The sequence below is a fragment of the Xiphophorus maculatus genome, chromosome 3 (genome assembly GCF_002775205.1).
Source record: "Xiphophorus maculatus strain JP 163 A chromosome 3, X_maculatus-5.0-male, whole genome shotgun sequence".
Taxonomy (NCBI): domain Eukaryota; kingdom Metazoa; phylum Chordata; class Actinopteri; order Cyprinodontiformes; family Poeciliidae; genus Xiphophorus; species Xiphophorus maculatus.
In genome coordinates, this window is record NC_036445.1 from 5125047 (window position 1) to 5194419 (window position 69373).

The 69373-nt window shown below is 37.0% G+C and overlaps 2 protein-coding genes across 4 annotated transcripts; one reads left to right on the forward strand and one right to left on the reverse strand.

The window, feature by feature from the left end:
- Nucleotides 1-13638: 13638 nt before the first annotated feature.
- utp11 (UTP11, small subunit processome component) lies at nucleotides 13639-16000 on the reverse strand. Its single transcript, XM_005806470.3, has 8 exons — nucleotides 15810-16000; nucleotides 15614-15675; nucleotides 15431-15533; nucleotides 15218-15331; nucleotides 14519-14612; nucleotides 14251-14381; nucleotides 13983-14093; nucleotides 13639-13899 (listed from the first exon to the last, which is right to left on the reverse strand). The coding sequence occupies exons 1-8, from the start codon at nucleotides 15867-15869 to the stop codon at nucleotides 13816-13818; spliced, it is 759 nt and encodes a 252-aa protein (XP_005806527.1). The 5' UTR covers nucleotides 15870-16000; the 3' UTR covers nucleotides 13639-13815.
- Nucleotides 16001-23909: 7909 nt separating this feature from the next.
- fhl3 (four and a half LIM domains 3) lies at nucleotides 23910-57188 on the forward strand. 3 transcript variants are annotated; one of them, XM_014471551.2, is made up of 6 exons: nucleotides 23910-24104; nucleotides 50114-50286; nucleotides 51355-51535; nucleotides 53588-53757; nucleotides 53876-54062; nucleotides 54712-57188. In XM_014471551.2, exons 2-6 carry the CDS (start codon nucleotides 50131-50133, stop codon nucleotides 54861-54863), a joined length of 846 nt encoding a protein of 281 aa, XP_014327037.1. In that variant the 5' UTR covers nucleotides 23910-24104; nucleotides 50114-50130; the 3' UTR covers nucleotides 54864-57188. The 3 variants fall into 3 exon arrangements, with proteins under 3 accessions (XP_014327037.1, XP_023187143.1, XP_023187144.1); XM_023331375.1 differs by lacking the exon at nucleotides 23910-24104 and adding an exon at nucleotides 27321-27378; XM_023331376.1 differs by lacking the exon at nucleotides 23910-24104 and adding an exon at nucleotides 27354-27378 and having other exon boundaries at nucleotides 51355-51529.
- Nucleotides 57189-69373: the final 12185 nt, after the last annotated feature.

A 69373-nucleotide genomic window follows, 5' to 3' on the forward strand; every position in this document is an offset into this window, starting at 1 on the left:
TGAGAGAACTTTCTGCACACCTGTGACATAAGGTTGTGCCAAGGCTCAGATGTTTGAAAGGACACTAAAAAAACATTTGCACCCTTTAAAATATCAAAGGAACAGTGACCTTTGTCATTTTGAAATTAATTATAGCTCAGTGTTATAAACAAGCCAGACATCCTTTAATAGGATAGGAGAAGCTCACTGAAGAACGTGAGTTCAGCACTGTACTAACCTGGCCTTTGTAGACAGTGTTTGTTTGTTTGTTTGTTTGTTTGTTTGTTTGTTTGTTTGTTTGTTTGTTTGTTTGTTTGTTTGTTTTTTTCAAATTTAAGCAAACATTTACACAAAACAGAAAAATAGTTAAATATTTTTTGACTATAAATCTGACAGAATCGATATCACGGTCACAAATAAATCTTTTCAAACGTCATGGATTACATAAATATGGACATTTTTGAAACTGTAAAAAAGAATCCAAATGTAGGCAGGTAAACAAATAATGAAAATGTTATTAAATACAAGAGATCCAAAAGACTTAAAGTAAACAGGAAAGAGTGACTGACAGGTTGGCAGACGTGTCTATTAGCTGATGTGTAACTGATGTGAGGTGCCGAAAACCAAGAGATCACTGGGGATATAATGACAGCGAAACAAAGAAGTTACAAAGAAACCATCCCACAAAACACTTTAAGATAGCAATACATCTAAACAATATCTAAATGATCCCCAAACATCTGGCTTAAAACTGATATACATTGAGTTTAAAAGTGAAAGGTTTCTTGATGTTTTATAACACATTGCGTCTAAGTGTATATTTATTTTCAGCCAAGATTGACAAGCGTAAAACAAGAGAGGAGCGAGCTGGGCTGAAACTCAAGACTGCACGATTACTTAACATGGTGTCTTTATCATTTGAGCTATAAGTCAAAATGCTTCAGTGTTCAAATAGTACATAAATCCAGGATTTTCTTATGTGCATTAGTCAAGGTTTTATTGTAGTTTCCATCATATTGATGTTTCCAAAAAAATAAAAACTTAACTCGGCTACCTCAGAGTTATTTTGTCAGCAATGCATCAGTAAATCTATCATTTCTGTGTTACAAGCAACTCAGTCACAGGTGCTGCAGTGGTGGCTTTCAAACAAGATTGTATGCTCTTATTTCACTGTTTTAAACAACAGTTTAGAGGCTTTCTTGTTTGCTTATAGTAAAGTCTAATTTGTTTGTAATTGTGAAGTACATTTAAGAGTAATTTGATATGTGTAAGACTGTAAAGCATTATGAACTGAACTTCCTTGCAGTTCATGGGTGAAAACAGATCCATAACTGCACTGCTTGTTTATTAATTTCTACAGGCCAGATATATTAAAACATTTATTTTAGACTTTTTAAGGGGCTAAAAATACACAAAAAGGAATTTATGTTGGAAGGACAGGTTTTCTCACTTGTGGGAACACTCACGACTCAGACATCATAGAAAATGCAGGGGAATGAGTTGGAGATGAACGTTTTTTTTTATTTTTAACTTCTTCAGACCAGTCTCAAGCTGGTATCATCACATTATTAATCTTGCCATATATATTTGTGCATCTAAAATGGTACATTACCTGGATTTAAACACCACTGCACTGGCATAAGTAAAAGTTAATACATTTTGGTCAAATCAGTGGCTCTGGTTGATTGTTTGAAATCTTCTTGGGGCTTCTGTGGATGTAATTTATGATGCCCTTATATATTTGACATTACTAAGGCCTTCAGTCATTGTGAGGATGCTTTTTTGAGCTTGACTTACTCAATGAGTGTCCAGCTTCAGTCTTCAATGGCCAGTGTCCTGCCAGATTTATGTATGTCTCATCTTCAATACAGCTGATTCAAATGGTCCAACTACTTCTCATAATGTCAGAATGTTCAGCAGAGGCCTGCTAATGAACCTTTGTTTGATTCAGACATGTTGAACCAGGAAAATAACTAAAACATTCAGCATTGTAACCCTTGAGGGCCGACTTTGGACACCACTGATTTGTTCTTTGCATTGTGTTCATAGTAGACTCTATTAATCTGTTTTTTTTTTGCAATTTAAACTTACCTTTTCTAGTTCTTCTCAGTGGTTGTTGCCCTGGCCTATGCTCACCTGGTTGATCATGAGCAGATTCTTAATTAGCCCAGAAAGCTGTCTGTCTGTGAGGCTGTGACAACATGAACACCTCACCTATGTGTCTTTTCATGACTGCCCTTGGTGAAAAGCTTGTTTAGTGCTTCAACAACACCTTGTTTTGTCATCCAATTATTCATATTCTGTTATTGAAGGCAGAGACAAATAATAGTTTATTTCCCATTTTCCCTCAGATTCAAATGCTTGTTTGGCTTCTTCATTGCTTAGTGCCAGCAATTTTATGGGTGCTGCTGCTTGAACATTTGTTTGGTTATTGGTGGGTTTTTTTTGTTTGTTTTTTTTGCTTGAGAAAAATCCTGTAATCATTTTGACAGTTTTTGTCAAAACTTATAACTAAATCCTGGTTAAACCTTTTAAGTTTGGTCAGTATTATCATCAGTTTTTCCCCAGCCAAGCTAAGTTTTAACAAAGAAGAATTAATGTTAATTTGCTGCATAATTTAGAACCTGGTTTAGGAAAATTTGCTGTATTTGGTTTAGGGCATAACTATTTTTTTTTTACATTCATAAAGATGATATAGATTTTCATTGATATAGGTAAAACTGGTCAGTGGGACTGCAGCTCAGGGTATATTGTTGAACTTGTTTTCCCCCCATATCCAAGATTCAAATAAATGTTAACCACTCTTGAAATGTGTGAAAGTGTTTAAGGTTTTGGGCATGTTTAGGAATCCAAAATAGGCCTTTCAGTGCCCAGACCTAAATGTTAATCCAATTCAAAAACAAAAATTTTCTGGGAGAATATTATTTTAAAAGTCAGGTCTTTTTAATATGGATCAGTCATATATTAGAAAAATTAAAAAAAATAAAATTTAACTGTCAGCTTGTAACAATATCTTATGCTGTTTCCTTATGCAATCAGCAGTTCTGTTTTATAATATGATGTATCAACATCTTCCAGTCAACATACACAAAGCTTTCTTACATGACTGTGATGTGGAGAGCTAGACTACAGTGAAGTTCTTTATCATGACTGAGGAGCAAATAAATCACATACACAGAAGAAGAAGAGAGATAGGCAGTAAAATCTGACAAGAGGGACTGAGAAAAGGATTTTTGTTTGAAGCAGGAAGGGGGTATTGTTCACCAGCTGCCAGGGCGTGGGCACCCAGGAACAGATTAGCACCAAGGAAACATTATCTCTCCAGCTAGTTTATGAGACCAAGTCTGCTCAGGCCTGACATAGTTTGACCATCTAGGTATTTTGTTCTGAGTGACTCTTGTCGCCCATACGAACAAAGTGAGGACTTGTTAGAAAATCCGGAGGGGCAACTCCATGCTCCACTCCCACCTATTCTCCTCCCCTCTGCCCCCCTGACCAACTGTGAGGCTGCTGGAGTTCAAGACTGGCCACGTGTTGGTCATTACACTCCCACAATGACCTCGTTGAGCTCAACATTTAGAGTCCCATAAAAAACATTATTGTCCGACTCCTGAGATCATTTGTCCACCACCACAAAGACTGAGAGAAAACCAAAATGTTAACCCCTCCCGGGGTTTTGTGGAGGCACATTTTTCAGATTCTGCCCCTTCTCATCTCTGTCCAGCCGCCCTTTTGAGACCACATTGCACCCACGCTGACGTAGTTCCCCAGTGGTGCCCACAGGGTGCTCCTACAGCAGCACTCTCAGATGTGAAGATGGCTGCATGCTAAAAATTCTTTTGTACCCTTATGCGCACCCAGAGAAGCAAATAAACAATAATATCCTTTCTGTGCAGCATACGTCACCCTTTCTGCTTTTTTTCCACTTTAATATCATCAACTTTATGTCATAAATGTTCCTGTTTGTCATCTAGCAGACTGTCCTTCAATCTAGCTCCCCTTTTCACATGCATTACTTTAGACCCATAACAGCTAGAAGTCTCTAATGGTCATTTAGTCTCTAAATATGTCCATCCCACATCAGCAGGGTTCATGTACCTTCTCAGTGAATGGGCAAGGTCGTGCCAGCCTATTAACCATATTAAAAACCAACCCATTATGATAATTGGGTAGGTCTAATGCATGTACAGGTTGCTTAGCGCTCACATATTAACTCTGATAGATGACTCAGTGATTAGCATTGAAAGGTACATTGTACTACAGCGCTGCAGCCTGCCCCTATGCTCCATGTCCTCTGATCCCTTTTTTCAGTGTAACGACCTCTACTGTGGACTTTTTTAGTCAGTTGTAAAGAACCAAATGTTCGATTCAGGAACTCAGTGAAACAACCTTGGATTGAACATGCATTACCTGGAAAGATAATGACTGAGACGTAGCTTTAAAAATGGGTAATAAGTTTGGTTCAAATGGAGTCAGTCTATACACTAGGTGACAATAGTCAAATGTGATGAGAATTAAAAAGATTTACAATTTTACTCTCATATTGTCTTCCATGTGTTTTGTCTTGCTTCGCAAACAGCATGATGGGTCTGGTTGTCTATGTTATGATGAAGATCCATATTAAAATAGGCGGCTTAATGAAATGAAACCTTTGATGTATATGTTACTAAATACAATTAAAGGAATGACAACAAAAATCTTTTGAAGAGAACAAAAGGGACAGATTTCGACAATTATAAACAGACAAATGTGAAAGGGAGAGCGCGAATAGAGGAAAAGCTTGGTATGGAGACAAAAGAATGAAACTAAAAAATTAAAGACAAAGTGAAAAATCTTCCTCAATGCTTTTCTCTTATTATGGTTACAATTCATCATATAGCCCTTTGTCATTTTTTAGATGTAAAAGGTGCTACAAAGTTCTACTTACTAATTCAGTCCTCTGGGGCCAGTGTTTGTTTTATGGAAGCATGAATGCTTCCATAGTTAACATGTTTTTCATTTGGAGACTCCATATCCCATTTTATTAACCGTCTATCCAGCACCCACCTAACTCCAGAGCTCTTGCTCCGGCTCCGTGAGCGGCTCTGAATTGATCTTTCAGGGAAGGGAGCACATTCTCCTTACATTCTCTCTTAGAGGACAAACATCAGTCCCATCTCACGACCCATCCATATTCATGACTCTTTCTAAATACCTGATAGTGGCTTTGCTACAACAGTTTGGCTGGCAAAGCAGTGCAAAGAAACTACATGTACACAAACACACAAGCACTTTTTTTTGTAGGGGTGTGCATTCATGTGTAATATGCAGATGCTTAAACATATACTGCATTTCCACAACTGTGTGTATGTGCTCTGTTTACACATAGACACGTTCTGTAACACATCTCCCAGAGGTTTTACCTGAACTCCTGATAGCATCAGCTTGTTGCAGGGCTATCGCTCTCACCTGTCCTCTTCTTCTCTGGGATTTAATTAAAACGTATGACCACAGAATGAAAGGGGAATCCTTAAGTGCTGTATTTACCTTCCACCTGACATGACTCTTGCTTATCTGCACTGTTTCTAAACCCAGAGACAAAAAATTTTGAAAGAAAAATCCCTCAACATCTTAAGACAGGTGATTTTCTGTTTGAAACCAGTTTGAAAAAAATTCTAAATGATTTATTAAAACATAGGCATAGTAAATGCTATATTCACTGGCATATGACATCAATAGTAAAATATCTCTTGCAGTGATTTTTACCCCCTTACTGTTTCTCTTACTTTTTCCTTGAACACCTGCCTTTGATATGTTCCATACATGTAAAATAGTTAGAGTTAAAGCTGTAGACTTTCAAGAGAGGAATACAAGACAGCCAAGTAGAATTTGTTGAAACAAAATCCAAAAGACAACTTTACTGTCCTTCTAAACAACGCATGAAAACAGGTAAGTTGTTAAAGGTGAGTAATCGACAACACAAAGATGTCTACACATATATCATTTAAATGCTATTCAAGCTGAAAAAATGAGCTAACAAAGTCTGACTTTTAACATCTTTTTTTGTTTGAATTTGGACAAAACTGCTAAAAAGGACACTTTTTTCCCCTAGTACTTTGAAGACAGTACTATCTGAAATAAGGATAAAATTCTAGGGTTTCAGATTAGAGTAGTGATATGAAGACATCCTACTGCTAGTGAGCTCCTAATCATTTCCCTGCATCTGATGCTGTGGCTGAGACTGAATAAGACAGTAAGGGGGAAGACAGAGGAGATATTTGAGAACACAGAATGGAGAAAGTAAGCAACTATTCAAAAGGCAAAATTCAAATGGTGCATAAAAAAATACTCATATTCAAATTTGACAATGCAGGTGAGCACTACCTGCATTTATTGTATTTCTGGCACAACAAAATAAATGAAACAGCACCTTCTAAGGAGTTTCTTTTTATTTACTGATACCTAAGTGTTTACGCTCACCCTTCTTCTTCTTCAGCTCATTACAAAAATTAGAATTGCTGATGCCAGCATGAAAATACATTTTCCTTCAGTCTGAGGACTACGTTTGTTTTGTTTCCAGTACAAATAAACTGAGATTAAAATGCGATTCCTCTGTTGTGTGCCTGTGGGGTAAGGAAGAGAGTCTGTGCAACTGAAGCTGAGCTGCTGTTCAGAGTGTATATGAAAGGATGAGATATTGCATGAGCTTGTATGTATGAGTGTGACTCTATGTGTATTCGCACAAGGCAGTTCTGTTCCTTGTAGGGAGTCCAGTTAAGAGACAGTGTAGAGCTGAACTCCATAGATTCAGAAATGAATTTTTTTCTGCCATGAAGGTCATATAAAACTCTTAGCAAACACAACAGAAGCACACTAAAGAACAGAATACTTCTACAGATACAGTAGCTTGCAAAAGTCTTTATAAACCTTGAATTTTTCATATATTGTTGTTTATTATACCCTTAATGTACTTAAAATTTTATGAAATTCAATGTGATAGACCAAGACATAGCAGCTCAAAGTTGTGAAGGGGTGGAAGAAACATATATGGCTTTTAATTTTTTATAAGACAAAAAGTTGTGTGCATTCAGCCACCACATGTCAATGTTTTATAGAAATGTCTTTCCTTGCCATTGCATCTGCAATTCTTTTGCAGTAGATAACTAGCATCTTTGCACATCTAATGACTGAAAATTCTCCATTGCAAAATAGCTCAAACTAAGACCGATTGGATCTAAACCGTTCTGATGTAGATCTGGCTGCAGAATTTGGAATACTGCCCTATAAAGGTAAATCTCTATTCCAGTCTTAAGTCATAAGCCTCTTAACAGTTTATCTTCCAAGATTTTCCTGCATTTAACTCTATTACTCTTCCAGTCAACCCTCCTATTTTGGTCTCTGCTAAACTGAACATCCCCATAACAGGACTGCACTCACTATGTTTCACCATAGTGTGTTTCTTACATGATGTATGCTAATCTACCAGAAGAACTTCTAATGGATTTCTTTCAACAAGCTGAGGATCTCTGCAGCTCCACTGGAGCTATAGGTGGACGGCCATATTATGATCGGTTTGAAGTTGTGGCATACTCCTGACTATTTAACATCAACGTAACATAACAGTTGTATTTATCAATACTTTATTCCACACTACTTGCTTATTATTTAACTTTTATAGTACATTATATAGGGGTACTATATTGTAAGGGACTAAATCCATGCATGTCATACTTGTCTGTGTTGGTCCATCACAAAAACTATCAATAATATGCAATGGAGTTTTTGGAAATAATTCTAGAATACATCTGATTGGCACAGTAATGCTTAATATAAAGAAAAGTAGAACAATGAAATAAAAGTAAATAAAATGTGTGTATAAAAAAATCAAGAAAATAAAAAGAGGCAGTGAATCTGGCTATAGCTTTCCTCATTAGTCATGCAGAGCATCTTGGCTCCTCTCCCACACCTCCCGGCTCATCATCGCCTGGGCCATGGCTGCCAGCGCACCCCCACCTCCATGAGCCATCCCTCCTGCCACATTTTCCCAATCCCTCCCTCCCTTCGCTCCCATCCCCTATAATCACACCCGCAATCACAGTCTCTAATTAGGTTAATTAATTTGTATCAGCCCTTGTAGGGACTTGGCTGATGAGGCAGCCATAATAGCGTCAGCAACTCCTTCCCACAAAAAAAAGAAAAAGAAAGGGGGATGAGGTTGGGAGAGTAGACAAAGATCTGATGCAAGACTATAAACCAGGGGGTCACAATTTTATCCCCCGCCCCCCAACCCCTTTCACCCTGTCACATTTCTCCCCCTGGCTTTGTTATTCAAACGGGGTGACACTGACACCTAAACAGTGATATATAACCCATGATATTACAATGTGCCGCTCTGTCCACTGGAATGAAAACGTTCCGTGTAATAATAATTGAGTTTGGATCTTTCCAGTAAAACAGTACTTCTCTGCATTTATCACCGTATTGTTCTGCTTGTTTGTTTACACTTCTTCCATGGTGTTTTCAGGAGCGGATAACCGAAAGGGGGGAAAAAGAAAACAAAACTGTATGATAATGATTCTCTTGCCGGTTTGTCTGCGTAAGTAGTCAGAGATGCCGATCGAAGCATCGCATTACAATCAGCGGCCCTCGTCGCCCCTCATCAGGCCACTGACGAACAAACTCTGATTAACACAACCATCTGATTACTGCAATCACCCAGGCTAACCACGCACGAGCGCTGTCCCCCTGCCAGCGCACGCACACATCCATCCTAACACCACGGTGCTATCTGAGCAGATACGACACAGACGCGAAACAGCTCTCATCATGCATTGTCACACAATTTCCATTAGAGAAGTGAAGGTTAGAGAAACACACTAAAAACTTTGAGTTGGGGTGGATTAAGATGCTGAGAATATTACAAAGGAGTGAAAAGGGGCATGACAAACCCACAGCTTACTGTATAAACCTGTCCTCTTGTGCGTTTTATTTAAATCCCTGATTTCTTTGAAACTCCATAAATACCAGTCCTCATGTGAAGGAAATGTTGTGATGCATGTTGACGCATGCATAAATATACATACATGCAATCTGAGGCAGACAATGACACAAGGAGGCTGCAAGACAAGGACAGATCCGGTAGTTAAAGCGTAATGAACACGTCCCCAAGGCACGAACCTGGCATTCCCCTGAATGATGGACTGACAGTAATGCCGAGGCAGATGGGTGCGCTCCACGCCCCGTTCAACACCACAGACACGTACGCACACACGCACGCACACCCGTGTGTACACACATCCTCCCCCTGGTGCATCCTGGGCCTCTCTCCTGCAGAGAGATACCCCCTGTAGGTCTGATGGGGAGGAGGGGGCATAGCAGGGGTCCTGTGTGTATAAATGCGAGTATGTGCACATCTAGAGGTGGGGTGCACAAGTATGAGGCCCCTGTCATGATTTAGGCTCCCATGCAAATTTAATCAATTCGAGTACCTCTCGCCAGCCAGGGCTCATTAGCGGCAATTTAAAAAGGAGGCTCTGTGATCCCCACCTCTTCGCAAGAGCCAGACTTTTAACTCGGGCATCCACATGCAAACCCACACAAACATGCTACGATACATATTGATATCCACACACACACACACGCGCACATAAAAAAGGCATGCACATCAGGGGCACTGTCAAGGCCGCAAAGATTTTCCCTTCAGACATCTTCCCTCTCTGCCATGGAGAAAGACACTGCCTCTTCCTTCCCCCCACTCTTCTGTCCCTACTGTCTTTCCACAACTTCAAAAGCCCCATGACACCCAGCTTTAAGTTAAAGGAGAGAAGGGATTCACAGATAAATACTAGCTCTCATCGTCCCTTTGCAACCCTCCTAACACTAAAATCCCATGCTGCCTCTCTCGTCTCCCCACCTCTCGTTCTTCAGCTCTCAGTAATTGGGGGATCGATTAGCACTGTCCTTAACCATCCTTAACCTCGGATCAGTATGCAGGGCAACCTGGTGGAGGAGCTGGATGGAGGTGCTGCACTTGTGATTTTCAGAGGAGCAAGTACAAGGTTAAAATAGTGTTGGAGATCTACATTTGTATATCATAATTTATGAGTGAGAAATAGAAGCACAATGCATTATCCGTACATAGCCTACAGATGCAGACCAGTTTTTTGAGGTCAGGATGTGTAAAAAAAAACCTTTAAAAAAGTTCAGCTTTTATTACAGGAGCTTCAGTTTACCTTACAGGTTTCCCATATGATTTAGATCTGGTAGGTGAGAAGCAGGCTGATTTGTGTTTTGGATTATTAACCTATTGAAAGACCAAATACAGACTTGCTTTTAGTTTTTTTCTAATCAGAGTAAACCAAATTTTAGCTTTATATGGCATCATATTTTTTTAAGTTTATGATAACATTCTTACAAGGTTCCCAGATGCACAGCTTCACACATCCTCTTCTGTACCCAACAATGGGTATGAGGTGGTGGTCCACCTGAATAAAGCACAGTTGTGTAGAGGTTAGCTAACTTTACATGTTATGTTTACTTAAGACCACCGAAAGTACTTGTTCCTGGCATGTCTCTCAGAAAACTGACAGACAGGTATATAGTCTCTGATAGTTACCGTGACTTGGTGACCCCAATGTGTCACACAGTAAGCCATGAAATTCATGGCTTACTTTTTTTTTTTTTTGCCTCCCTAACCATTCTGCTCCATGTGCATGGTGGCCAGTGGCTAAAAGAAATGGTCTCTCTGTTTCGTGTCATATTTGCCCCCCAGGGAAACAGAAACTTGTAGATTCTTAAGCAGAAGTGCCTCGAATGTAAATGAAGTTCACATTGAGTTCAACTTATTTTGAAAGGGGGTTTTGCTTGTAACAGGTAATTACTTGAGTCAAATTTTTGTCGCCAGTGACAAAAATAGCTCAAAAAGGTTGGATTTTCCTTTTTTGTTTTTACACTTTTTGCTTTGGATGGTTTTTCTTATTACACATCTTTACCAAGGAGATTGATACATTTATTAGCATCTGCAAGACATTTGGTTTAATTCACATAGTCACCAGCTTTAGTTCAGATACACTGTTCAGTGCACTCTAGAAAATCTGATAGTTGTCATTATATTCAAACATTTCCAAACTGCAAGCAATTTATAATTAATTTTTTTAACTGTAGTGGTACCACAAGATTGGGCAAACAAAACTAATTTTGGGCTCTGAAGGATACGAACGATGGATCTCAATTTAAGAACCCGCGACAATTCAACTGAATAATACAATACTAGAAGTAAACATGTCTTTAAAGTGTGAATTTGGACTATTATATTCTCTAATATCTACATTTGGTGAACAAAACTCTTTTGTTCATTACTTCCTCTTAACCAGGCTATACTTTCCCTTTTCAACAGTACCAGGGTCAATGTCATACCCTGCAGCAGTGCCGCTAACACCCTGAACACCCACTGAAAAACGTGACTATTCGTTAACAAACCTCATGGGTCATTAACTTTAGAGATGGCATATGGGACGGAAAAATGGCCTGTGCGAGCAGCCAAATGAGTTATGAGATCTATGACAATAGAAGGAATGCCTGTTTATATCTTTAAAATCAGGAGGTCACCCTCTGCCCACCCCTGAGCTCTGCCACTGCGCCCCAGCGTAAGAGCCCCTTCGGTGGAGGAGGGAATAAAAGGATAGCTTGAGAAGAGACAGAGGCCTGTCTGTGCTCAGGTCTCATAGTCAGGGAGGGGTCCCGGAACTGCGCATACAGTGTTTTGACCCCTGGGCTCCTCTTAACGACCTACACCCCCTCAGCTTACGGACAGTGGGCCCCGGGGTCCTGGTTCACGCACGCTCTCTCAGCATCGTGACGCAGTATCACAGGGCAGGCTGAGAATGTGATTCACTAACGCATTCAGGATACATCAAGTCTGAAATGAATGATCGGGTTCTGGGACATGGAAGTAAAGCTCTCCAGTGTCTATATAATTAAATTTAAACATTTAAACAACCACTTGTTCGCAGGTTAAATGATTTGTTTTCAATCTTTCAATAATTTCAAAGCTGATCGGTTTAATTTAAAATTTAAACAGCTACACCAGGTGGACTGTGGTTCATCCTGAGCTGTCTGTTTGTCCGATGCCTTCTCTCCTTCCTTTCCCTTCAGTGTCTCCTTGTTGAAGGTGATGGATGGGCTCTGCTTATGAAGCTGCTGAAACCACAATGAACAGTCAAACCAGCTTCACTGTAATCTGCTGGTGGGAGCCAGATCTTCAGCATAGTCTCCAACTTTGGCTGAAGAAGGCCTTGGAGCTTATCCCATATGTGTAATCACAAAAAAAGACAGAAATTAAATGTAGTCAGAGAGTGTGTAGTTGTTTTGCTGTATCTATGATACCCTGAAAAGGTTTTATATATATATAAAAATAAATTTTTGGCAGCAGTTGCATGTTTTTGAGGTATCTTTCTATCAGTTTTGCACATTGAGACACTCAAAGGTTTGCCAGTTTGTCTTTGCAAATTAGCTTATGCTCAGTCTGATTAAATAGAGAGAACCTGTATTGTGCATTTTTTATTTATTGTCAAAATTTACAATGTGGATTTAGATCTAAACTTTTCGTGGATGATTAGATGATGTATTGAACAATGCCTCATCAGATGTTTAAAGCTTGGCATATTGTTTTAAATTTTAACTCTGCTTTACACTTCTCCCTGACACATCTGTTGTGTTTCTTGGTTGGTGTGATGCTGTTTCCTCTCAAAAGTCACATTTCCACATGTACCAACGCAGCTTAACTCGATTTTAGGGTTTTCGATTAGATACTGGTACCAGCTCCTTTTATCTACTTGGCCAGGCTTCTAAGCAACCTGAATTGAAGTGAAAATACAACTTCAAAAAAGTAAAAATCATTGATTGGCACCACTAGTAGAGTCATGAAAGTGACTTAATTTCCAGAATCAAACCCATCATTTATAAAACTTTCAACAGCAACTGAGCATATCGAGACCTTAAGGAAATGGCAGAATGGGCCATTGAAAAGGTGCAATTTTTGTGCCAAGTGGCAGATGAAATACTCAAAGATGGTTGTTTATCAAACACAAATCACATTAACTTACTTATTGAACTATCTTGCCATGGCCCAAAACACAACGTGGTGGTAATCCACTGCAATTGAACAAGACCGCACCAGTGTAGCATCAGAAAATGAGAAAAACAGAAAAAAACTACACCTGGTTAAGGATTTTTTGCACTGATTTGTTTCCCAACATGTGAGGTGGTCAGGACACATTAAAATACCTTGTTTGGATTTGAACAATTAAGTCAGAGGGGTTCTCATATTTAGATCAAAATATGTAAAGACTACTAAATGAATCTATAGGGTTTAAATAAATATTTAAGGTGTTTAAAATGTAAATCACAAAAGTAACATCCTGGGCTCCTCTATAATTATTAGATATATTAGAAAATGTATTTTTATAGTCAAAGAACACTAATGCCCCCTGGTGGTAACTTAAAATATAATTCCACCATTTAAGCAGCTCCTATGATCAGATTGCATCTTTTCAAACTCAGCCTAGGGCCACTTCAGGAATCATCCACTTGTTCTCCAAAACTATGGAAACTCATAAGTTTGTAAGCAAAGCCAACAGCGACTCATCTCACTGAATTAACTGAATGAGAAATTAATTTGCATTTAGATTTTTATTTGAAAAAAACTAAAGTATTTGCACAAATATGCACTAAATGGCAATACTCCAACAGTTTGGTGAAAAAGATTATTTCTCTTCTGGATTTCCTGGGATCAAATGTGAGTTCAGTACTTTGTAGGCATCTTATCCAAAAACTAACTTGGTCCACAGTTGTCCTTTCCTAGCGTTTCCTCTTGGACTCAAACTTGTAAATGGCTGCTCTGTCAGGTGTCTCCTTTTTCACCTTCACTTTCTTGTTTTTATCCTGGAGCCAAAGTAAACAAAATATAGAAGAATAAACATGTTGACAATAAGGATTCTGGTGTTCAAGTGTTTAGCACTACTCACCTGTAGGTCTTTACGGGTCTGGATTTTCTGGCTGATGACAAACATTTTCTTCTCTCTGTCAATCCTTTGAGAGAGGATTTTATACTGATGCTTCCTCTGCTTGGCCAGTTTCTACAGGTGAAGCAAACAGGAGGGATTTTTACCTCACTGGGCTCAACAGAAAAATAATTAACAACCAAAACACTGAAGATAGTACTCAGTAAATAGCACATGTGACTGAAAAACAAAAAAAACAAAAAACTGAGCAAACAACACTGCAAAAACTAACATTAATAATATTTGGTTTCACAGATCCTTTGATGCTTTTGGTCTCCAATGTTTGCAGAGTTGGTCTGTTGTACACTCGATCCACCAGCTTTGGATGAGTACCGAGGTGGCTGGCCAGGTTAAATGTTTCCACTGAGGACACAAAAATAAAAATTTATCTTGCATAATCAATTCTGCAAAACTGTTTGTTCTACACAAACCAATTGAGCAGTAATCATCTTCCAAGCAATCACTATTCAAACCTTTATCTATTAAACCTCTGTACTTACCTTTCTTGTTGGAATCAACAAAAAAAGTGTGTTTGTTCTTCTGTTTGTTCTCTGCATCCAGAAGATGAAGCTCTCCTTTCAGTCTTTCTATTTTCTGAAAAAAAAGCACTATTATCAGGTATATGTTTAAGCTATCTCTCTTAAACTGTGCATGTATTCTATATAATTCTTCAGTAACTTGTCAACTGCACCTTCTGAATTTCAACAAAATTAAAAGGTATTTAGCTTTATAATACTCACAAGGTGACAACTATGCCTGTTTCCTATGCACTTTTTTTCTTTCACTCAACTTGCCAGTAATATACTTGGATCCAGCACAAGCAATGACTTGTGACTTAGTCTTCCTCTGGAGTGTATCAAAGACTACCTACAAAACTAGTGTAAAGTCAGAGATTTTTGTCATAATTGTGTAGCTCATATCTTGGCTATAACATTTGTGTATTAAAAATATTTGTATTGGTCTTATGTAATTGTTTTATTATCTGATGGTTTGAATTTATTTAGTAAATCTATGTCATAAATGAATATACTTTATTAATACCAGAAGGGCTCTCTCACTATAAACTACATAGAACACCAGTTTTAATATTATTACTTTTACATAATTACAGTACCTTTACAATAATATTTCATTTTGTTGCGGTACAACAGTACTACTCTTTGTGGAAATAGACAAAGGCCTGGCACCAGCTGACATACCTTTGCCTCTGCAACCCGTTTCATCTCCACATATCTCATGTCCTGCGTCCTCATTACGTTCTTCTGCTCCTCCGTCACCTCCTCCTCAGTTTTCTTCATCACATGAACTCCATCCTGTCAGCATGACAGAACACAGCACATAACTACTCTGTCAGATCCAGATATAGAGGAATCTATACAAAATGGTCAAAACTATGATGAACTAGTTCTAACCTCCAGTTTGGAGCTGATCATTTTGAAGTAAAACTCATCTGGGTTTTTCTCCAGAGCTTTCTTTCGCAGAGCAGAGAGAGTGTTTTGTTTCTTGTGATAATCACTATAACAACATCAAAAAACACAATGATAAACATGTTTTGTATTAGGTTTAACCATAAAAAGGAATAAAACAGAACTTACACTGCTCGTAGTTTGTAGTCTTTCTTCTTCTCCAACAAACCCACAGTTTTCCTAAAACCAGGCTGGTTGGACAAATTGAAAAAATTAATACGAGTTTAATATTACTAGTAATACGTCTTGAAACGAAAACACAACCATACATTCTTGAATTTGAGTATAAACGCTTGGCTAACCAAGAGAACATCTAAATGTTTACCTGAGATCTCTCATGGTGGTTCCTCTGTTGGGACTTCAGCGCTTTTCTAAATGAAGACATCTTTAGTTAGTGTCCAGAGACCTAAAACCTCCTAAAAACCGTCAAAATAGATGAATGTTGTTTCTTTATTTGTGAAACACACACAGAAAGCTAACTGCTACACCAGCTCTGTTGCTTCCTGTGAGCACGTGGGTTTCTGCCTGTCTGACGGCGTGTTGCTCATTTCCTAACCACAGATTCGCTACTTCATAGCAAAACTTTATAAAAGCGAAACTTAACGGATTATGACATTTTAAATAAATGTTATTGTTTTATATTATTACTTACTTAAATAAAAGACAATACAGAACAATAAATTATTTTTTTCCCCTTTAAATCCTAATCAAATTGTTGTGGTATTGTTTTGTGGGTACTGCAGATGAGTATAGCACCACCAGAGGGAGCTGTTGCACAGAACGTTGAAGCTTCAGACGCGGCGCTTTCTAAGCCTGAGTAATTTATAGCAGTGGCAACTGTTATTTGATGTACAGCCTTTAATTTTTGTAGTCACCGTCTTATAATCAAGAATCACTATTTAAGAGTAAGTATAGTGTTGAAGTATGTGTTACATCCTTTACCGATGTCCATGTTTTAAATTATCTTGTATACAAGTCTGTTATTTAAATAAGCTCTTAAATCCTAATAGCTGTCTACCCCTTTTCCTGCTGGTCTTGGTAAAGACTTAACTCACTTTTCACAATTCAGAAACCAACTGTAAATCACCAGTTGTTGTTTTTTTTTGCTTGTTTGTTTGTTTTATAATGGATTAGAATGCTGATAGCCTATTTTGTTTTCTATCAACCCATTTTATTAACTGTTGATTTTTGTTCCATAAGCAAACTAAGCTATTGTTATGGGCTCCAAAGTCCATAAAGGCCCTCCCATCAATGCTTTAATCTTAATACAGACAATAGATTTAATATTTTTATAATTTTTTTATTGAAAATTAAAATCCTTTTTAATTTGGTTTAATAATTTTTCATAGATAAATGAAAAGATTTACAAATGTTTTAGGTAACTTGCAAGTGTACTTTGTAATAGTGTAAAGAATATTCTTTGTTGTACTGCTAACAGTTACGATCACATGTCACGTCTTTAATCTTTCACATGTGTTTTGATTTGTTCATAAATATTTACGATGTACTTAAATGAAACATTAACTCCAATTGAATTTTTGATTAAGGCCTCAAAGAATCAAACTGTCTATGCCATGTTCTATTCTGTGAAATTGTGTTCTCTGAGTGATAGTGTAAGTTTTCCATCAATCTCATCTCACCAAAGTACCTTCTTCCACTTTCTGATGGGGTACCATACATGGCCTGCTGTAAACCACATACTGGACTTACCATGACTTTCATTTAATACTTATTTTTATCTTGCCACTTTTTGTATGAAGGTCGAATGTACAGAGGAGACTGCAGATCCTCCTTTTGTAAAGAATTACCATGACTTCACTTTTTAAATTTTTTTTTAAAATATATGTTTTAGCTTCTATTGAATTGTTTTTATCATAGAAGAATGTATTCATTTTGTGTTCATTTTTGTAAAATTGTTGCTGTAGAGTTAAACTACAAAGTGGCATGCAAACAAAAACTGATTGTAAGTTAAATCCAACTACTGTCTTTTACTTCACACTGCAGGGATCATATGCTAGATTCAACACTTACAGGTCTCTTGCAGCAACTGGATCTCCAAGTTTCATAATAATATATCTGTGTAATAAAAACATATTTACATAATGATAATAATTTAAATTATGATAATAATAATTTACTTAATGAAGTAAACCAATAAGTAAAGTTCTTCATGTATCTATCCATTTATCCTTAAGTATTCAGAGCTATATAAGCTGCACCACAAAGATCAACTCCAAATCATAATGGGATGAATCATTTTCAGTTGTAAAGACCACAAGCCAGGCAAAATATATGTATTGGCTGCCCTTTATGGACACTAAATTATTTTAGTAATTAAGATAAGGATTAGCTTTTGCCAGAATGAACAGTTGACATTAATTTGGTAACAAGTTTGTATTTTTCCAACATTAGTTTAGTTCCTCGGGGTTTACAAACTCTGTTTGATTTATGGACCTACTCAACAGACTTAAAAGAGATTAACTCAAGCAGGAAACAAACTGTACAACTTTCCCATTTGAACTTAAAGCATATTATGAATTTGAACCACACAGGAACTGTACAATCAGGACTTTTCTCTTGAGACAGATACACATGGAGTCTCTTTGTTGTTTTTCCATTAAGTGATTCCTGCAGGAACCCAGAAGATTAGGGGGTCACTGCTCTACCCTAGGGAGAAACCACTGTCCACTTCCTGAGATGATATAGTCTTCTGCAACGAAAGACAAAGACAAAGCCACAGTGGCACCAGTCCCCTAATCTTACACATATTTCAAGCTGTCTGTGGATGTGAGAAGAAGCCAGTGAGACAGGGAAATATTCCACTCAACAACCATCCCCCCCTCTAGGAAGGGTCACTATCCCCTGCCGACCACAAGGAATTTGTTTTATATGTGTGAGATTTGCCTGGCATGCAGAATGTTTTGTGGGTGAGCAGAACTGTGAATGGGATCAGTGTTTCCACATTATGTCACAGGCTTGTTTATCAGTCTGATGGCCAATGACCCCGTTTTCTTGTGAAGGTTTCAGCCCAAGGCCTGTCTGATCCACTCAACCCCTAGCATGTTTCAACCAGGCAAATACAGAGAGCAGGCAAAACATCTTCCGCTCTGACTTGCTGGGCTCCGTGCTGTTTAATTCATGTGAGTATTTATCATTACAAGTGAAATGCCTGGTGAGCCACAGCAGGGGTAAATACTACTTTGGAAATCAGAGGCTCGTAAGAAGCTGATGCAGGAGCAGGAGCACAAGAGCTTGTGGGTTTGTTCAGGGTCAGCAGTGGAGGAATGCCCTTGTGGAGCAGATGCAGAACCGTTTGGTTTGCTAATATGACCCTGTAAAAATAACACTGCTGACATATTGTAAGACTTCTGTGCTCAGGCTTAGCTCACAACTTTGGTATGTCTCCCCACTCTATGGTTGGTCCTCATCTAGAGTGAGCTGCCAAGCAAGCCAAGTCAAAAAAATGCATGACACAAAAGTTCCCCCCGTATGGTTGTTTAGACACATCTCATTTTATTGGTTTTGGTGAAATGTAATGCAGTAAATCCTCTGTTCTTTCTCATTCATCTTCTTAATTATAACATAAAGTCCAATTTTAAAGTGCATATTCTCTCCTAAAAAGTTACCACTGACAAAGTGCCTTGAAGATCTTGTCTTTTTACCAAGACTTTTCTTTCTTTTTTTAATGGCACCAACATGTAGCACATGTGGTAACTACTTATATTTACTTAGACTTACTCAAAATTTTTGGGGGATTTTTTTTTTCTAGGAGTAGTTTTACTGTACTTTTAACTTTAACTTTTTTTATTTGTACAAAATCTCCATTATCCTAATGCTTTTTTTCTGTCTGCTTGGTGAGCTAGATAATTTGGAGGTCAAATGAATATGCAACAAACCATATTGTTGCTAGGAGTACTTGTTCTGTTAATATTTTTGCACAAAAAAAAAATATATCAAGATCCACTTGAAAAGAATCAAGACAAGATTACCATGTAAAATGTTAGTCCTTGGGTTTGGTACTAAACCACAACCTGCCCCAAGTATGCTCCTTGACTCTTGAACTAAAATACTTATTATTACATTTAAATATATCTAAAATTAATTGTTACCCCTGGTGTATAGAAGCTGAAGAACATTACCAAACACTAAATAGTAGGTGTTTGATAAACAAATAGGTGATCCTTTCATTTTATCCAGAAAGGTTACTACTCCTACTTCTTCAAATAGCTTTGAGTTATTTCATAAAAGTAACTTCATCTGAACTGTTTTGATGCATCAGTGTCCACAATCTAATAAAGTAAATGTCTTGGTGTGACATTGATGGAGACTATTCGGTTTGCAGTTCTAAACATTCTTTTGTTGTTCTCTTCTGTTTGATCCCAGCACAACTTAAGGACACTAGTGGGATAGGTTTTAGCATAACATGCTGAGCACAAATTCTTAAAAACTAAAACTATCAGCTAGAGACAATCAGATTTGTCTTTCATAAAGTTGTATTTACCAAAACCAGTCTATTTAGTGTGGCATGAGGCCAAGAGTTAACATCAGACATACCTCCAAACTTTGCACCAAACCTCTAAATAGCAGTCTTATTAGATAAGAGATAATAGCAAACCTCTTTGTTCATCTAAACTAGAACTGTGTTGATGTTTTAATGTAAAATTGGAAGCAGTTTAAAAAGGTAATGAAAAACCTGTGTACTCCTTCACAGGGGGCTCGTCCTCCAGAGTGACAGATTAGGTCTTCTCATTTCATAGCGTCACACAAAGTGTGTTATTTAATTTTACTAATTTTAAGAATTAGTTGGATAACTTAGTTTCAAGTGACAAATAAAATGTTTTGATCAGGATTTCTCAAATAGGGATCAAAGTCATTTATGACAGAGTATCAATTGTATTCTTCATTCCATATGGTAGGTCACATGACATAGGCAGACAGGGAGTTGATGCAGCCTCTCTCCTAATGTCAAAGTCATTGTAAATGGCAAAAAGGGTCAGATTCAAAGCAGAAAATTAAGATTGAACTATAATTATGTTTTGCAAGGGTGGCTTCAATAATTGATTGTGACTGTTATAAAAACAAAAATGACTGAAGTTTACTGGGAAAACTGTACAAATTCAAGTCCAACAACTTGGTTGGGAAGTGCGTTTAGTGAGGGACTTTTTATGCTGTGATTGAGATTCCAAGTCAGGATTGTATCTGGATATCCCTAACTTGATTTCTTTTTCCATTTTCTGTTTTAAAATGGGTAAGAAATCATGGTCACTTCCCACCACAGCATTTTGCAATATATGCAAACCCTTGGAATAAGTGTAACCTCAGGGGAGAGGTGGAATGAGCATTAGGGTTACATTTGTAGATCTGTGGTATAGCAAAATTTGTTTAAATGCAATTAATATTTTTTTTAGAATGCACTAAAATTTAGCATCTTTTGCCTAAAAACCATTGCCTTTTGTGCGTGGGTTTCTCCATCATAGTTTGTTACTTTCTTGCTTGTCATAAAAGCGGTGTCATCTGATTCCAAGTTATAACCCTATAACTGAAGTGCAACATTTAGCAGTATAAAGTTTAGCCTTGTGTTAAGGGGCATGATTCTCATTAGAGCTAATTTTACTCAGGTGTCCTAAAACTGCAAATGTTTAGGAAAATGCTATGTTTACATTGTGGCACTAAATTAAATCTCACTGTAACCCGTTTAGCTTGCTGTTCAAAACGCAAAACAAAGAGGCATTTTAAATCAGCCACCCTTGACCTTTTTTCAAAGAAAGACGCAATGTGCAAGTTGTCCTACCCAATCTACCTCAATGAATTGACAGGCATGTGTATCCTTTAATTTGTAACATGCAGCCTGACAGGGCCACGCCTTGGAGTGTAAAAGTAGAATTTATAATTAAGGGGTTGTGGGGAGTTAAGGGGTCAGCGCAGTGCAGATCACATTCCCCCAGTTGTCACAGGACCATGAAAAACACAAGTCACAAGCTTTGGCCGATATGTATTTATTTAGCAATTTTGCATCTACAAGAATAGAATAGAATAGAACAGAATAGAATAAAAATAACCTTTATTGTCCTACAGAGAGAAAATGCAGGTGTAACAGTACACAAAAGTGTTACAAATATATAACAACAGCTTAACAAAGATGACAACAATAACAATAACAATAATAATAATAATATACTGTACAAGATTATAACATAAAGATATTGTTGGGTAGAAATATATTCACCATCAAAGGGATGTGTAACTGAGTAGGATAGCTTTTTTAAAGGTACATGTTTGTTAAACTTTAAAAAGATGTAACAGACTATTTCCAATACATTATATGCATACAGATAAACAGATATTAAATTATTACAGAAATGTTATTTGAAATGAGCAAGCAAAAAACAGTGCATCTGATTTTCTTCTAGATGAAAGTCCTTCTCTCCTTGAGTTGCTGCAGGTAAGAATGAAAACCAAAATACATCACATTGAGCCTTCTAGGCTTCATTTTAATATTTTATGTGATTACACGCGCAATAGTAAAATGACCATTCACATAAGGTGGCACCTCTCTCTCTCTCTTAATACATAACTGAGTAACTAATGATTAAGCTGATCAGAGGTGAGAACCCTTTCCTGAGTAACACACACAGCCTTCTGCATTGGGGCAAATGTCTCTCCCACTTGTTGAGTCATGAAAAAGATGAAACATCAGGGCTGCACACATTGTAAAATAGGGAAGTGAAATTCAGTAACTGGGCTGGTCTGAATCTGCTCTAGTCATATTAGGACATACACAGATCGGCAAAGGTCACAGAGTGCAGGAGATGTTATGGTTTGGCCAGTGCTCAGTCTGTCCACAAGTATTTATTTGGATGTAATGTTTCCCAGGAATGGTTAAGGGTGCCTGGAGAAAGTTTGGAAAGGGGCGATCAGATGGGGGCCATAAGAGGACTTTGGGAGACATGTCCTGCCGCCACATGTAGAGAGATTAGAGGTGGAGTCAAGACAAAGCTATTCAAGAGTATCATGGTAAAACGTTTATATGAACAACCAACTAACCAGTCAACCAAACCAAACAAACAAACAAACAAACAAACAAAAACAGTAACTAAATAAAAGTGGAACTCAATGGAGCATGAACTCATCTGTCCAAAATTAATATATTTAAAAGTATTCTAAAATATCTAAATAATAAAGATAAATACATAAAAGAGGTTTGGTAAAACCAGAAGACTGAAATATCAGCAACACAAACATGTAAATGTGAGGCAAATATCACACGTAGCATTACATTTTTGGGGGATGTGGGAGATGATAAAAACCTATTAAGATACATTAACTACTTTATCAAAATACTTTACTTTTATCAACTTTTATTAATAAGTTGATAAAACTTTTGTGCCATTCTGATTGCCACCTCCAGATGGTTAATGCACCTATGACAAAAGCTTTAATTATTTCAACCTATTTTTTTGAATATGATCATATTTTCTTCAATAGCCTGTACAGTCAGATCTCAATCCAACAGAGCCCCTTTAGGATGAAGTGCAATGACTGATTCACATAATGTATGTGAAGCTGACAAATCCACTCAACTGAGAGATACTGTCAATATGGACCATTCTCTGATAATGCTTCTAACACCTTGTTGAATAAATTCAGTGGAGCAGTGAGCCCAAAATTATTCCTACCTCTGGTAGATTTAGGTTCTAAGTAATCTCTTAGCTTCTTAACATATGTCATCTTAGTGGAAGCAACATTAATGTTTTCAAGTGGCAACTTAAATCTCATAGAGCATCTATTAAGAGATGTAAAGATTAGGGTGATGGCAACAGGGCCTTCCAAACTCTAAGATGTGGAGTCCAAAGATAAATCATCAAAAACAAACATGTAAAAAGTTGGACAACAATTTAAGAAAAAGGATTTTATTGCTGAAATACCATCCATCCATATAGAGAGGTCGCCAGGGGTGCTGGTGCCTGTCTCCAGTGGTCACTGAAATACCAATAAAGATAACATAAATTTTTCCAATGCCTACAAAGAAGGGTCTAAATAAATATTGACATGCCATTTTTTAAATAAAATGTTAATAAATATTTTTTTATTCTTTCAAACTGATCCATTTTTTAATCAAGTTTTACATTCTGAGATGAGTCCTTTCCTGTTAGGATCAAACCTCTCAGTCAACTGAAAATATTTTTAGTCACTACTTCCTACATACAAGAATGTTGCTTATTTGCTAAAAAGGAAAGTGTGATACTTTTAACACGGGCTTAAACTCTGAACGACACAAAGGGCCCTGAAGTACTCTACCCTCCTGCCTGGAGTTCTCTGTCTGCTCTTGTTTGAAGTCGCAGAGGCTGGGAGGGGAGGGAGGAATGTATTTTGGGAGGCGGGATCTTGTGACTCACAAGCAACTTCCTCAGTAGTAGGACAAAAGTAGCCGGCAAGCCACATCCATCTTCGCCACAGAGGTTTGACTGCAGTTAGAAGAAGCGTAGAAAGTTTTCCAGCTGGAAGAGTGAAGCTCCTGACCCGTCAAAGGAGCAAACTGATCTGAGATCAGATCCTGACAGCAGCAGACTTACCGCAGACACTTTGGGAAGGCGAGTCCAGACTTCACACATTACTCCTGGTAAGGCTTCAATCAACTTTTTCCTCCCTGTTTCTTTCTTAGTTTTATCTATCCATGAATTTGCCAGTTTCCCTTTGGAAATTTTCTTTAATCCATACCCAACCTACTTCCGATTTAATTTTTTTATGGAAAAAGTTGCAATCATAGTAACCACAGTTGATGTGTAAAAAAGGTGTTAAAATGAATCAATGAAATATAGTACCAAGCTGTAATTTTTCAGCCATAATTGTTGTCTGTGCTTAAGGTAACTGCAAAAAACCCTCTTAGAGCATAAATGATTTAAACTCTGTAAATAGAATCAACAGTTTCCATAGCTTTGTTATCTCAGAGAGATTGCATAGATAAAATTGCTTGAACAGGTGGTAGACATGTCAGTGTTATTTGCTTGATAATTGTGACTCTGGTACCTTTGGATATAAATAATTCATTGCTTTCATTTAGAAAGTTTAACCTTTAGTGCTTTTCTGCACATATTGATGTTGACCATGTTGATTCCTTTTTAATTGTACACAGTTTTTAAAAATAGGCTGAAACTTCAAACAAATAAGGATTTAAGCTGCGGAAGATATTTCTAAACCAACTCTCACTTCTAATTTCACCTCTGGTTATATCCCCTCTACATTTCCACTAAATTAAGAGTAGCAATAACTTTGCCTTGTTGGAGAAACTTTTGGCTTGCATTATCAAATGAAGTGTCTATGGGGGAATTATGGAGCAACTGTTGAAGCTCCCATATGAATGGTGTGTGAAAACCTCAGAGAGCAAAGTCCCTCAGGCTCAACGTGTCTGCTCTCCGGCAGGAGGAAGTGGAGTATGGCAATGTGAGTCTGCAAAGGGTGTGTCTGTGCGGCAGCGTCTGTGGAGCTGTGTTGGCAGTACATCAATACTGTGTAGCTCTTAGTGTTGTCATCATCATGACGACTGTTTTTGCGCACTTGTTGCTTCATGGAGGCGTGCAGTTGGCATGGTGGGAGAGCAAAGTGTTGGGACTTGTCAATGGTGGAACAATACCAGGATGGAGAAGCTGCTTTATTTATCAGTTTCCACAGAAGGCTTCCGTATTTTGTACTGGATTTATTGGAAGACCATTAATGAACTTGTGATGAACAAAAGGTGGCGCATTTAAGACTCTGCATTGACTCTGTAGAACATTTAGTGGCAAAGTCTTAAAAACGTAAAGCTGGATTGGATATTTTTCAGCGGAGGCTCTCTGAGGTTACTATTTGTAACAGTTTCCCTATCTGTTGTAGACCGGTGTCATATTGAAGTGAGATTGTAGAAAAGTCAAGAATACCTCAGAATAAGTTAAGGGTCACAGCTAATCGGACAGACCCCTATTTTTGGTGACTTTAGCAGGAAATAACATTTTACAATACTACATTGGTAGATATTAAATGTGTATCCTTTTATAGGAGGTTGTTTGTAAGAGTTTTTTTTTGTCTTTTTCTTAGTTGAGGATCATCCAAGTTACTACCTGTATGTGACATTGTTTGGTAATGCCTGTTGTAAAATGATCAGCTAAGACTTGCCAGTCTGCTCAATGTCTGCCAAAAATAAAGTCAAATTTGTATTTCATTGCTGACTGCCATTTGTTTACTGTAGTTCGGTTTGGAAATTATTCTTGCTGCTTTTTAATCAGCTGATCAGACAACTTGAAGTAATTACTTGAGAGTAATTTTGCATTGTAACAGTTTGGTAAAGAAGATCCTATAAGATTTGTCTGACTAGCTCTTATAGTGGCTCTACTGCTCTGAGAATATCTTCATTATTCAACAAACTCACAGCAATATGACATCTCTCTGCTACAAGTAAGGAGACAATTACTGATAATTATTCTACATAAACTAACTTTAAAAAGTCTGAAGTCATCCTTTAAGCGTTAAGAAAGGGTAGCCTTTTCTGGGTCATTAAAATCCATTGCTATTGCTAATTGTGATGTTAACTTAAAAAGTAAGTCAATGGGTAATGCCTGGTTTTAATGTTTCTCAAATTACTAACTGTGTTTTGCTAAATCTCTACTTAGTGTAAAATGATCAAGTTCACATTTGTTCACAGTCTATTTTAAAACTTGAATTAGAAAACATCAATGGCATTAAGAGTCATTATAAAGTGTACAAAGCCCTATGGTACCGTGTGAGTAGTTAGCCATCATTTTCCTAATTTAATTCATTGTTTCTCATTCTGGTGGTATCTCAGTGTCCTTTCTATTCTTGAGGTCAGACTAACAAACACCAAAGCAAAACTCCTTTAAGCGTCTTTATTGTTTTGCTGCAAAATTTATACCCTGCAGGTATTTGGTCTCTGAGGAACCCCACTGTGCTCTCATGGCTGGCAGGTTATTTTTACACAACATTTTTGTCACAGTAACAAGCTTAAATAATGCTCTATTAGCAAAAAAGCCAGCCATTCAGTCCCATTTAGCATCTGGGAAGTTTGCCTTGACAGAATCCACGGGCTGTATAATGTATTTGTTTGCCTTTTTTCCTCTTCCTCTCCCTCTCCGTCTCACTGACCGTGGTTACATTCTTCAGAGGGCTCAGTGTTTTCCAAAGGTTAGCCCCCGCATGGTGACTGGACCCCCGCCAGTTCCAAACTGCAGTGGGACTGCAGCTTAAACAACCTGGACTGGTTGTGGCTGGTTTTTATGTGTTGGCACCGTTTGAAAACAGGCCAACAATAATGACGGAGGAATCAGCGGTCAAGTGTTTGCAGGTGCTTTGGGAACAGAGTTTAGATTTGTGTTGGACTTGCTCCCTTTTGACATTGTGAAGCTGACCATTTCTAAGTGGTGTTTCTGAGGGCATTGGGTACAGTTGTTCTTTGGCTAATTACTCAGTGGCACTTAATCCCAAAGATTTCGAAAAGTTTTCGACTCAGAATAGGGCGGTGCTTGAATTTGATTGTTACACAGCTAGTGCAGGCATATGTCATCAAATTCACAAGACAGGAGTCTCCCTGATCAGCATTTCCTTCATCATTGTCAGTGTTCAACACTTTATTTCTATAAATCAACAGAGCATTTAAATGAAATTCAAGCTTAGCACCTCTGACAGATCAGTAAAATCATTGCAATACACAGGCATAAGTTTCTGTTGTAGCTTGTTATAGTAAGCCAGTTCCCTCCTCTGTAGGATGTGGGGGCACGTGGCTGGATGGAATAGCATGTCTACATTCCCTGAAAGGGGGGAAGTGACCTCAGATTTCCTGTGTGGAGATCGCCAGGTGCAGCAATATCGTGGGGGTCCGGAGACTTCCTCCATGGATGCTTCTGTTGGTAAACGTCTGAAACTTGATCCCTTAAGTCAGGGCCCCTGTGGGAGGTGTTGCCCCCCCCTCCCTCTTCACAGTCCAGTCATCTCGCCTCACTTGCTAATCTGTCTTCTCCACAGTGCTCAGTCAGTGCCAGATTTCAGAGAAAAAGAGAACATAAACTTGATATAGTCTGCTAAATAGTGTGAATAGGAACCAGCTCCCCTGCTAATGGGGGTAATTACATTTCTCTAGGGATACAATTACAGGTCCATACCTAGTACTTACCTGCTACACTCAAAGGAAATTCTGTTTTTGAGGAAATACCAAATTGTGAGGCCGAATTTCAGATGCCTTGTAACTACATGGTTTAATGCAGACTAATTACATGCCATGAAAGAATTGGGGCTGGTATACCTCACTTGACCCTTGATATTTATTATATTTCATACACCATGAAGTGATGGAACATGTCCCTTCTGAAACATTGCTCATGTAACAGATGTTGTCCGGGTGCAGAAATGCTGTAGATTCACAGCTGCATCATCACATTTTGCTTTGTGTTGAGGAAACATGACTCAGGCCTGACTGTTCTTCTGCACCCTTGCCTAAAGGGAGGAGGGCAGGGCTGTGCAACAGAAGTCCATGGCATGCACACAAATTAACAAGACCTGACTAAAGGAATGTTATGCAAACTTGCAGCAGTTAACTGTCTCCTTCATCCAAACCTGGCTTGTTTTGTTTATTGGAACAAGAACCCAGAAGAACCTGTCTGGATGTACGTAAAACTCGGTTCACCTCTGCCTCGGGTAAGCAAAATGTGTGCTGAAAGTGTGGAAATCGCTTTAGGATTGTGTTGATGTCACGACTTGCTTAGCATTCTGGCACCAGTATAAGATTTTATCCTGGGAAAATAGTTTGCTTCTACAGAGGGCATAAATGGTAGATGTTTTTCTTTTTTTTTTTAAACACAGAAAGAGACAAATCATCGCCATTTTATACAACTTATCATGCAGTTTGTATTCCAGATCATAAACCTAATGGTTACACTGTGATGTCCAAATCACTGTAAATGGAAAATGGAGTTACCTAAGATGTGCATAAAAGAAGTAAAAAATAATTATTCCACTCTGATATTTTGTCTTCTGAGAATGATGAGAAAGTTAAAAATGACAAGCCTTGCATTTTATGATGTACTGCCACTTTTCTACGTGGGATAAAATAAAAAACTTTTCTTGAATCACGTTTCTATTAGAGGGGTCTCTGCTGCACTGGCCTGTAATTATCAAAGTTTCTGTCCAGAGTATGCCACTATTAAATTGCTGTGTGCTTTACTTTTTGTTAGCTTAGTACATAATTTAATGCTGAACTGGGAGTAGTCTTAGGCCTGTTATCAGTATCAAAGTCGTAGTTTTAGTTGTGAAACTTTAAAACCGTGGTGGAATAGAAGCCAAAAGATTGACTCATCACTCTTATTCACAGTTCTAAACTAAAGTTGGCAAAGAAACCGCAGGATGTCTGTTAAGCAACCCAATGGATTAACCAGCTGATATTATCTTACTATTCTTGTGGTAATCTATAATGGGTCAAGTGGTTTTCTGAATTTTTAAGATATTACTAAATAAGATTTAAAATGTGAAACTTTCACCACAATTTTTACTGTCTCTGGAATTTCAAGAAATGGCTCCATACATTGACATGGAATGTTAATGTATGGAGTTGGGTTCAAAGTTTCCAACACACTTGGACACATTAATTTCTATGAAAAAAAATAAAATTAAAATAAAACTTTAGCCAAAGAAGCAGTATGTCTTGCTGTGAAGTTCTTGTTGTGCTTTGACTTACAGTTCTCACTTTTCTGTGTCTTAGCTTAGCTTAGTGGGAAATATCAGCACCACAGTTGTTCAGCCAGCCTAAGGTTCATACTGTTGCATGGAGGTAGCAGCTGGCTCATCAGGTCATTGGATGTTTTTGTGCTTTCTCTCTTTGGATCATCTCAAACTGGGAAGGAAGATAAAACAGTTATTGTAGAAAGACACTGAGTGTTGTGGAGAAAAACAAAACTTGGTGCTGAAAAGTATGATGCCGGAAAATATTTATTGCAACTGAAAAAAACCCAACAAATTAATAAAATTTAGAAGGCATAAAATTCTTGTGGTTGTCTGTTTCTCTTACTTTCCCTTCCATGTCAAAGTGAGCTTTCAGCTTGATTAGGAACAGTCAACATTTGAGTGGAAGATGTAACAATCTGATCATCCAACTAGATGGAGACTTTGCTCTATATACCCCATAAAAATATATTCTATTATTTTTTTCTGCCACATAATTTTAACCAGAGAGAGTTCATATTTCTTTTGTACAGTTTTTTCTTTTATTTCATCCTATTAGTAATTTTTTTGATTTTGTAGGAAGTCATCTTAAGCATTTTATTTTTCAATGTTGAAATTATATTAACATGCATATGACAAATAAACCAATCTGAATATGGAATGTAAAAAATCATTACAGATTTGCACAATCAAGCTTTCCAATCATACACAATTTGAGTTGAAGATGAACATTTGAAACATGAGAATTCACTTTAACACTTGATTTGGTATTTAGAGTTTTTAGGATAACACTTTAAGATTAACATTCATTTGTTAAACTCACAAATGTTATCAAGATGTAGTAACTGGTTTCTTGGAGAATGTAAAAGTTCAGGCAAATATATTTCAAAGTGCTTGAAATAGCGCTGTGTGTGAGAGGTTATATTTGAGATTTTCCTGTTCACCACACAAGCTCATCATACCATGACATTCTTAGCTTCAAATAACATTTTATGCATGCAAAGCTCTAGGCAACATAAATCTGACTAAGTGTATTTGTTTCTGTAGAAGCAACACTTTCGTCATCTTTCTCACCGAGTGTCCTTCTAGGTTGACTAAATTAAGAAATGAATTCAAAGCATCAGCCGTGCAGTTCTCAAGCAAGCAGTTGCACACCCGGCATGAAGTGATTCAACAGTGCCCGAAGCTCAAAATGCCATCTTTCAGTACACTCTAGCTCTTCTGAATAGGCTGATAATAAGCTTTTTTTTTTTACTTTATCCTCTACCCTGCAGAACTTTGCTCTTTTTTGCATTAGATAATTAAAGATTGGCATTCATATCTATGTACTGTTTGTTCCCTCATATATCCCCACCTGGATCTCACGCCTGTGTGATTGCTCACAAAGTTTTATATGCCTTGTAACGTCAACTGCACAGGCGTTGACATGCTTCCAAAGCATTTAATAGAGACGGATCCTACACTTGCAAAAAAATGAACTCAGACCATGACATTACAGCAGAAAAAATATTGTTAAGGATTTTGGTGATTAGCCTGTTTACACTATTATCTCAATGCACATGAATGTGTTGCATGTTGCACAAGTTTCTTACAGGAAGGAAACCCAAGGATATGAGAATGTGTTATTTGTTCAGATTAGAAGTGTATTAGCCTTTCTGTGATAAGTGCAGTGGTGTTTATTTACAGTGCAGCTGCTGGAAAGAGTATTCCCCTCATTCAAAGTAAACACTGTAAAAATGCTTGCTGTGCATGATGAAACTAGCAAGTTATCAAGAATGTGACTTCTTACCCAGAATGCATTACGCTATCTCTCTCCATCATCTGCCTTTTTATGTCTTTTCACTCACTAGTATTTACAAGCATACACATTTTGCAAGCTGTGGCCTCTCACTTTTGTCTCTTCGGCTCTGAGAGAGAAACAATAGTCTCCACAACCGAGGCAGGTTTAGACAAGTCACGGTTGCTAGATACACTGAGGTGAGGATTTATGCCTCTTACTTAATTGAACTGTATATGACAGTTGGGTGCTTTTCAAAACACACAGAGGAGACTGCACTTGACACTGCTTAGAATCACTTTGGCACACATTTTTAAAGCTGTCAAAGGTTCAATGTGAAGAAGTATGAAGTTGACAGGATCTGTCTTGTCCTTTTTTGCTGCTGCCTTCTCTCACCTTGGATGCTGACCCACCTCATATTGTTCTTTAGAGGAGCCATAAATGGCAGAAAGTGTCTGTCCTGTGTCTATAAAAGGACATCGGCTCCTGCATGGACACATCACATCGAGGTACAACAGGGGATAGTTACAGAGAGCTTATTCTGTTGTTGTGAAGAGAGACTGAGAGAGCATCTAATGACTTCTCAAATATGTAAATAATGGCTGTTTGGGAGGTGAGTACAGAGACATAAATGATAAATTCACATAAATTTCATTTTCTCTATATATTTGATTTATCTATTGAAATCCAATCCACTATGTATAACTTTCCAACATCTACATGTTGAAGCATTTTGTAACTTGTTTAATTTATCAGCACCTGTCCTATATTCCTGTTACGAAAGAGTCCACAAAAGTAAAGCAGTTTTTGTATTTTTTGTCTAATAGAAGGTTCAGTGCCAATCATGCTGAGCTAGCACATTTCCACAACATGGCAGCTCAAAGTGCTTTATAATGTGAAAACATAAAACACATCATATACAGTAGTCAACAGTTGTAAAAACTAATTACATTCATACACTTAGTCAGATTACACTTTGTCAAGTGCCATTGTCAAAATCCTCAATATATATCAAAAATGTTGGTCAATGTTGCATTTATTAGGGTTCTAAAGCAACTCTAAAGACGTGGATTGTTTGTCTTGATTTAAAGGAACTCAGCGTTTCAGCTGTTTTGCAGTGTGATGGACGTTTGTTCCAGATTTGAGGTGCATAGAGGCTGAATAGAGAAAAGCAATCAGTAATTTCTTCCTGATTTCCTTCATTAGTAGACAACAGACCATGACATGTTCTAAATCAGGTGTGGTTTGCACCTCATTCACTTAACCATACTGCATAGGTTATGTTGTTTGAGCACTAAGTGTTCTGTATTTCTACTAATATTGCGTTTATGATTTTGGGCAGTTAGCAAAACCACCTACAGAAAAGGAGGCTCGGTTTCATCAGCAACTTCAAATTGTAACAAATTTCTGCCATTAAATATGGACTGACTTATGAATGAGGAACTTCCTACGAACAATAATTCTTTAGCGGAGTTTGATATAGTATTAACTGTTATAATAATAACTGTTTTACTAAGAAAGAAGAACAATAACACCAGTAGTCACACTGCAACACACAGTATAGTATTGTATTTAAAACTGTGGACACCTGTTTTGTTCACCAGCTTTTGTGTCATTTTTTTATGATCTTGCTCCTTATGAAACTGTATGCATATGAGCCAGGCCTGGTTTTCATTCATTTCTTAGTCAGGAACATAAGTAGACTCCATTTAGACATTTGCATCAATTAGATACGTAGTTTGTTGCACAACTAAACAGACATGACACTGGAAAAAACTGCAAGGAGAGCAAAAGGTTAAACTTGGTGGCTAATTAGATAAACATAGAAAAAAGAAATCCGGATGAGAATGCCTGAATAGAAAACAAAGTGGGACAAGCACTATCAGTTCTCTGAGCTAAAAAGTAACAATATCTTTGGTGTGTTAAAAAGTGAGAACTGTCACACCACGTTTTTCTGCAAAGTGTGAACTTATTTTGGTTTGCTCAACTTTTTGTGGAGATTTTCAGGTGGGAGGAAAAGAGACACAGATGACAGATGGACCAGGGTCTGTTAGCTGTTTTCTTAAAGAGAACTTGGAAACTTGAAATAGTTCAGGAGCCAACAATTATGCACCTGAAAAAACAGAACAATTTAAAAATCTGTTTCTTTTTAAAATGCCTTTAGTTCTGTCTTCAAACAATTTGAAAGCAGTCATACTTATGCTGAAGATATTCATAACCCCATATCCACTGTACACTTTACATATATATATACTGTATATCTATATATCTATATCTATATATATATATATATATATATAGATATAGAGATATATACAGATATACTGTATATCTATATATAGATCTATATATAGATCTATATATACAGTATATATATCGTTATACTGCGATCGTTTCTGCTTGTGAGCTCTGGTTAGGGGTGGCTGAATAGTAGGTTCATGCACCGCAAGCCTCTGGAGGATCCTCCACCTTGAGGTTCCAGAGGCACAAGTAGCTTCAAGTAACTGTTTGCTGCTTTGTAAGGGCATTTTAACAGCTGCTCTCTTAATCTGATGAATTTGTCTAACAGAAACCTTCCTCATTATGCCTTTATCTGCACAAACCCATCTTTGTTCTGAATCAGCCACAAATCTCTTCACAGTACAATAACGCCTCAGTTTTCGTTAAATATCTAATATTTTCATGCCTTGTCATATGGCACCACACTATCTGATGATTTTCGTCAGAAGAGAGATCCTTTCTCTTTCCCATATTGTTTGAAACCTGTGGCCTGCTTAACAATGTGGAACATCCTTCTTAAGTAGATTTCCTTTAATTGAGCTCACCAGACAAACTAATCAACCCAGCTCTCTGAAATTAGTTATAGTGATTCAAAGAGCCATGACACACAATATCACCTATAAATTTAATGGCACAACAAAAAATGTAATCTTTATGACACTTAAATCCGATTTGCATAATAATTTGGAACACGGTGTATACACTCCTTTTTTGACTGCACATATCTTGATGTATTTTTCAAGAACACACAGTTGTGCATTTTCTTGTCCAAATGAATGCCTCCAAAAATGGCAGATTCCATTTATGTTGTTCTTCTCATAAGTCTGACAGAAATCTCCTAGTTGTTTCTTCTCTACTTGTCCTTAGGTCCACCATACGTTTGCAATTCTGTCTGCTACTTTAATGGGCCTAAACACTCTGCTTCAAAAAGAGCAACATTCACTGTTGGCAATGGAAATTAGATCAATGGGCAAAATGCAGGCCAGACGGTGAGCAAAGCACTGCAGAGGGCCAATGACACAAGCACCATGACTTCACTCTTGAAGTATTTGGCCCCCCTTAACCCCCTTCTTCATCCCATTGCTTGCTTTCTCAACCCTGGTGAGAGGAAACTGTTTAAGGTTTAATGACTGCTGAAAAAGAATGAAGTAAATGTGTTGCAGTATAAGATCTGATACATGACTGCTGGGCACATCATGCCTTAAATTTGTTGGTAATGGACCACATATGTGATTTGTTTTCTCAAGATTTCCAACCTTGGATCCTTCCAGTCCAGCAATTGTAGAAATACTTAGATATCTTATTAATATACTCAAATGTGGATTATATTTAAACTTGACCTAAATGACAAAGAGTCTGCAGAGCCACAACAAGATCCTCTTGGTTTCTGCATGTTTGTCTTTTTGTTTACGTCTGTTTTGTTTTCCTTATAACCCTGGAAGTCAGTATTCCCCCTGAATAGAAAAAGGAGCAGGATAAAAGTGAAATAAGGTCGGTAAAGATTTGTTGTTGATAGATTGGAAGATGTTGACTGGTCTGCGCTGCAAAGCAGGGTAATTCAGCCATGCTATCAGTATTTACCAAAGCACCTGTTCCTTCTTTGTCTCTCCATTTAACATAAGCAGATGGGACTTTGCATTTTATCACTTGTAATGAATTAGGTGGGAGAAGATGAATGGTGTTTTGCATGAGTGCATGATAAAGAGATGCTGGTGTGTGACACTAAGATAAGGGTCTGAAGGATTACAGCTCTCTTTGTGCAAAGTCAAGAAAGTAACTGCAGCAATTCTGAACTTGAACGCCTTCTTAAGACTCAGCTGCTAAGATCTGCTGTTAATGTTAATAAAAATGTTTTTTATATATAGCAATCATCTTTTTTATAGCAATTATCATTTTTAAAGCAGCACAGCAATGTCACCTCACTCTTCACTGTAGGGCTGCTATTTTTGTTCAATCCAACAAAAAAAAAGCTGCTTTTTTTGTTGGATTTAACATGACATTCTTTTTAAGATTCATGAACAATAAAAACTCCCTACATAAGCTTTCATTCATGGCCCAGTTGATTGATACAAAAACTCAAAACACAACAGATTTTGTTTTGCTGAAGGTTTAATAAAACAACAGAACAACAGAAAAGACTGAGGTAGATGTGATCAAATGTTGTCGGCAGTCTGCACTCATGGCAGCATGATTTATGATAACTCTAAAGTGAGCTCAGTGCAACCTCAAAGTCTTCATCTACACAAGTCTGTGCCAGGACATTCAGCTTTCAGCTAAGTGACAGAGAATAAACCTTTTTTGCTCATTAATCTTTACCAGTGCACCAATCAGCTGGAGGTTTTGGTAATCATTAGTGTGCATTTGCTTTCAACATGCAAAAATGTGCTGCTACAACATCCAGTGTGGGTGTCACTCATTTATCAATAACATATTTGGGAATCAGATTTTCTGTTTTTTAGTAAGACAAAATACTGTTCCCCATTTCTGTCTGCCTCTTACTCAGACTTATATTTGTACTACAGATTTGGGGAATACCAAACTTTTTGTGATGTATTCAGAGGTTACAGAGTTTGTACTATCTAGCCCTTCAAAAGGAAATGTTCCAGCAGCACATCTCAAACAGAGAGATGTACTTAGCTGGTGAAAAAAAACTCATCTAAACCCCAACCTTAAAACTGGGTCATCATTTCTAAATCCACCACATTACATGAAAGAGACTGAAATATTTGCTGTACTCCACTCAGCTCTCCTGTTATCTGCTAAAGTCTTGCTCTCTTGCATACATTCACAAAATTAGATAACTTCTTGCATCTCTGTGCCTCCTGTTGATTTCACGTTAAACCCATCAATTATCATGAACATAGCTGTATGTGAGTCCTCTTCACATATTGACAGTTTCCACAAGTTCACCGATTGGGAAATACAAACGTTTTGTGTTTTTGACTGACCCACTGAATGCCTCTAAAGCATTAGAGGTCCTAGTCACTAATGACTAGTCAAAAATCATTGGTCAAGAATTATGAGCCTAGAAAGGCGGATGCCAGTCACCGCCTGCTTCTTTTTTTTGTGAATCTCTAACTTTAACGCACAATCATATTGTGACTGAATTAAAGGGGGGTGAGTGAATCACAATATGACTTCACCTAAGTATGTTTTACTCTTCATGAGGTGTTGAAGACAAAGGTGTTTGATACACCAGTAGTAAATACCAGCTCTTGAGTCTAAATTCATTATCCACATGCCATATTCTGATCTTAACACTTTGTTAAAAAAACTCATTTCCTATATCCATCAAATTGTTTAACCTTATCAGTATATTTTATGCAACCAGTAAGGCTAGGGATCATGGCTATCAAAAGTAATTACACTCGACAGAAAGTCCCCACAAAAAGACTCAAAGTCTGAATGCGTGTTTGCAGCTGCTCACTGTATGTGCTTTCCGTCGCCATGTCACTGCGCCACTTAGTTTGATTGCGTTTTTTGTTTTTTCCCTGTATAGCAACATTTATTTTTGTTTTTATGAATGAGTGTGAATTCATGCATCCCCTTGGAGGTGTTTGGCAACTTGCAGAGCCTGCAGGTGTGTCCATGTCACCCTGTCTTAGTTCTTGTGCAGGACAGTGTCTGTGTGTTTAGACATAATAAGGCTGTTTTCCATTGTAACTGTGTGCTAGTATGTATATGTTCAGCTGTCTTTTTGAGAAGTTCCAGAGACAGCTCTGTTTGGGGTAACAGGAAGAAGCACAGTGTGAATTCATAGTGTCTTGGACATTACTATCAGCCCTACGCGGGTGGACCGGGTCATTGGCCAAAGGAAAATAAAGCTGTTTTTTTTTGTTGTTTTTTTTAGCAAAATACCAGTGTAGAGAAAGAAGACACAATGTTTTTATGACAGGAAATGGCTCTGAAGGATATTTCGAGGTCAACCCTCAATTACACATGAGGTCTTCAATTTGTTCTGTGTTTAATTAGTTTTTAAAAAATCAGTGTTTTGCAGTATTGTCGCTAAAATGTATATTCTTTAACTTATAAAAAAAAATCAGTTTCCAATGTATTAAAGTCCTTTTTTTCTGATATGTATTCCTACAGTATAAATGGTTGTATTTCTCATTTCTACCATGCTCTCAAAAAAACCTCAAGGTTATGAACTAAGCATAAAGTGTGACTCAATGTCGCTGCCAAAGCTTTATGGTCCTCAGCTATGTAGCCACTGTTTACTTGTATCCATAGAGACAAGTCAGAGAAAGGAAAGTTTGACTACTAAACTGGAAATGACTTATGAATTGGTCATCCCAGGTCTCCCCAAATTTAAACAGTGTTATGTTTATTCAGCCAGTTGCTCTTGATTTGTGGTCTGTGGTGGACAAAGCTGAATCCTGTGACTTAGAAAGATATTGATAGATAGAATTGAACCATAGAATTGAACAATTACATGATTTAATTGAACCATTAAATCATGTGATGTACACATCACATGATTTAATGCCACTATCTGAAGTTAAATTAGACCAAAGTTGTCTTGTTGGAATTAACCAGATTATTTCTAAATGCCAGAAAATGTGGTGAGGACATCTTTTAGAGATTTTTTTTTTCAGAAGTTCACTTATCAGTTAGTATCAGAGATAATTGTTTCCTAAACTATATGTATTGGGTCAAACCTTTTGTGTTTCCTTCCATAAGTGTCTTTGTAGTAGTTTTATGGAGTTCTGGTCCATTCCTTCTGACAGAGCTTCTAACAAATCTGACACAGTCTTGTTAGCCTATCTAACCTATCTAACAAATCTGACACAGTCAGATTTGTTAGATAGGCTGCCTTTTCAGATTTACCCACAACTTCTCCATGGGAATGAGATGAGGATTTGTGATAGTTACACTAAAGTACTGACTTTGTTGTCCTTAAGCCACTTTGTAACCACATTGTCTGTATGCTTAGTGTTACCGTGCATTTGGAAGACCAATCATCAGACCAGGACATATCTACAATAATGAAGGTCTTGTACCTGTGTGCATTTTCAAATGGCAATCTGGCTTTTTATGTTTCTTTTGAAATAAAAGCTCATGTGGGTATAGGCAAGTTAGATTGTGAATGATGACAATATCTTATCAGCTTCCGCCAGCATCTTCACAAGATCTTTGGCTTTTGTTCCAGGGTCAACATGAACATTTTGGACCAAAACTTGTCCAAAATGTACAAAACCCGTCTCCTGCCTGAACGGTATTATTGTTGGACATTCCCATCATGTCTGTACTTGCATGTAATTGTTTGAACAGATGAATGCAGTACCTTCAAGCATCTGGAAATTGTTCCCAAGGATGAACCAGACTTTTGCAGTTGCACAGTTACCTTTCTGATATCTTGGCTGATTTCTTTTGACTTTCCAATTGTGTTAAAAAAGAAAGCAGTGTTTCCCACCTGTACCCTTAGAATCAGGCACAGGTGTACCTCCAATTAACTCAAGAATAATTGATACTGATCAAATGTATGTAAACTTATGAATTTTTAAAAAGCTACAAAAATGGTCTAAAAAATATTCTCGCTAGGTTCTGTGGCATTTAGCAAATAGAAATAGTTTTAGTAATTCTAACTAACCTAAAAAACAATAAGTTTAGTTGGATTTAGACAGACAGTGATAAAAAATGTGTATGTCTTTTTAGTCATTGTATCTAAATATCTGGCTTTAAGTATTGTTAAAATGTGGATTTTTCTTGCAGTGAAACAACATTAAGAACAATATTACAGTACATCTACCTGCTGCTCATAACACTCTTAATATTCATGTCAGAGGATGATGAGATGTTTATTTATACTGAAAAAATAAGATTTTTGGTTTAGGCTTGACCCTTATGACCTGGTGCCATGTCTGCCACCATCAGTTATAAGTCTGATTGTGTTATAAATGATTGCTTGCAGCTTTTGCTGCTCTTTCATTGCTGACTTTGCAGTCTGTGAAATCTTTCACTGCTTTCTTATTGCCCTGCCAGGTTGTGTTGATTCAGCAACATTGAGAAAATGTCTAGGAAGCATAAGGAGCAATTTTCTGTCCATAAGTATATAAAATAAGTGATGATCTCTCACTGGACTCTAAAGAACGATCAAACTATGATATCAAGTAGTATTGTATCAACTATTACATGAATGTCAATTCTAAACGGTTGTGTTTTCAGGTGCATAATGTATATTATATTTCCAAAAAGCTAAACACAAAAAAAATATAATTTTTTCTTAAAAAGAATACAAAACAGCATCCCATTGGCTGATGTGTTTAAAAAGTACTTGACCTGGTGATTACTGATCAGAACTGCTTAATGGCTGATTCCCGTCTCTGTCAAGTTGAACGGATCATTGCTTTAAGAATGGTATAAAAACCATAATGCGAAAATAAAAGTAGCTTTTATGGCAAATATTATTATCCTCTCATAAGCCATTAACAGCAAGGTCAAAGCATTTTCCAACTCTTATGTCTTCAGATTCTTGTGGTCTTAAAAACCCACAGCAGTTCGTCAAAGGCACGTGCCTCAAATCCAAGAATGTGTAAATAGAGGGAGTTTTCCAAATTGGCCCCTGATATTTTTGTGGGATCAGACAGTTTAGAGAACTCAGCTTTATAAGTTGGAACAATTGACCTAATGATATAGTCACTGAGTTTGCCTGGCAGTAAAGCAAAAGCAGTTAGAAAGAAGAAAAATATATTTTCCTGTTTTGTCACTGAAGGTATTGCATCAGAATGGGGGTGGTCTTATGAGCACAACATCCTCTCTGGGCGCTTACAAACTAGTTACTAAATCAGCCAACATGCCAGTGGAAGTATTCTGACCTCACTTAGCATACTTTTCACTCGACTCTCATCTGAGACTGTTTCTTGTGTGGGCCTTCCTTAAAATGTTCTTTCAGGTTTACTGTTTTGTTTTAAAAGAATACTCTTGAGTAAAATACAACATGGTGTAAAAAGGGAAATGGTGCTCTAGTTAAAAGGGATGGCTTCAAATATCAAAAGGATTCCCTCACCCTTGGAAGAAAAGGCTAGGATGACAATGAGAATGTGAAGATAAAATGAAAGTGACAACAAGTCACTTAGAAGGAATGGGTTAATTTGAATGACTGATTTGGATGAGTCAAAGAGAACTGACAAATAATCTCAGACTGAGAAATAGTTTTATGAGCTTATTGTTTTCTGACATTTGTACTGTGAAGATTAGCTTTTTGCCAGTTTTTTTCTGGCATTTGAACAATTTTTAGGAAATTCCAGCACAGAAAAAGGAGGGGAAAAAAGGACACTCTTCCGTAGATTTTGAAAGCAGTGACACTCCACTGGCACACAGGAGTTAACTGCATAGTTTTGTCAATGCAAACCAGATGTCAAGCACTAATGTATGGCAGTATTTTTTTTCCAAAAGAAAGACAAATGTAGGCTAAAAATGTCCTCCAGTCATGATGATATAGAAATAAATACAGTCATTTCAGTTTCAAACTTCCTCTCAGGGTGGTTGGGTCAGTACTGCAATGGTTTGCAGTAATTGCAATGTTATTGTTTGGCAAAGTATTGTGGAACAAGCTTTGGGAAAGAAAAAGATGACATGAGCCAGTCAGTCACATTTTCTAGTTGAACTACAGTGCTCTGAAAAAGCATTTTCCCCCATTACAACTTACCTCTGTTTTTTTCTCCACATCAAAATAACTTAATCCTATACCAACATATGTTGAGTAATTGCAAAAAGCAGTTTTCACATGATTACTTCATTTAAGGGAAGAAAAAGCTACCCAAACCACCTTGGCTGTATGTAAAAAGCAATTGCTCCTTTAGCCTAATAACTGGTTATCCCTTCCTGGCAATGAGTCTTTTACATCACTGGAGGAATTCTGGTCCAGTCTGTCTGACCATGTTGTGTTAATGTAGTAAAGGCAATCTTTTATGGAGCATGAACTTTAAAGTTGTCCCACAGCATCGCAATTGCATTTAAGTCAGCGTTTTAATTTGGCCACTTCAAAACTTCTGTTTTTTGAGCCATTAAGACATGAATTTACTGGTATGCTTCAAGTTAGCTTTCCCCACTGCATAAGCGAACTGCACTTAAACTAAAGGCCACAAGCTGAGGCTGGACATTTTCCGTCAAGATTTTATAATAGAGAGTTCAGAGTTCATGGTTCCATTGATTGTTGCAAGTTGTTGAGGACTCCAGTGCCTTAGATGGATAAACCTTTGGCACACTATTGGAACAAATTTGATTATGCCTCTCCTGGGGTTGTTCACCTCTGTTCCAAGCCTTGGAGACTGATTTCCCAATGTTCTTGACTTTTTATATATAATATATTACTTTTATCCTACTTCATGTTGTCAGACAAGTTCTTTTCAAGTCGTTTCCTGATACTATTGGTCAGGTAGTTGTTAATTTATGACTTAACAAGGGGGTTGAATATATTTTCATGCAGAACTAGGTGTGTTTGGGTAACTTTTTCTGATCGTACTTACTCTGCTTATTTTGTCCAATATTGAAATTGGTCAGATGATCTGAAACATTTAATAATGTCACAAAAGCCAAGCAAGAAATTTGCAAGGGGATAAATATGTTTTCAGAGCACTGCATGCTGGAGTGAGCATTGCACATGCTGTTATTTTCTTTAGCAGATCCTTGAGTCTAAACTTGCCAAACAGCTGTCGCAGTATGACAAATTTGTGTTTTAACTTTAGCTAAATAAATGTCAGCACTTTATCTACCAGACCTTTGTTTATCTTTTGCTGAACTAGTTCTTTTGATAAATGAGGTTATAATATTTTAGACCACAAATAGCTTTTCTCTAACCCCATAGTGGGCACTGTACAATACAGTACAGGCTAATATCAAGCCATATCTCCTCAGTAGCATAGTTATTAAATGTTGCCAAAGTGGGAATAAATTACAAAGAGCAAAGTGACATTTTCTGCTACAGGTAGTCATTTTCTTCCCTTTTGTTTATGGTGCTGGCTTTGACTTGAACCTTTTGTCACCTCCCACTCAACACCAGGCTGTGTTTAAGAGCTCAGGGACAATAACAGGTTTGTGTTCCAGTGTCTGGTCCTGCAGCACGTACCTTGTCGTCAAGTCTGACCCAGCTCACGCTGTGGAGCAGTCTCAGGTGTGCCTGGATTAACCTCAGTCCGCTTATTCTCAGTCACTAATGTTCTTACAAACCTTTATCATCCTGGTAATGTGCTGTTGGCAAACCTGGTTATTATTTATCCAAGAAGGAGAAAGAACAATTATGACAAGATTCATAGTTAATTCCAATATTTACCAGTCCTATTTTAACAGTGGCTCAGTTCCAAACTCATAGTATAAACTTGGAGGACTGTAGATTGCTTAAAATCTTTAGGTTAGCACTCCTGTTAAAAATGTGTTTTAACATAAATAAATCTCTTAATGCAGAAAGATCTCTCAAATCTATTTAGGTTTAAAAAAATCCAACTTTTAATGGCAGTACATTAATTTATTCTGAGGAGGAAATAAAAAACAAAATCACTTGATTTGTGAGTGAATAAGAAATTCTAATCAGTTCTTCATATTTTCTTGTTTTAATAGGATATGACATGACACAGGAAGAACGAACATTTTGTTGTACTCTACAGAACCTGAAATTGTGTGCCTTGGTCAGATGAGACCAAGATGTATTTTGCGACAATAACTTCCAAGTACACAAACGGCATTCAGGTTGATTCAGTTTTTATTCTTTGTATTTCCAGAACCAGCCATCAGGAGTCTGTTTAAACAAGATTGTGTGTTTATAAAATGAGTCTGTATGTAGATCCCCTTCATGAGCAATTTCCTCTCTTCCTGTGGTAAGATTCATTGCCTCAGTGTGTCCTTTTGATTATTTCTCTACATTTATCTGATCTAGTGAAAGCCAAAACACAAAACATCGAAGTAATTAGATAATTTGTTAAAAAAAACACACCCCCACACACATTCTCTGGGTCCAGCTCTGTTTTGTGTTACAGTGACCTGGAAAATCCTAATGTTTTTATGTTATTTTTTTTATAAACCAATTAGACAACAATTAGTTGCTGTGGTTAGTTTTGTGTGACTCTTAAGTATATCATGTGCTTAAAAACATAAAACGAATCCCTCTGATGCTGTGTTGTAATTTTCTTTTTCTGAGCCATTTGGGAGTATTTGTCATACACTTCAGCTTTTGTCTTTAGTCAGTAAAATAAAATTCTTTCAAAGTCATGAGGTGGAAAATCTATTTGACTGCATCTCTATCAGGGGGCTTTCATGTGTCTGAGGCTTTAGTTTACCTCATTTTGAAGCAAGGAATGATGCTTTATCTGTTAAAAAATGTTCAGAAAACTGAATGGATACAATGTGATGATGTCTTGTCCCAAAGATGTTTTTTCTCTTAAGGGTAGTATTATGTAAAATAAAAATTTTTTAGCTTTATGTCATGATAAAAGTTATTCCCTCATCAAAAACATACCTAAAGTGTTGTGTCTATTCTTTCATGCAGAATCCACGAATCTCCCCACTCAGCTCCTTCAGACTAGCAGCAGCAATTAACAAACACCTGTTAGAAATGGGTGCCTGCTGAGATTATCGTACACATTACTTCTCAGTCCAATACTACTAAGACCAGATCTAAACAGAAAAATGGAATGCCATTGTTGTGATGACGTGCTGAAGGAGGAGTGTTGGGAAGAATAGGAGTTTCTTAAAGAAAGAGTCCAGATTCAATGTGTCAAATTATGAATCAAGTTTTTCTTATGTTTGATATATGCAGTATTTCTATAACAACTGAAGGTAACAGTTACTTAATTATTCTACAAAATGGCACTATGTGCCTGGAAAATACATAATACTGCCCCTCTGAGATTTCAGTTTTTATTAGATATTGATCCTTGACCGTAACTTTTTCTGGATTAATTTGGAAAAAAAAAAAACACTTGAGTATTTGAAGGCATACTGTTGCAACACACTTCTTCCACTGGTGTCTGAGTCGATTTGTTGCCAGAAGATCCGTCCAGACAAAAGCGATCAAGTGCCCTTTTTAGCTGCTACTTTGGAAGTACATTAAATGTTACTGAGCACAGTAAAATCCACACATGCTGAAGTATCCACTTTAACTAAATAGCCCCTCAGTCATAATAGGCCTATAAAACGCAAACCTAACAATTTCAGCATTTAATCTTGTGCCTATCCACTCTGGTTGGCTTTATAAAACACCAAACTACTTTATTACAAACGTTTTTGCTGAACTTGGCTATTTGAAATCACATATCAGACAGAGACGTCTGGATCAGTGGGCAGATTAATGGTTGTATGTCAATGTCTACAGGTTCGATAGCTATATTTCAAGAGATCACTCCCAACTCAGAGTAAAATCATTACCAGTCAGCTTAATATAGAAGGTAAAATTCTACTTTTCAGTACTGTAGCTACATATTAGACCTTAAAATAACCTTAAAATAAATCCAGATGGTTGAAAAAAACATCCATCATCAGACTGTTTTATAATAAAAAGGTAATTTATAATAAACCACTTAGTTTCCCAAATGTCATATATAAATAATGAATGTGAATTTCTGTCATTGAATATATTAATCTTCATGACAGGCTGAATTGAAATGTAGAAAAAGTTTGAAAGTAATATTTATGGCGACCTCCTTGCTGGATGTTTGTATAATTGAGTTAATTGTGAATGACGTCATCATGGGACAAGAAGTAACTCATCACCGCAGGAGTATTTCTGTTTTCATCAGGATGGTTAGGCAGAAAAGTTGTGCACATGTAACAGAGCAGAGCAGCTACTATCACACTGAGACATAAGCTGGCTGAGGTAGGATGAGCTCTCTCTCTGACTATGCTCATATGGATGGATGTCAACTTTGTCTAGCCTTATTTTTCCACTAGTGGATGGCAGAAAAATGGGAAGCTGGGAGTCTTATTTCTATCAAGCTCCTAAGGCTTTTCATTTAGAATTAGGCAGCTAGTAAGCAAAGTTTGAGCTGGGGATTTCTGGCCTGTGGGAAAAAACTGAACTTGGTGCAAGCTAACTCACCAGTAGCCGTCCATGACTGTTTCTCAGGGACAGCTTTGATGTTGGTTTGGATGCATCAGTCTGTTCTGTGGTGTCTCACAGTTATCCCTGAATATGACCTTTTTCTGCCAATCAGGGAGTATTGTGATGGCTAGCAGAATGCAGCCTTCACATTCTTGCCTTATCTCATATCCACATATGTAACAACAACCTAAGAATCCAGCAAGCTGTTTGTAAGTGATATTTGTGCAAGATCACATATGACTAAATAGGCTTTTTTTTTTCTTTTGTGCTTAGACTAAAATGTTTGCATTGATAAAAATTAATTGTAAATAAGTTAGTTGCTTGTCAAATGCCACTTTATTAGGAAATGATGTTTTTCTTTAATTAAAAAACTGGAAACTTTTAAGCATAAGTACCTTGTGTTACATTGATTTAAATCTGGCATAATATGAATATGATATGAATGCAATGATAAAATCTATAATTTGAAATTAAACACTAAAGTAATTGTGGAACATGTTACACTTTTTCAATGACCAATATTTTGATGTACAAATGCACATAAAATAATGCAAATGAAGTTTACATTACTGACTGTAATCTCTTCTCCATCTTTTAATGGTGGCTCCACTCTGCACGATAGGCTAAAAAAATTGTTTGTCTTTCATTCATCATTGTTTATATTTTGTAATTTTCTGATTTTTTCATTTTTTATTGTTGTATTGCTCAGCACTACATAAAACACCTTTTTAACAATGCCAACATAATGTCAAGATGTGAAACAGTTTAGGAGTAATTTAACCCTGACCAGAAACACCTTACCAGACACATTTGTGTTTATTATTCATGCTTCTACATTTTTGTCCTACTGCCACTTAAATACAATAACTGCAGTTCTCTATGAGATTATGAAAAGTTACATTAGTTGTCATCTGTTATAGTAAACAGCTCTGACTGGTACTAATCATATTGCATGTTACGTTGATTCTGTAACATCTTGAATATCTATGTCTGAATAGTTATTTATTTGTGATACATAATTTGCTTTGTGATGTCATTTCAGGAAAAAGTAGGAATTTTTCCTAAAAAGGTAAAAAAATATATATTTGAGGCCCTTTAAAGGTACTAAGCTCATCTGCAATACTAACACAGACTGACTGTAATAAGGCATACCATTGTATAATCTTAGGAAGGTTGAAAAATACCAAAAATAGCTCAGGACAATAAACGTGACTCTTTGTTCTGTGTTGGTACAATAATGATTTCCTTCAAAAAGCCCACAAATTTCCCAGGGGCCTAAAATCAGTCATAGCTCTGGTATTTTGGAGGCTTATTAGTAAGGTTCTTAGTCTGTGAGCACTGGAAATAAAGGAGATGGACCTCTGCTGGGAACAACCAGAGTAGAGACTGTAAACAGTGCTGTGAGAAACACAGCCTCACGTCTGGAAGCTCTTCTGTCTTCTCTTTTGGGTCAGCAACATGTGCATGCACTCACATCTTTGTCCGTCACCCCTGGGGTTAGTGGGTTGACGTCATGCCCCTCTCTGTGAGACCGTGTCATCAGAAGTTTATTACAGGCCTTAGTTTGGCTTGTCAAACTCTGATACTGGAAGCAAATCTGCAGATGAAAGATGAGAAGATCTGCCAGGAAAAACAAGCATTTACTCTTCTTTATGGGGTAGTGTGTGTTTTTTAGGCTTTCTAGGCTTTTCCCCAGTTCTTCAGTCTTAAATGGTGTACCAAATCACAATATCTCCCTCTGATCTTTTTTTAATTTTTTTCTGAGAACACAAAGTATGATGGGAAACAGTAATTTTGTGTCCTATAGGTATTTGCTCCTTGCTGATTTCTACCGTTTTTACATATTTTTGTGACCTTTAAATGGTTTTGATCATCAAGCAAATTTTTAAATCAAAGACAATACAATACAAGTGGTTTTGGAGTGATAATTAGATTTTTTTTGTTCAGGATAAAAATCTTTCACATTAGGCTGGTCTTATGCAATCACCTAACTCTCGAAAGTAGTTGTACCACCAACTGCTAGCAAATAATTGCAATGGTGAAAAGTAGTTGTTTACGTTACTCTTGAAATCCCCAGCCACGTTTTCACCCTACAGAGCACCCGTCCCCCACACAGCTCCACCAGTCTAGTGGCAGCAACAACAAGCAAACGTGATGGAAATGCATGTCTGTTGAGCTCTGAAGAACAGTTTGCATCAATGGATGTCAGGAAGAAGCATTGTTGTGATAATATGATAAAGGGAGAGTGTTGGAGAAGATTGGAGGTTCTTAAAGAGTCATAGACCAATTTCAAGGAATCAGATATGGCTATGACGCAAAGTCAAGTTAAGTTTGATACATACAACATTTTCATAACTGATAGTGACAATGTTACTTGATTGTGCTATAAAATGCGACTATGTGCCAATACATAATAACCCATCATTACCAAAATACAGTAGAATTGACATTATTCATCAGGATTTTTTACAAAGTTAATTCTTTTCACAAATCTTTCAGTACTGAAGCATTCCCACAGGATGACATACCACCAAGCTATTTGACTGCCAGTACTGTGTTTTCTTTTACTGAAATGCTGTTTTATGTTTGATATGATGTAACAGACAGAAGTCGGAACATGATTTGTTGCACATGACTTAATTCATGTTATGAAACATCTTCTTTTTAGCTGGTTTCTTAGTTCTACAGGTGGTAGTCAGACAGTAGTCAGACATGAGTACTGCTTGTCCAATTAAATTACAAACATGTGGTTAATCACAGTTAATTCAGGATTTAACAAGGAGCAGGGGAGCATTGTATTTTCATATATGAACACAGTATTTTGAGTAATGGTTCAATAAATTCTATTATCTTTTGAAAACTGTTTTACTCTGGCAATTTTTGTCAGAATCAGACTGCTTTGATTGTTATTGTACGGAAGCACAACAAAAAATTTCAGTACAGCCTATTCAATTCTAATACTAAAATCAGTTTTATGATCTGATAGGTGTGGCCAAAAAGCAAACACAGAATACATTTGTAAGACGAAGAATTATTCTTCACAGTACTGCATTTCAAGTAGCATGTGCTAGGATGTAAAATTGTCTCTACTTAACAATTTCTGAACTCACTCTTGCAGCATTTCTGGCGCGCTGATACGTAAAATTATACATGCACATTTAGAGGGCAATAAATATTTTAGCAGTGCAATTTGGTTTGGAAATTAGTGTTGCTTTTGTGTCGTTGTGAGTCATGCCTCATCTCGTTCGCTCACCCGGCAGGCGCAGACAGCACATTCTGTACCTTTTTTTACCTGGCACTGCTGGTTACAACATGATCCGAGTTCTCCTTTTTAGGTATATACCTTGTTGATCTAATCTCTTCGTAATCTTGATGTGGGCTTATGGTTGCAACATTGCTGGAATTTAGGGATGGATGGACTTGTGAAATTCAGCGAATGTTGAACACATGCAGACAAGTTCATTGCCTTAATGTTACATTTCACAGACCAACCACAGCTGCTTTCAGATATTTAGCCATAACCTCCAGATGGATATTGTAACATGAGTGATTTGATATTTGTGATGTATTTAGCCAAGTCTCTGAGTACACTTAGAGATGTTGCTGTAGTAATGTGAGCTACGGTGCTATAAACACTGGGCTGCAGGGCTGTCGTGAGTTTAGACTTCATAATTAATGTTTTAAGGTCACTGAAAGGGGTGAAAGTGCCTTGGGGAAAGATGTGTCATTCTACAGCAAAAAGCCTGTCAAAGGGCTTCATGTAGGGGCTGAGAGCAGGTAAACTCTGTTGGATCGTGACTCTCTCACCCCAACTCATTAGGATCCTTTGTCTTGCAGAAGGCCCATACAGAAACTTGATTCTCTGTTTGATGATGAATTGTGTGTAATTTGTCTCGTTTTGTTCTTTTTTCTTTTCTCCTATGTCACTGTGTGTTTTTCTGTGGGAGTATGTTTACATGCCCCTCATGTGCTTTTGTGTGTGTATTACACTTGAGTGTGTAAGATGGGCAGCACGAGTCTGGTTTGAAGTTTGATTGATTGCTATATCAGTGTTGATTATTATTCCTGGGTGGTGGGAATGGATATCCAGCCGTGTGCTCTGCCAGAGGACCGGATCACTTATCACCGGGCTGCCCTCCAGCCATGTCGTAACGCTTAGGCAACCTGATATTGTTGCCGTAATACTCTCATAATGTTATTCTGTGACTTTGTTGTGTGCGCAGTCATGGTCAGGGGGCCAACAAGGATGGTAGATCATGCACCCCCTAAATCTATGGGAATTATGTAGCTTTACCTTTATTCTGAAAAGGAGCTATTTGTTCAGGGATCTTGGTATTTATATTAGGGCTATAACTAATCAAGTACTCTACTGAATCAAGTAGTCACGTTTATGTGTGCTTCCCTACAGGCATAGGTATGTAAAACCACATGAAGTATTGAGCTAGAGATTTTTACCTAACTGTGTCATTCAACACCTAATTTACAAAGACACATAGACAGGCGAACACATTAATACTTTATATATATTCATAGGTGTATATTATGTGTTGTGTGTATTATATAAGATAAGACTGCAACAGCTTTTTGTCCTTTCTATAGTTTTAGCAGCAGATATTTATTCTTTATTTTCATTAGGTTCCATTTTTGGTCAGGGTTTCGTCTAAGCTGAGAACAGCCAATTATTTTTGCTATAGCATCTGCTACTGCTGGTGCTGTGACTCTCCCTCCATTACTTCCACATTTTCTTATCCTCATCTCTGCATCTTTTTGATTTGTTTACTTTTTTTCTTTCATTTGTTTTTTTAAACACTGTAGTCCTGACCTTCCTCTTTCTGGGTTGCAGGTTTTCAGAAAACTACAATGGCTGACCGATTCGACTGCGATAACTGCAAAGAATCCCTGTATGGCCGCAAGTACATCCAATCTGATGACAACCCATACTGCATTCCCTGTTACGACAGTCTGTTTTCAAACACCTGTGATGAATGCAAAGAGCTAATTGGCCATGATGCAAGGGTAAGGCGTCCATGCTGATGTCACCAGATGTGTATGTAGCAGTGCTACAACTCCAAATTGTACATGAAAAAAGTTGCACATGAAAAAGGATGTATGAAAAACCTCATATGTAAATCTCTTTCTGTGTCCATCAAAAAACTGCAAACAAGAGTTATGTACTTCTATTAACAATTGCTTTCTTATTTCCACTCTTTGATAAAGATCAGTTTTGTTGAGTGGTTGACTCGTCTCTTACCTGAGCTATTGATCTCTACAGCTTCTCCAGAGTTAACATGATCCTCTTGAATACTAGTGTGATAAGTGCTTTCCTTGCCCAGCATGTCAGTATGGGTTCAGATGTAGCTTAATCCTTTCATTTCCAGATTATGGTCTGAACAATGCTCTAAGATGTCCAGAGTGTTTGGGAAATTGTTTTTCTTTTAACTTAACTGCTTCAACCTACTTTACAACTTTCTCCCTGACCTGCTTGTTGTGTTTGTTGGTTTTCATGGTACTGTTTGTGCACTTATGCTCTCTAATAAATATCTGAGACTCTCACAGAACAGCTGCACTTGAACTGAGTTTCAGTTGCAGAACGGTACTGCAGGTAGGAGGTAGGAGACTTCTGAAGGCATTTGCTTGACTGGATGTCATTTAAGAGTAAAGAGTTAGTGAAGACATATTTTCTTACCACAACTTTTACATTTTTATTTGTTTTTGTAAACCCTTTTCCCAACTATGTGGTAATTAGTGTTGGTCTGTTGCATAAAATCCCAATAAAAAAAACATTACATTTTGTGGTTGTAACTTAACAAAATGTGAAAAAGCTCCAAGGATTTCATTTAATTTGTAAGGCACTGGAGGTTCGCCTTGTTTCGCTGTGCAGAAATCTTGTTGTCACTTTAAAACGCCTCTCTGCTCCTGTTGTAAGTATGGGTGCCTGTTTACTTTAAGTCTTCCTGTCATTCCCTTATTTGGCCTGTTTGATTCCCAAGTCACTGACAGCGAGACTTAATATCTATGGAGATTTTACAGCTGTAAAAAATGACTTCCACTCTCTTCTTTGTCTCTTCCCTTTTCCGCTTCTAGGAGCTCTTCTATGAGGACAGACATTATCACGAGCATTGTTTCCGTTGTTTCCGCTGCGACCGCTCACTGGCAGATGAGCCCTTCACCAGCCAGGATGACGCGCTGCTCTGCAACGACTGCTACTGTAATGAGTTCTCCTCCAAATGTGTCGCCTGTGACAAGATCGTCATGCCAGGTGAAGGTGAAAATAGTTATAGCAATTGTTTCTTTTTGTTGTTTTTTTACAAATCTGATGAAATTGTCTGGTCATTTATTGAAAGATGAAAAAGCCATAAATCCCTAAAAACAAAGAAGATTTGGGAACTTTTGGAAATATTTGTTATACAATCCATACTTTTATTTTCCCTCATGTACAAAGCCTCATTGTTCCTCCTCTTAAATACCATGTAGTATGCAAACTCAAATGATAATAGGCAAATGATTTCAGAATATACAAGAGAGGTAACCAACTGTGTTCAGTGATGAATGAAAGTAATTACATATTGGATCAAACAGAGAGGTAAGAGGAAGAAAATTCAGAAAAAAAGGAACAGGAAAAAAAATAAGTAAGCAGCCGCCAAGGATGAATGTAACAGTTTGTCTCTCTGGATCACTTGTTATCTGTAAACTGAATTCTTGGGTATGGAAGCCTACTAGCAGAACTAATAACAACAGGAGATAAAGTCAGTTAGCCAGCACCTATACAGCACCTTACAGAGCCCAGAACAATTCCACTGCTGTCTATTTAGAAAAGCTCAAGTGGCTCAAATTCAGAGAGACTGCTGATAAAATTTTGTTGAAATTTTATGTCAAATATAGACTCTTCCATCAATGACGGAAAAGTTTATAGGAAAAGACAGATACCTCATAAAACAGTCAAACTCTTAGTCATGCTCCTACTGATGTCAATTTACAAAACTGTGATGTTTGCAATGGGACAAGAAGTAACTCATCACCGCAGGAAAAACAATGACTCTTTGGTAATGAGGAGGATACTTACTTCTTGTTTAAGACTATCAAGGTGTTGTAGTGTGAACTACCCAAGTTTCTGCTGCCGTATCATTGCTTTATAAGGTGTTAACTTTAAGATTAATTAGATATTTTCTTTCAAAATGGGGTACAAACCTGATGAAAACATGAACACAGAATATTGATTTATGAGTTGTTCTCTTTTACTTCAGCAAAACAAAATTAATTCTGGCAGCATTCAGATGTTGTGTGCAGAATTGTTGGTCATAAACTCATTCCGCTTAACTATCACAATTACATGTTTTTTTTACTACACTAATTTTTTTTTTTACAATTGTATGTAAAATAATTTCATTTCTCCAAATCACTTCAGAATTTTCTCCTCACTGTTAATGTTCTCAAGTTGATATCCTGCCAGGATCCAAATGTACAACAACCAGATTCACACCCTCAGCTTACATGGAAGCATAAACAGGAAAGTTGTGAAATTGTCTTTACAGAAGATTTTAACAAGATTATTTGATTGAGCTGCTTAAATGCTCCTATTGTCGGTGATATTCTATTCATCCTGGAATCAAATCCTCTGACAAAGAGAGGCTGTGTTTCCGTCCCTGATCACTACCATCTAAAAATGTATCTCAAGTTTATTTTGGAATCTGAAATTATTTACAGCACAGGTTTTCATGTGTTATTTTTCAAATGAATAAATACATTTAAATACATAAGGATCTAGGAGTATATCATTTTCTTCCTTTGCACCTCTGAGGAACACTCTTCAGTTGTTGTGAAACTAGATTTTAGACTTTCACACTGGTCCTTGTTTTTAGCTGTGCACAACAAACAGCCTTGTTATCCACCTTGAGCCACAGTGAGTCCTGCATGAGTTTATAATCTGGAAAGACTTTTCCAGGTTATTTTCATGTTTTTGATTAGGGAGCAGTGCGGCACAGAAAGTCTGAAGCACTGAAACGTAAGCAATCTGTGGAAATGTCAGCCCCACATAAACCACTGGATCACAGCATAATAAACTCAACATCCAGGGGATTTACAGGAAGATCAATTGGTTTGCGTAACAGAGGGAAAAACTGTATTACTTTTTTTTTTGTCTAAAGCTTGCTGCCACTTTCTTGCCGTAGAAAAAAAAGCATGGGTCTGTGGTATTCATAATCAATCAGAATGTGAAATACAAGGATTTTTATATGCTGCTGTGCAGTCAGGTATCTTGTTTCCCATTTTAAGTGAGCACACTGACATATTTTATTCCTGTTGGACTCTGTTTTTGCAGGTACAAGAAAATTGGAGTATGCAGGCTCCACATGGCACGAGGGCTGCTTCATTTGTCACAGCTGTGAACAGCCGATTGGCTCCAAGTCCTTCATTCCTGACAAGGACGACCACTACTGTGTGCCCTGCTACGAGGAAAAGTTCGCTCCCCGCTGCACACGCTGTAAAAAGGTCTGTAAATCCGTCAAATATCTACAGTATAACATGGTTCCCATTATATAAGGCAGAGGAAAAACTTTTAAGCTGCAGAAAGCCATGTGAGAAATGATCCCACATTTGCTCTGTTAAGGCCCTGGCTAAAGGTGGTGTGACCTATCGGGATGAGCCGTGGCATAAGGAGTGTTTTGTGTGCACAAACTGTAAGACGCAGTTGGCGGGTCAACACTTCACCTCCAGAGATGACAGCCCCTATTGCCTGAAGTGCTTTGGCAGCTTGTACGCCAAGAAGTGTGAGGCCTGCAGCAAACCAATTACAGGCAAGATGAAATTACTTTACTTCATCCAATTATGTACATTTGTGAAAGTCAAAAATAGTCCCTTAATATTTAACAAAGCTTTATCAGTTGGTGTGCTGTAGGTTAGAAGTACTTTTTTGTATGAATTGAGAAAGTCCCAAAGAGATAAATCTTGATTGAGCTTTATGGGGAAAATGTAGGTGTTTTAGTGGCACAAACTGAGAATTAAGTTGCACAAATACGAATAAAAATAACTCTAACCAAGCCTTGATACAGGACAACTACTTGAATTATTTTCAAATGTCAGGGCTAAAAGTTTCTACTACTGCAATTACAGTGAAAGTTTGTTCTTGAAGAAAGTTTGATCTTGACTCCTAAGGAGAACTTCTCCCTACTTTTTATCTACTTATTTAGTTGAAAAGTAAAACAATTTTATATTTATATTTTGATTCCTGACAGCACATCAATTTTCCTCATCTTTAATCAGGGCTTAATATATACTGTGAAGCAGCTGTTCAAATAAAATAAAAATTAGAACCCATTCTAGATCTTTTCAAACAGAAAAATGCTTATTTGGCTCAGACTTCATTACGAAAAGTCTACCTTTGTGCAACTACACTTATTTAAAAGATCCGCCAGCAATCTCTTAAACCTAGACTTCTTGTTCCAGGATTTGGAGGAGGCAAGTACATCTCATTTGAAGATCGTCAGTGGCATCAGCCGTGCTTCACCTGCTCCCAGTGCTCCATCTCACTTGTGGGCGCTGGCTTTTTCCCTGATGGCGACAAGATCCTGTGCCGTGACTGCAACAGCAACCTATAAAGCACTTAACCTGATCTCACCATTCCTTTTGTTCTTCAATAGCTTTTTTAAACAACCCAGATTTACCATGGAGGGTAACAGGCTAAAAATATTCTGCCTCAGGTCATTTTAACATAAAGACATTAGTTTCTCAATAAACTTGTCATATAGGAGGAGCTATGTTAGTGTGCAAAATCGTGATGTTGCTATGTTGTTTGCATCAGTGAAAGTTAAAGATTGAGTGTCTTATTACCAACATTATGTCTATGTTATTTAGTGTTTAAATAAAATTCTGCAAATGCTTGTCACTTTGCCAAAAATGTCTTAATTAATATTACTTCAGGGCTCTAAAGAAAAGACTCAGAACACTGATATAGTATGCAGTCTATATTACTATTCTAATGCTCTTATAACTGCAGGTCCATGCATTTTGAATGTTGCTTTTTATCACCTTTCTCTTATTGCTTTATTATCTTATGCCTTACCTTATGCATTTTGAACAGGTTACTGTATACAGTGACACAGAAGGAGGTGTGACACTTTTTGTAAAAAGTGGCCAAATATTGGACATACTTTTCCTTAAATTTAAAGTGAAAACATGTAGAAGGTTTGTTGGTGTAGCTAGCTTTTGGTTTCCAGGACATTTCATTTGCACTTTGGAAAAGATGTGCTTTTTTGCTTTCATTATTTACTGTTATGTGCACATAATTACACAGTTGAAACACATGGCAAAAGCAACAAATTTCTTTTTGCCACTTGTCTGCCTATCTTATTTTACATAAATGTTCAGTTCAGCCTTCTTTTTTCAATATTTTAATGTGTATTTTTATTATCGGTTCACAAAGAGTCAGTATGTTTAACTTTGAAAGAAAATGCAAAACTGTTTTGCATTGCAAACGTTTGCATGCCTTAATTTGCCACTGCTTCTCTCATTACTTAATTTGTTGGGTTTTTTATCGTTAGCTATAGTCATGTATGTCAGAAATTATTGTGTTGCAACAAACTATTTGCTCTCTTAGCGATTTCTTCTGTTTGGCTTTTTGTTGTCACACATTTTAAGTCATCAAACAAAATTCATATATTGGAGAAAGATAGAAAAGGCAGTTTTGACATCATAATTTTATTTATTGAGGTAGAAACTCATATATACCTGGTCCACTGTGAAAAGTATACTTAATAACTGGCTTTGTAACTCCTGGAAGCAACAATAGTTGTCATGCATTTGCAATAAGAGGCAGTGAGTCGTTCGAGGAATTTTGTCCAACTTTTCTTTGCAGAATTGTTTTATTTCAGCAACATTTGATGGTTTTCCAGCATAAACTTATGTTTTTAAGTTAATTCCACAGGTTCTCAATTCAATTGAGGGTTTTGACTTGGCCTCTCCAAAACGTTCTTATTGCTTTGTTTGCTTGTTGAGCCATTCAGAGGTGGGCATATTGGGATGGTATAGATTATCATTCTGCTGAATAACCAAAGTGTACTTTTAAAGTCACAAATTGACAAACTGATGGCCAGACAATTCATGGTTGCATCACTTATTGCTGGTCATCCAAGTCATGAAGCAGCAAAGCAACCTCACGTCACTTTACCACCACTATGTATGATTGATTGCTTACTGTTCTTTTTCTGAGAAGCTGTTATTGTTATGCCAGATGTAACAGGATGCACATCCTCCAAAAAGTTCTATTTTTGTCTCGTGAATGCACAGAATAGTTTCCTAAATGTTTTGGGAAAGAAGATGTTGGTTTTACAGATGAGATCTGAAAGATCACCAGTGAATTTCACCTTGAAACTTTCCTATTGATACAATTTTCTTAGTGGTAAATAATGAACAAGGACCTTAACTTAGGTAATTAAAGCCACTCATTTTATATGTAGGCTGGGCTCTCCCGTGTTCTTCTAAACGCCCATTGGTGGATGGGCGTTTAGAGTAATTCTGGTCATCCAGCCACGTTTCAGAACAATTTCCACCTTTCCATATTTTATCCATTTGTGGATAGTGGGAAGACAGACAACAATGCCTTTTACATTTTGCATTTTGAGCTTTTTATTATTATTATTTGTTTGATCATTTCAAACTTTCAAGTGCGACAACAAAAAAAAAAAAACAAGAAATCAGTAATGAGGCAAATACTTTTTTTCACAGCAGCATAGTTATACTATTTGTTTTGATTATTTCAGCTTTGATGCTGGTGAGTCAGAGTTGGCCAATACATGTTTTAAAATGGAAAATATGCCATCAAAATGATAATCTTTTTTAATTTACTGTAAATCAGTTTGTGATTGTTGTGGATAAATTGTTGCTTCTATTTTTAAAGATCAATTAAATAAAGTGACACTGACTGATTTGTGTTTACAGCTTTCTTATATTTTTAGATGTTGTGGTTATGCTGAAGATCTATTGCTAAACTAAGCCAGCATGGCTTTCTGGTGACTTGTGTTTAAGGCCTACGCCAAAGAAAACCCCATTGGAGTGTTCAAAATGTCTTTCTAGGAAAGAAAGTGTGTGTGAGTCCAGCTAAGGAGAGAGGGGGTCTGAAAATGTGTGTATGAGAGAAAGTGTTGAAGAAAGCATGGAAGTAAAAAGTGAGTGTATTCATACACTTAAGATAATCATATGTGCAAGTACAAAATACATAACACAAAGAAACGCATGTGTGTCATTTTGCCCCTGATTGGACATGAATGCGCTCCTGTTTATGCTGAGTGGACTGTTTTCCTGCCTTGATGGAGTGCACATACACCAGATCCACTCTCCTGTCGGCTGTTGGCTAAATGTCCTCCTCCCTGCCTGTGTTTCAGATTTTTTCACCAAAAAAGGAGATGGAAAAGTCATAGCTGCATGGGGGAGGGCAATGGTGGAGCACAGAGAGAGAAATGAGTGTGGGAGAAAGAGAGGAGAGAGTCAGAGAGGGAGGATGTTCACATCTGGAGTTACTCCATGGCACTTTCATCTGGAGGGGGGTCAGCTAACACGCGGCCCCCTCTGGATTTATTAGAAGAAGGGACAAGAGGGGAAATGATGGGCTAACATGAAGGGTCAGAGGCTGAAAATGAACTGTGTCAGACAGGACACACATTCTAAAAGCAACACAATTATGGTGATGGTTATTAAGATAATATGATCGGTCTTAAATGAGGATCTCTTTTTCCATGTTAAATACTTCCAAGACAAAAGAAAATCTGATCTTTGTACTGCTAGATTTTCTGTAAGTTGGTCAACTGATTCAAAAATTCTGTTTTATTCAGCTTTGTCAACCACCACACTGTTAATCTAAAATGAATCCATATGGCTCTTATGTAGGATGCGGACGTAAAAAGGGAAAACATTGTCTCGTAATCAGGTTTATTTATTAAAACTACCAATGGAAGAGCTAATAATCTTAAGTTTCTTAAAGATGTTATCACTTAGTAAAATTGTATTAGTTTATTAATAACCAATCCATGGTATACATTCATCAGTATATTCATCAATCAAGTGAAGTTAATTCTTTTGTCTTTTCCTGGACTTTCTAACAATTTCAGTCAAATCCAACAGGAAATGATGTCAGTGTGTCACTGTTTTATATTTAAAAAAAGGAGTTTCATTTCTCTACCAGTGCTTTCACTGATGATTAGCAACAGGAAAATGCAACCTCAATTTTACTGCTAAATATTGCGATAATATTATTTTCAGTTAACTCACATTTTGGGTTCAAATCCCTGTCTGTGGTCTTACAGAATTTTGGAATTTTCTCGCCATGCATCTGTAGATTTGAGTACTCCTCTCACAGTCGAAAAACATGACTCTTAGGTCTACAGGCCTCTGCACATTGTCTTTAGGTATGAGTGTGTGCATTCATTGTGGTTTGTCCTGTCTGTCTGGTGTGATCGTGATCTTCCACACATTAAACTTTCACTGATGATTGTAATTGTCACAGCTGCTGCTGAGCTGTGACCACTCACACCTGTTCATCATTACCCTGATCTCCAGCTGCTGCCATTTAAGAGCATATCTTCCTCCTACTTGGCGTCAGATTGTTGTGAAACCCTTAGCGGTAACACCTTCAGGCCTGCTGTAGATACTAGAGCGATTTGCTATGTTACTAATCTGTCTGTCTCCTCCCTTCTGTCCAGTTGCCCTTCCTGTCCCCAAACCTGACCTGCTCCACTGGATTTGGACCTCCTGGCTTTTGACCCTCTGTCTGTCTGACCCTGAGATCTGGAACTGCCTGACCTGGATTTGGATTTCCTGACTCTGACCCTGGTCTGTCTGACTGTGAAAAAGCCGAGCCCTCAATAAACACCAGTGCTGAATTCACTACTCAGTCCCTGCGTCCATCAGTGCCTGAACTGTCAGTAATTCAATATATTGCAAAACTCTGGCAATAATTTATTCCTAAAAACATTTATGAAATTGACCATAAGTTACTAACACAACCAACTTTCAGTGAAATTTATAGACGGCATTTTAAAAAAAGATTTCCAGTGAGAAGTAACTAATAAATCAAACTAACTTACTGCACTTGTAATGATGAGTAAAAAGCTGAGTGTCTAAAGAAATAAGGGAACATTTAGAAGTTTCATTAGCTGGGATTTTAGTGGTTATCAGATTGCATCAAACCTTTATAAAACCCTCCATGAAAAGATTTCTGCTCTCATACCAGTTTAGTTCAATAATTAGCTCTATGTTGAATAATGCTTGTCTACTTCTTCTTCCTGCAAGAACATGCATATGATGCAAACCCAATATAGTGTGTTATTCAGAGCATCTAAAATTTTCTGTTTCTCCCTTTTTACTTCAGGCAGTTTTACTCCCATAGTCTCACCCTCCAATAATTTGCACTCACCTGCTGTTTATTGGTCGATGGTTGCCACAGTATTTACTGGGCCCAGCTGGTTTGGTTAAATGCCAGAACATTGTTGCTCTACTTTGCTGCCGTTCCTCATTGTTCAGCTATATTTTTCAGCCTTATTTTCACCATAATTTTTTTCACAGTTTCCTTGTTTTGTTTCAGATTTTTTCTAACATTTAACAATTTCAAATAATAAAACTATATATACATATTATAAATTATAAAAAAAAATAAAGCAATATTCTTGACTAAATTTTCTCCTCTAAAAGTAGGAGTTCAAGCTTTTCAGACCAAGGTTAGGGCTTATTGTAGTTGTCCTTTCAGTCCCTTAAGAGCACTAATGTCTCATGTAATTAGATTAATCTAAACCTCAAACACTTTAATGTTTAGATGTTTTAATGACTTAATTTTTGGATTAAACTGAAGTTAGTGTTACGGCATCAAGTTCAGCAGACTAAAGTTTAATAAGCTTATCTATCATACATAGACATATCTAAATTGAATAAGTTTTGTCTTTCTGTCCTGAATGGCATGGAACCCAATGTAGCTGATATCTGATTCTACATCCGCATGACATACTTTCTTCATTAAGTTATTGAATAAAAGTAATTGTTTCCATTAGTAGATGGAGCCTATTATGAAGTGTTTGGTTTCATTCACAAACTTTGCTGGTTATTTTCCCAGGTGGACAACATTCCCAAGCACTCAAACCTCTTTTTAGCATGTCAAGAGAAAATATTGAAACTCTGTAACTTAAGATCATACAAAGATGACTGGGTGCTTTGCATCTTTGTGGAAATTATTTTTATTTCTGACCTTTTGAAATGAAAGATAAACTAAACGTTTCCTCCTATGCAGAAGGGCTACGATAATACATGCAGCTCATTAGAAGATTTTACAAACAAAATATTTCCAATAGTTTTAGGCAACTGAGGAATACCTCCATCTTTTGCTTCATGAAGAAGGTTTCTCAAATCAGTATCCGTTTTATCAAATCTGTAATTTGTATAGCTCAGGAGTTTTCAAATCCAGGCTTTGAGGGTCGGTGTCTTGAAAATTTTAGATGTGTTCCTGATTCAGCACACCTGAATCAAATGGCAATGACCTCCTAAGCATGCGGTCATGTTCTCCAGACTCTTGTCATTGACCTCATTATTTGACTCAGGTGTGTTGAAAGAGAGAAACATCTAAAGGTTGCATGACACCGGCTCTGGAAGCCTGGATTTCAAGAACCCTGGTATAGATTATATCAGTCCACACTTGACTGGATCAGAGTGTAGTATTTCTGTTTGTTCAATTCTAAGGAGATCTTAATGGTATTTCAGGTAGGGACGCACGATATATTGGCACCTACATTGGTATTGGATGATATTAGTCTTTTTTCTTTTTTAACATATCGGTATTGGTCCGATAAATAATACTGGGCCAATATGAACAACCAACATTTATTTTTATCTTGTTGCCATCTGTTTCTAGTTGGTTCTATTCTCCCAAAAGTAAAATGTTCATATCGGTGCATTCCTACTTTCAGTTTTAAAATATTTTATTTTATTTTATTTTATTTTTTTTCATAAATAGATTGAGGGTTTCACTCGATTGAAATTTAACTTTAGTAGGTCAGAGTAGACTGCATCAATCTCTCCTTTAGTCATTAATTTGATCAAATAATGTGGTTGACAGGGAGGGTCAAAACAATTTAGAATTCAAACACAAATTAGTCACATAGCTATTGTTTTAGGAATTTTACATTAAAAATGAAAGATTTTTGAAAAGAGACTGCCACGTGTCAAACAATAAAGCACAAAGTCAGGTTTGTGCATCCTTATTTCTTCTTTCTTTTCTTTGCTGGCCTGTGTATTTTTCAACTTTGTGTTTGGTGTCCACTTAACAAAGTGCTCCGGTCCACCGCAGCCACGTCTGTTGCTTAAAACCTCAGTAGACGTTGGCTTACCCAAAATGTCAGCAATATTATACTCTTGATGGTAATTTTGCATTTTCATTGTCTTGCTAACTGTATGTTTGCAGGCTGAGGTGTTGCATGATAGGGTGAACAGAATGTATAAATCATGGGCAGCTTAGATAATTATATATATATATATATATATATATATATATATAAACGTGTATTAGAACACACATCAGAGGAATTGACACTTAGAAGTTCATCAACAATTTCAAAACCTACATCTATATGCAGGGCTGACGTGGTTCTGCTAATGTTTTCAGGGTTTGAAGTTGGCCTCTGTGATTTAGGCCTGGCTTTTGTCCTTTTCATTCACTCCCAGCACAGGTCAAGGAGTTGTGCTTGTGGCAAGGTCTTTAAGCTGTTGTAATGAGTGCTCTCAGCAAGAAAACAAATCTTTGTTTTTCCAGAGCTTTGGGCTGGATGTGTGTGCTGCTCAGATCAGACCCAAGTTTCTGTCATTGGTGGCTGTCGGGTCTCTGCATGTTTTTACTGTCATAAATTGTATAGAAATGTGAAAATTATGTACAATAGTAGTACATAATTCTTGATTTAATTTAAACTTTGCTTGCAAGATGTAAGTGTGATTCTGAGCAATATTTCTTCAGCTTTTATTATCCCTCAGTTGTTAGGTTCTGTTCCTCTCATCTTTATTCCAACCCTGAACATTTTCAGATGAATGTGATTATGTGAGTTAAGTCCCTTCACTCCTTCCCCTTCATTTTCTAAAAAATTATTATAAGATAGACACTTTTTTCATTTATCCCTCACTTTTCTACTTTCTTCCTTTTTTAAAAGCACAAATTAACACAATATGCTGTCATTGTCCAGTACAGGGAATGGTAGCACAGCCAAAAGGTCAAAACAAACTCCTGAAAACACTAAGTCAGGCATATAATCAGACAATTCTCCCCAATCCATTATCGGCTATATTTGGCATCCCACCAGACCTGGGCCTTTCACGTTCTTCGAAACAGGCCCTAGCCTTCACCACCCTTCTGGCTCGAAGACTTATTCTACTTAGATGGAAACTAAATGTCCCCCCGTCTCATGACCACTGGGTCAGAGAAGTTCTTTACAACCTGAAACTGGAAAAACTCAGATTTTCACTTAAGGGTTCCACCAGTAAATTTATGGAGACTTGGAGACCTTTCCTATCTGTAGTAGGTACCATGACTTTGCTACCTGATTCAGAAGGAAATTAAATCATCTCTAGACCTTCTCATCGGTATGCAATTCTTTTGTTTTTAACCGATATATATTCTTTGTCTTATAATTTATTTATTTTAATTTTATTTTTCTCTTTGTATAATTGTGTAATTTACTAGTACAAACGTAAAAATATATATTCATTTATTTACTTAGTATCAGTATTATTTTTTCTTTATTTCTTTTTCTGCCTCCTTTGGAATGTGTATGTATGGATGTGTGTGTATGTCGTGTTGCTAGAAGCTGTTGCAGGGACTGGATCTCTGCTGGATGTTTGTCTTGTGCTTAGACCTGGACGGGGTGGGTTGGGTTCTGGGAGAAATCAGCTTGAACTTCCTCTTCTCTCTATCTATAACTACCGTGTTTTCATTGTACTAATGTTTGATGTATGTCAAGCTGTAAAATTCAAGAAAGTTGGAAAAAAAAAATAATAAAAAAAATAAACTCCTGAAAGACTAAGCAAGAGAAAGCCAGTAGAACTACTAATGAAGACAATAAAACAGCCTCCTTTGAAGAGTGTTATATCTGTGACTCTTTTAATAGCTAATCATATTATGTTTAAATGCAAATAGAAAAACCTTAACGCGACCTAAAGAGGTATTTGAATCTGTTACTTCATGGTAACTGATTATGCAGTAAATGTCACATTTACACTCCACTTTTGTTCACTTGCATTTTACACCCACACTCCAAATCACACATTAGCTGCAAAATGTGTCAGTACACACAGTCTGTTTGTGTTGGTGCCATTAACTCTCTCCATGTACATTTTGCACGTTTGTGGAGCTGTATGCGGTTTTGCAACCAAAACCCTATATTGATGTGGAACCAAAGGAATGTGATAAATTCTTTAAGGGATCTTTAGACATGAGCATCTTCAGGGCAAAACAAGTCTATTGTCTGACTTTGGTTTTAAGACTTGTACTGGTCTGTATTTGGTTTGTTGAAAACCAGAAGAAATGTAATACCTAAATGTGTTTTGAGTTGTAAAATATTTAACCTGGTTGGATATAAAGGCTTGACTGGGAGAGAGGCGGACTTTTCAACAGAAAAAAAAAACCACAACCCTAAGCTCTAAGCCAGAGCGACAATAGAAGAGAGTAGTTTAGATCAAAGCATATTCGTGACCTACACCATGAGAATATAAAACAAGTCTTGAAAACTGAAGTTTACAGAAACTCTCCAACTAATTTGACTTGAGCTTGGGCTATAAGGTGTACAAAATATCCTGATGATCTTTGGTCTATAGTCTGACATCTGAGGCCATTTGTTCTAATGCGTGAGAATGTTCTCCTGGGATCTGAGAATGTCCCAAAATGTACACTGTAATACAAAAAGCTGAGTTGCAACTGCAGCAAAGAGTGATAAATAAAGGCAGATGTTTTTTGCTTTTGTTGGTTTTGTTATTTAAAACAGAATTAAATATATCAAAGTTTAAGATTTTAATGTGACTCTAGTGAAGGTCATCATTACTTGGCTGGAAAACACTTAAAATGTGTGTTGAATAATAAAAGAAACAGGTACAAACAGATTGAAGTATTTTATTGATTATGTGTTTTTATGCAGCATCATCTCAGCTGGAACTGGTGGTGTCCAGTTAAAATAAAACAAACAAATGGATAATATAAGTATTGTGACTGTTTGAAATACACTGACATGTTTGAAGGCTTTGTAGATGTGGCTTATCTCTGTCTCTGCCTCTGCAGGATGTTCATGCTAAAAGATTCCCTGGGGGCTTGAGCACCTTTTTAAAGGTTCCAGAAGAGACCTTATTGTAGATGGAAGGGGGAGAGCAATAGGATTATGCACTTTAGAAGTTTAATGTTGGATTTATATTTTTGGGAATGTGTTTTTAGAGGTGCTTAAATTGAATAATATTTACTAATATATATACTGTATAGATATATATATTATTCTGATGATTTGGTTATTTTTGTCAAGTTTGTTTGTGTATGTATTTTTGTTTTACCCTGCTTCTGGGTAGGTTTGTTAATTGGAGCAGCCATGGACTATAAAACGCTGCATGTTGTCCACATTGAGAGTTGTTGCTGCTGAGACCTTGGGCCATTGTGAATCAGGATTGTCTGTTTGTTAAATGTTGCTGAATAAACACCCAGTGGGATTGCAGCGTTTCTCTGCCTCAAGTCTCCTACTAAATCCAGCTGCTAAGGGCCATTCTAACAGTGACCAAATGTGAAAAGGTTCAAGGGGTATGCATATTTTTGCAAGACTGTGTGGCTACTTTTGATATTTTTAATGAGCTTGCTTTTCAACATGACCATAGAAATCCTTAGCATGTTTACAGCAGAGGGAAACAAACTCTAGTTTGCACTGCAATACAAAGAATATAAAACTAACTGTTTCATGGTTTAATGCTTGTTGGTTTAAGGCCAGATGACAAAATGGTGAAAGATGAATCAAATCAACCAAAACTGTTGACAGAAAAGCTTCTGCTCTAGTAGAAATAGCATTAGTCCACAATCAGAAAAAATATCTCAGCATTTGCAGGGTTTACAACATAGAGGTAAACTGAGGGTAAAAAATAAAATTGAAATTTGATGATGCCATCTTTTTTTATTTCAAGATGGCTTTCCATTTATATTCCCATGCAGTTGCTCACTCCTGGCAGTTGGGCTGCTTGCTTAGAGCAGTTGCTTTGGAGATAAAATGTTTGGTATGCAAAATGTTTGAAGAATGGTTGCCGATGATCAGCTGTATTTCAGTGTCTGATGAATTTAGCTGAAAGACAGAGATAGCCTCAAAATTATTGTGAAGTGGTAATCTGGTTCATATGACAAAAAGAAAACCTTTTTTCTGTATGTGCTAACAGAACTGCAGATAGACATGAGATATTAAATATATTTTTAGCTAGACATAATTACAAACAATATTTTGGAAAAAAAAAAAAAGTTAAGGCAACGCATAAGATTTTAAATGAGCTGTTTCTTAAAGTTGTGAGAATTTTGCAGGTTAGTGTAAGGAAAGATTTCATGTCCTTATAATATTCTCTCAGTAAAACTGCAAGTGCTTAATGACGTTATTGCTAAAAAAAAGAATCTTGTGACAGACTGATAAGGAATGTGTAATGAAAGGTAGAAAGTAGAAAATGAAAGTCACACATCAATGACAACAGTCAAGCCACCAGAGGAAAGCAATTGTCTCATTACACTGAGGGAAAAAAAACATCCTTGTAAAACATTTACATTTTGAAAAAAAAAATGTTTTAGAAATACAAGGTTTTCTTAAGAATTTGGAATACCTGACTTGGGATGTTGCAAGGTGATAAGATCATTTATGTCCCAATGGAGCCTTCTGGTGGACATTTATTTTATTGCAATTATATTCAAAACTGATCAAAACTAATATGTTAAAGAAGTTGAAAATTTTAATGTGCGTGGCTTGTTTAAATTCCAGTCAATTCAATTTTGTCAGTGGGTTTTTTTGAGGGTCACCAGGGTCCCAAAAGATGGATGTCAGGTCAGTCACTCACTCTACTTGCCCTTAAGTGTGTATATTATGTGACTGGTTGTGTGTCTCATTTATACTCTTTCTACCTGTCTAGGAAGAATCCCAACTACTTTTCCTTTGACTGCTTGAAATGAGCAACAATCTTACACAACCTAATTATGAAAAATGAGACCGCTGGTTGGATGAAGTTTCAGAAATAATTTCTCAGCATGAAATATTTACTCCTTTTACCCATCAAGCATATTATTTTCTAAGAAAATATTATTTTTCCTGTTTGTGCTGTGATTCTTCTTACTTTAATATTATATTAGGATCAATTTTGTGACTCTGGTTTGGTCTTGAATGGTATTCTGTATTTAGTTCTTCCTAGTACATCTGTTTTGTATTTAAATCTGTTTCTGTTTAGATGTGAGTGGTAATACAATGTCGATTTTTTTCTCATAGTTCCTATTTTATTTTAAAGTTTGTCTAGAAACGTTTTTCCCCATGTATTTTATGCTGTTTATCTTTCAGTGTCTTTCCAATATACCGGACTGCCTCATTTAATAACCCACCTGATTTCTATAATGCAATCACTCCTCCCCTTATTCACTGTTCTTTTCAGCTCTTAGTGGATCCTTATACCAGCCAGTGCTGTCTTCCGTCCTCACTGCAACTGGACCTTTAGTAAATCCTTGAATCATGACAATTGCATCTTTTTTTTCTATGTTCTCGATTATCATTCAACTAAAACTTGTTTTTGGTCTTTCTTTCTCCTACAGTTCAAAAAAGTGACCCTACGTTGGACTGAACATCTCTTATCATCCATGTGTTTTGACAAAAGTTTTATAATCATCCAAAGCAAGATCTATTTAGATGCATTAGAGGCAGATATTTATTTCAATCAAAACAGCCAAGTATTTAATCAGTAACATTTATGGTTCACTATAGCAGAAGTTACCATCTTTAAGTCATAAAGTTGTGTTTTCTATCCAAATATACACAAACATTTGTACATTCTTCATCTGTCGGAGACGTTTCTCTTGTGATGCTGATTATGTCCAATAGGGGGCAGTGTAAATCAAGCTTTGTGGCTTTCTAAAAATGTTAGTTTTAAGTCGCAAAAGGGTCTTGACTCCATTTCCAGATTAATTTAGAAGACCAAAAATACATGACATTTTCACTAATAAAAGGGAAATTTTCTTTTCGTCAAACAGCTGTAATGTCACAGCTTTTATTTCAATTTAATGAACTTTTGGGCTAATTATAAAGTAAAGAGTTTATTTTATGTTTGGGAAGAAGAGTTTTGTGGAACTTTATAGAGAGCCATCAGGTTACAAGTCTTTGGAAAAAACTTAGAACTACATCCTTTGCCTAATATTAACAGTCTTAAAGGCAATTCCTCCTGCGATTTGGCTCATTAAAGACATTGTTACATAGTCAGTTGTTACTCAAAAAAACATCTTGTTTATGTGGCTAAAGCTTAATTTGGTATAAGGTGGAACTAATGTGCTATAGACCAAATTAAGAACAAGCATATGGCACACATAAAACAGAAAAAAGGCCTGATGTTACATTGTGAAAAAGACTAATGGCACTGAAATGTGCTTCTTAAAAGAAACTATGGCTGTGGCTTTACAGAACAAAAATGTAACAAGAAATTCATAAAGAACACTCTAGCGTCAATTTTTTTGTTACACAGGCAGCATTTTTCAACACTCATTGACACAGCCACCTACAGTTTGGAAATGTCTACGGTGCGCATACTGTAGGTTTCAACCAGTAAACCTCACCACCAGATGAGCTATCACACATGCCTTGATCCATTTCTTGTATTATTCCAGACTCCATTTGAGTTTTGGAAATGTAATAAATAGTATTCCCCTGTCTACACATAGGGGGAACTGCTGCCAAGATTGCATGTCCCCTACTGACAATTTTGGACCATGATTTCCTATCATTTTACTTGAAATCTCTATGACCGCACAGCGTTAGGAATGACAAACCCCCAGCAATGTTGATGGAGGTTCAGTATCTCTAGATAAGGGGCATGTACTTTGGGACAAATTGTGATTGCTGAGTGGTCAGTTACTGAAAAAAACCCTTAGAATAGTTGACATGTGGCATCATGTCAACTGCTTTGTCTAGAGGAGAGAGAGGCATAAACACAGTAAGACTGAGAAAGTGTATCATCTATAAAGAGAGACCATGAACTTATGGTTGAACTTGTGAAGGGGGGGCATAGCTCAATCAATGCCCCCTCCAGAATTGTGTCACTGATAAACACACAAATGTCTGATCAATATCTGTGTGTAAGAAAATGTAATTGTAATTTTTATTTTTATGGAAAGAAGAAACAGAACACAAAGTTATCAGCAACGGCTTCCAAAACTGTATAATTTGAGAGTAGGACAACGTATCAGAGTAAGGACAAGTGGTCAGCATGTTCTCTTTGACAGCCTGAACCTATAGCATCATAGCTTTAAAGATAGCTTATGATAACTTAAGCCACTTTATCTATATGCTTTATCACAAAGGATGGTTTAATGCTGCAACTTTAAAGTAGAAGGTTTGTCTTCCTCAAGGACTAAAACTATGAGCTGTTTAAAGGACACAAAGCAGATAGATGAAAGCATTTCCCCCATATTCTTATTTTAGGAACCACCAGTAAGTGAGAAGTGCTCCGTTGGGAACATATTGATTGATCAGACTAATGTTGTATGGTAAAGCTCGGTTATTAACATGCAGGAAGGAAAAATTAAAATTATACTGTGGATTTGTCATGGAGCCAATGAAATGAATCTAAAATTAGAGAAAAATTTCATCAAAACTCTTGCAGCAACATTTAGGATAAGTTCAAGCTTTTTAAGTAAGGTTTTAGGATTTTTCATATTAAACAATAGTCCAGCTTTGAGGTAACAAATATTTGAAGTAGATATTCAACATTAGTCTGGGCTTAGTCTACAATTATTTTTCTATAACTGCAAAACATTATGATTCTCACTTATAAAAACCCAGATCGCCTCTCTTGGCCTGCCCCCATGTTTTGAATCTCTGGTTTAGATCGAATGTTACTG

Excerpts from the sequence above, each read along its gene's own strand:
- utp11 (XM_005806470.3), bottom strand. The coding sequence starts at position 15,869 with ATGTCTTCATTTAGAAAAGCGCTGAAGTCCCAACAGAGGAACCACCAT. Across the intron at positions 14,382-14,518 it reads TGTTGATTCCAACAAGAAAG|TGGAAACATTTAACCTGGCC; the intron begins GTAAGTACAGAG and ends TTGTGTCCTCAG. Across the intron at positions 14,094-14,250 it reads TGAAACCAAATATTATTAAT|AAACTGGCCAAGCAGAGGAA; the intron begins GTTAGTTTTTGC and ends CTTCACCTGTAG.
- fhl3 (XM_023331375.1), top strand. Across the intron at positions 50,287-51,354 it reads TAATTGGCCATGATGCAAGG|GAGCTCTTCTATGAGGACAG; the intron begins GTAAGGCGTCCA and ends TTCCGCTTCTAG. Across the intron at positions 51,536-53,587 it reads GATCGTCATGCCAGGTGAAG|GTACAAGAAAATTGGAGTAT; the intron begins GTGAAAATAGTT and ends CTGTTTTTGCAG.